Consider the following 72,089-nt stretch of genomic DNA (forward strand, 5'->3'; position numbering starts at 1 on the left):
GGGCAGCACGGGCAGAGAAGGTAGTACTACTTGAAACAAGGAAACATAATTTAGGCATGCAAGTTGTAACAGTAAAGTACTCCCACCCACAAGGTGTTGAGACACGAGTGTCTGCTTGCAGCCCATCCCATTGTTAAACATCAGGCTTCAAGAAAACAATTCACTATGTGAAGGTAGAGAGGGAAAGAATGTCAGGTGCCTTCCTCACCTCATATGGCTGATTCAGACCAATTAAAGATGAAAAGTTAAGAGTAGTTCATCTGCCAGTCAATAGTGCACAATCTCAGAAAAAAATATTAACTTGCCATTTTATTTACCTAAACATCATAGCTTTTTAAGGCCTGCTGAGCATTTCTAGATTTTCCATGGGCAGCACGGTAGCATTGTGGACAGCACAATTGCTTCACAGCTCCAGGGTCCCAGGTTCCATTCTGGCTTGGGTCACTGTCTGTGCGGAGTCTGCACATCCTCCCCGTGTGTACGTGGGTTTCCTCCGGGTGCTCCGGTTTCCTCCCACAGTCCAAAGATGTGCAGGTTAGGTGGATTGGCCATGATAAATTGCCCTGAGTGTCCAAAATTGCCCATAGTGTTGGGTGGGGTTACTGGGTTATGGGGATGGGGTGGAGGTGTTGACCTTGGGTAGGGTGCTCTTTCCAAGAGCCGGTGCAGACTCGATAGGCCGAATGGCCTCCTTCTGCACTGTAAATTCTATGATTCTATGATACTACCGGGACTTGATGGTTTGAGTTATAAGGCGAGGCTGGATAGACTGGGACTTTTTTCCCTGGAGATTAGGAGGCTAAGGGATGATCTTATAGAGATCTATAAAATAATGAGGGGCATAGATCAGATAGACAGTCAACATCTTTTCCCAAAGGTAGGGGAGTCTAAAACTAGAGGGCATAGGTTTAAGGTGAGATGGAAGTGATACAAAAGGGTCTAGAGAGGCAATCTTGTCACACAGAGGGTGGTGAGTGTCTGGAACGAGTTGTCAGAGGCAGTAGTAGAAGCGGGTACAATTTTGTCTTTTAAAAAGCATTTAGACAGTTATATGGGTATAGAGGGATATGGGCCAAATGCGGGCAATTGGAACTAGCTTAGTGGTAAAAATCGGGATGGACAAGTTGGGCCGAAGGGCATGCTTTCATGCAGTAAACCTTCATGGCTCTATAGTAAAATTTATTAAAATATAAAACTGTGTCAAAGTACATTGATCACCGCAATAAGTCATCTCCCAAAAATATTTCTTCAGACTGCAGCACCACCATGTGGTGAGTACTACTTGAAACAAGGAAACATAATTTAGGCATGCAAGTTGTAACAGTAAAGTACTCCCACCCACAAGGTGTTGAGACACGAGTGTCTGCTTGCAGCCCATCCCATTGTTAAACATCAGGCTTCAAGAAAACAATTCACTATGTGAAGGTAGAGAGGGAAAGAATGTCAGATGCCTTCCTCACCTCATATGGCTGATTCAGACCAATTAAAGATGAAAAGTTAAGAGTAGTTCATCTGCCAGTCAATAGTGCACAATCTCAGAACTAAGGCCTGCTGAGCATTTCTAGAATTTCCATTTTGAAAAATAATTATAGCTGTAGAATCATAGAAATTTATAACATTTGGCTTTTCATGTCTTTGCCAGCTCTTTGAAAGTGTTCAATTTGTCCCACCGGCTAAGCTTTTGCCCACAATCAGTAAATTAGTCACCTTCAAGTACATTCCAATTGCTCTTTGCAACTTTATCTGGAATCCGATTTCACACATCATAGTGTGCCAGATCTCTATAACATTCCGTGTGAGGAAAGTTTCCAATTTCCCTCCTGCTCTTCTGCCAATTATTTTGAATCAGTGATTTCTGATTACAATACCCACCTACTTGCTCGAGAAATAATTTCTCTCTACTTACTCTACCAGAATCCTCATAATTTTGAATATTTTTATTTGGTCTCTGGGACTTCGGTTTCCAGAATTTACTCACGCAAAATTAAAAACAAAAGTGTTCACATGACAATACATTGCTACATTTTGGAATAGCCAGCACAGAATGTGCACCAACGTTTTCCTTCGTGGCGAAACCCTAATCACATTCCTGTGTCAGGACAAGTGGCTCAATAATTGTGAGGATAGCATGGTAGCACTGTGGCTAGCACTGCTGCCTCACAGCACCAGGGTCCTGGGTTCGATTCCGGCCATGGGTGACTGTCTGTGTGGAGTTTGCACTTCCTCCCTGTGTCTGAGTGGGTTTCCTCCAGGTGCTCTGGTTTCCTCCCACAGTCCAAAGATATGCAGGTTAGATAAATTGGCCATGCTAAATTGTCCCTTAGTGCCCAAAGGGTTAGGTGGGGTGACAGGGATGGGGGGAGGTCAGGGCCTGGGTAGGGTGCTCATTCAGAGGGCTGGTGTGTACTCAATGGCCTTTTTCTGCACCATAGATGTTCTATGATTCAATGAATGTTTTCACAAGGCAGTATAGTACTCAACACTTAGCAAACATCTCCTCGAGAGTCACTGGTCAAAAATTGATTTTGTGAATTCCTTTTAATTCTAACCCCTCAACGGTATAGAGAACATCAGGCTAATTACGGTCGAAGTGGCACATAAAATATGTACTGGCTAGATGTTGAATAATTACTGTTAAGACAGTGGATCGTTACAGCTTTATGCAGTTGTTCATAAGATAGTGAACTCTCTAATGATGATGATAATGGCACAATCACTTCATATCGATCCCAAAATTGATGGGTATGAACACTGTGCAAGACCAAATTCACTCACTGTATACCAGGTGTTGCTATTGAACACTGAACTTCCTAGTTGTTCTAAATAGCTCTCCCCAGAAACTAAAACAAGTGGTCATCACAACGTTCTCAAAAAATAATATTCAAATCATATGGTTACGGTACTTAAATTAGATCTTTGGCTATTGGTCAGAGAGAAATTCACAACACATCATCTTGAATGGAAGTCAATGGTACAAAGTGGGCATCAATTGGAAAAGACAAGACGATTTTTCAGTTTGGCATTTACAATTAACTGTTTCATAAAGAAGTAACTTTTCTGTCCCTGCTTCAAAGCTTTCAATTGTCAAAAAGGAAAGAAGGATCGTATTATAGTAAACTATTTCAGATATGTGCTGTAGTTTTAAAACGTGTTTAAAATAGATAAAGCTGAGCTCTCGTAAAAATGTAACGATAACGAGCTTTTGCAAAGATACTTCACTGAAACAATTCGGATAAATGGACAAATTAACAATTAAAATGTCTTTGTATTTCTTTTTCAATATAGAATGTCACCCAGTCAAAAGTACTTCACTGTCTGTGACCCACTCGAGAAGTCCCAAGGTTGTGAAACACGATATATAAATTCAGATTCTTTCATTTATTTTCAACGCCAATGTGAACATTGTATGTCATTATTTTATACACATTTTTGGATAGAAGTACCCAGCCTGAATGGGTAGAGCTATGGTAACCAGCCTACAGTATATTCAGTTACACAAACGTTTATATCTGTACAATTATGTCATAAAAAGTAAAGATCTCTTGCTGTGCAGATTTGCTTCACCCAGTACCAACTCCCAATCTAAAGAAATAATTTCAGCTGATGTACACTTCATTTTCCTTCAGAATGTCTTCTTTTTCATGGAAATACTGGCGAAACCAATCAATATGTTCGATTTTTTGTTGTACAGTTAAGTACGGATTCTTAGATAATCCATTCACGACCAGCTCCATAAAATGGCGTATTGGTCCTTGATCTGGGAATCCATTCAAATGCTTCTCTATAAATATGTGTTCATGGAATTCCACACCCTCCTCTACTTCTAGTCCTGAAATATCACCATGAATTAAAAAAAGTTAGCTATTTGACACAAGCAAAAATTATTTGACACTCAAATTCATTTCTAACACTGAGGTGAGCACTTGCGTTTAAAAAAAACTTACCAGCCTCATTGTTCACAGGAAACTGTCTGAGTTTTCCTTCTTTTGTCCAGCGGATCATCTCTTCAAACCCATTTCGAGGTAATTGTTCAGTGACAGTTGCTATGTGATTGGCGAGTTCGATATCCCATAGCGATGGCAGAGACACTGTAAGAAATGTCATTTCATCAAATTGTTATACAGAGGCACCACACTCAAATGTGGAGATATTTAGCAATAAACGTCTACCTTTACTTTTACATTTTAACAGTTGTAACAGTATTTTGACAAATTGCAAGTCATTGTCTTTGATTTGTAGGATGACCTAGTAGGATTAGACTAGCAGGAGTTCTGTTCCTGTGCTACCAACAGAATGGATACACAGGCAAACTACGATATTCCTTCTGTTTGGTTTGGTTTGGTTGCCCCTGCCATAAATGTTTTTACTGGCTGTTCAAAGATAAATTGTATTCATAGTGTTTTTCTGTGACTTGGGACAGCCAGGATTGCAATTCATAAATATTGCAGCTTTCAAAAAACAGTTAAATCATCAATATTTAGAGAGAGAAGTACGGAGCTGGGTCAGAGGGGTTGATTCTCAGTGGGTCAGAATGGAGGAGAGTTTGTGCAGGGGGTTGGGGCTGAAGGCACTAGCAACAGCGCCGCTCCCGATAGTTCTGGGGAAATATTCAGGGAGTCCGGTAATAACAGCTTCATTGAAAATCTGGAGGCAGTTTCGCCAACACTTCGGGTTGGGTTTAGGGTCAAGGGAAATGCCGATTCGGGGGAACTACAGATTTGAGCCAGGGAGGTGGGATGGAAGTTTTCGGAAATGGGAAAAGAAGGGGATTAAGACGCTAAAAGATTTGTTTCTTCGGGGTCGGTTTGCAGGATTGAAGGAGCTGGAAGCGAAGTATGGGCTAGAGCAGGGAGAAGTGTTTAGGTACATGCAGGTTCGGGATTTTGTCAGGAAGGAGATACAGAGCTTCCCAGAGGAACCGGCCTCCACATTGCTGGAGGAGGTGTTGACGACAAGGGGACTGGAGAAGGGGGCAATGTCAGCGGTGTACGGAGCTATTTTGGAAGAGGATAAGGCACCACTGGAAGGGATCAAAACAAAGTGGGAGGAAGAGCTAGTAGAGGTTATAGAGGAGGGGGTTTGGTGTGAGGTGCTCCGGAGAGTGAATGCCTCCACCTCATGTGCGAGGTTGGGGCTGATACAGCTGAAGGTGGAATATAGAGCGCACCTCACGAGGGCGAGGATGAGCCGATTTTTTGAAGGAGTAGAGGATGTGTGTGAGCGTTGTGGGGGGTGGCCCGCGAATCACGTTCATATGTTTTGGTCCTGTCCAAAGCTAGGGGAGTACTGGAAGGAGGTGTTTAGGGTAACTGGACCCGGGTCCCCAGGAGGCCATATTCAGGGTGTCGGACCAGCCAGGGTTGGAAACGGGTGCGGAGGCAGATATCATAGCCTTCGCCTCGTTGATCGCCCGAAGGCGGATCCTGCTGGGATGGAGAGCAGCCTCTCCACCCAGTGCCCTGGGGTGGCGCGGGGACCTGTTGGAATACTTGACCCTTGAGAAGGTTAAGTTCAAACTGAGGGGAAGCTCGGAGGGGTTCTACAAGTCATGGGCACTATTTATTATGCACTTTCAAGAACTGGATAACATCGAACATTAGATGGGCGGGGGGGGGGGGGGGGGGGGGGGTAGATTAAGGGTGACTATGGGTAATCCTTGATTCCTTTTTGTCATTTGTTTATGTAAACATGCGGGCTGATGTTTGGGGATTGGTGGGCGGATGGGATCGTTGTTATTATGGGGATTGACATATCTTGCTGATTATTGTTTATTGTTGATGGGTGTAAATGCGGGAGAAAATGTGAAAAAGGAGAACAAAAATATATGTTTTTAAAAAAATATTCAGAGAGAGGAACAAAGCAAATCGGTTCCCTAATCATGAAGCAATCCAAGAGTAATCGGTTCCATAATATTGCCTGTCTTCAGTTCATACGCTGCTGAAACGATCATCTATTTTTTTTTTTTGCTTCCTGACTTGACAATTGCAATAAAAGCAAAATACGGTAGATGCTGGAAATCTGGTAAAAACACAAAATTCTGGAAAAACTCAATAGATCTGGCAACGTCTGTGGGGCGAGAAGCAGAGTTAATGTTTTGAGCCCACTTGACTCTTCTTCAGGAGCTACTGCAATGCTTTCCTAGTCAGCCTCTCAATGTCCACGCTCCGTAAATCTAACATTCTATCCTGCACTCTGCTACCCATATCCTCACTCACACTAAATTCTGTCCACCGTCAGCCCTCTGCTCCCTGGACTATTCTGTCTCCTGATCCATTAATGCTTTGATTTTTAAATTCTCAGTGTTGTGTTCAAATCCATCCACAATCTCATCCTTATGTACCTCTGTAGCTCCCTCTTGTCCCCACAACCCTCCAACTCTGCCTGTTTCTCCATAAGAATTTCATTTGGAAATGTTGGGGAACTAAGAACCCATGTTAGTCAGCAAAGGTAAAAGTGATGGGTGAATGGAACTTGGTGTGGGATAGTAAAAAGGCAGCGGAGCTTTGGACGAACCAGCTTACACGTGCAGAGGATGGATGGAATGTAGTTCGAGAGGGCTTTGGGATGGTCAGGTCTGTAGCTGACAAAGAGCTGATAGTTTCAACAACGAGTGAGTTGAGGCCAAGGCAGAGACCGGCAATATTACTGAGGAGGAGGTAGACACTCTGTGAGTGGGAAAATATGGAGTTAGAGACACAGCCCGAATGGATGAATAGGGTTGAAAACTGTTTGGTTTAATCTGAGACAGGGAAGAGGGTAAAATCATTGTCAAGGACACTATATTGCCTTCAGAAGGGAATAAACCCCCATTTACATTCTCTCAGTAACAAATAGAAATGGCAATTTTTACCCATCAAATTTAAAAGTTGCCACCTGCAGCTAGAAGAAATCTCCACTGTAAGTGGTGCTCAAATACCCACAGAAACTAAAAAATACTTATCTACCACATATCAACTATCCTTTAATTCTGAGTAACACATTAGCTATGGCATGAGGAATTGAAACAGAGATTCATGCAAACACATTAGGCCACCTCACTCATATCCCATTCATTTTTATAGACAGCATTACTCATGATGAACATGGAAGGCCATATACTTTGGATGCCATTGTTGCAAATTTAGTATGGTTACAGGTTAGCTGAGTTCTCCACTGACCATAAAGGTCAGAAATATAATATTCACACCACTGTATATAGAGAGCTTTCCTTCCTCCGCACGTCACCACCACAGACGATCAGAAACAAAGTTAGAAACAATGAAATCTTAAGCATACAGTGAGGCACAGAACTCTAAAATTAGTGTAGGATAAATCTAGACCATAAGCACCGAGCATATTGATGATAAAGATTTAACTGGGATAAGGAGGAGCAATTGAGAAATATTTTTTGCCGATGCTTAAACAATAGACAAGTCGAGCAGATGCATTTGTCTGAAAGTTCTGCCCTAGCAGCTAAGAATACGTTCATTGTGAACAGTTGAAGGGGAGTTGCAACACATTCAATAGTGACAACATGATTAGGCGCAAAGGAATGTGTGCTGGATGGCATCTCAACATTTAAAACTCAAATATTTCATTTTAAATAATAATCAAGCATTGCCAAAATAAATATGGAAGGTAGTCCAAGAAAAATATAACTAACCAGTTTCTGGCACATCATCTGATTCACTAGTGCGTACAGGAAAAATGTTTAACTTCTTCCCAGTATATAGCCCCTTCCTAAATAGAGAAAATAGAGAATGCTATCATGTTTTATTCCTTTGTAGACAAAAGGGATCCAGCAATGCTTCTATAAAAGCCACTATATGATGTTTATATGGATTCTTAAGAAAAATGTAGCTTGAGTACTTGTATAATGAAGTTCCCAGCGTACTGTCTTAGAAGCATGATACATGTCGTTTCTTAAGTATCCAATCTCTGGTAATTTGCCATTTTAGGTCGGCTACTCTTTTCAACTGCTCAAATGACAAAGGTTACAGGGAGAAAGAACTTGCATTTTTCGCCTTTCATATTCTTAATGAATCCCAAATTTCTGATTCTCAGGGTATCCCAGTGTTCTTCACCATCAATCAGGTAGTTTGAAGTGATGGTAGCACAGTGGTTCGCACTGTTGCTTCACAACACCAGGGACCCAGGTTCGATTCCCGGCTTGGGTCACTGTCTGTGCGGTGCCTGCACATTCTCCCCGTGTCTGCGTGAGTTTCCTCCGGGTGCTCCGGTTTCCTCCCACAAGTCCCGAACGACGTGCTTATTAGGTGAATTGGACATTCTGAATTCTCCCTCAAGTGTACCCGAACAGGCGCCATAATGTGGCGACTAGGGGATTTTCACAGTACCTTCATTGCAGTGTTAATGCAAGCCTATTTGTAACACTAATAAAGATTATTATTACAATGTAGGCATATGTAGATGCTACTTTAATGGTTTTGGTTGGGGATAAATGTTGGCCAAGACACCTGGAGAAGGTAGGCAACACTTTGGTTTAACAGCTTATTTGAAATACTGCTCTCCCAACAGTGCAGCACTCCCTCAGTACCGCAATGAAAAGCTACCTGAGATCATGTGCTCAAGGGTCTGGACCAAGTCTTAAACCCCAGACTTTCTGATTCAAAAGGTAAGCTGCTACCACTCGCCAAAGCAGCATGTAGAATTACTGTTTGTAATCTATCTGAAGTACTGCATTCTGGGGCGAAATTCTCCCCCAACGGCACGATGTCCGCCAACTGGCGCCAAAAACGGCGCCAATCAGACGGGCATCGCGCCGGCCCAAAGATGCGGAATGCTCCGCATCTTTGGGGGCTGAGCCCCAACATTGAGGGGCTAGGCTGGTGCCGGAGGGATTTCCGCCCCGCCAGCTGGCGGAAATGGCGTTTGGTGCCCCGCCAGCTGGCGCGGAAATGCGGCGCATGCGCGGGAGCGTCAGCGGCCGCCGACAGTTTCCCGCGCATGCGCAGTGGGGAGAGTCTCTTCCGCCTCCGCCATGGTGGAGGACGTGGCGGAGGCGGAAGGGAAAGAGTGCCCCCACGGCACAGGCCCGCCCGCGGATCGGTGGGCCCCGATCGCGGGCCAGGCCACCGTGGGGGCACCCCCCGGGGTCAGATCGCCCCGTGCCCCCCCCCAGGACCCCGGAGCCCGCCCACGCCGCCTGGTCCCGCCGAATACCAGCTTTGATTTACGCCGGCGGGACAGGCAATTTCTGGGCGGGACTTCGGCCCATCCGATTCCCGCCCCCGCCCAATCTCCGGTACCGGAGACTTCGGCGGGGGCGGGATTCACGGCGGCCAACGGCCATTCTCCGACCCGGCAGGGGGTCGGAGAATGACGCCCCAGGTTTGGGGGCACCCCAGGAAAGATACCAAAATACCAGGGATGAATGGGGATATTTATGAGGACAGGTTGTATAAATCTGGCTGGCAGGGATGATGGTTAGGTGGATTGACCGTGCTAAATTGCCCTTAGTGTCCAAAATTGCACGTAGTGTTGGGTGGGGTTGCTGGGTTAGGGTGGAGGTGTGGACCTTGGGTAGGTTGCTCTTTCCAAGAGCCGGTGCAGATTCGATGGGCCGAATGGCCTCCTTCTGCACTGTAAATTCTATGAATCTATGATCTAACCGACATGTTTAAAGCAATAAAAGTTTTTTCAATTGTTTCTTTCTTTTCCAAAAAATCCCTGCAGTGCAAAAGGAGGCGATTCAGTCCATCGAGTCTGCACCGACCCCCTGAAACAAGCACTCTACCTAGGTCCACTCCCCCCGCTCTATCCCCGTAACCCATGCATGGCCAATCCATCTAACCTGCATATCTTTGCACTGTGGGAGGAAACCAGAGCACCTGGAGGAAACCCATGCAGACATGGGGAGAATGTACAATCACCACACAGACGGTGGCACAGTGGTTAGCATTGCTGCTTCACAGCTCCAGGATCCCAGGTTCAGTTCCGGCCTCAGGTGATTATCTGTGTGGAGTTTGCACTTTCTCCCCGTATCTGTGTGGGTTTCCTCCGTGTGGTCCCGTTTCCTCACACTGTCCAAAGATGTGCAGGTTAGGTGGATTGGCCACGCTAAATTGCCCCTTAGTGTCCAAAAGGTGAGGTCGGGTTACTGGGTTACAGGTATAGGGTGGGCTTAAGTAGAATGCTCTTTCCAAGTGCCGGTGCAGATTCGACGGGGCCAATGGCCTCCTTCTGCACTGTAAATTCGATGATAATTATGATAACAGCCACCCAAGGCCGGAAACGAGCCCAGGTCCCAGGCACTGTGATTCAGCAATGCTAACCATGTGCCACTGCTGGATTCATTACAGTAGATAAAAGGAAACTAGGTCGTACAGGAGTGAAATCAGGAAGCATTGTTTCCACACTAAAGGAAGCAAAAATATGGAGTTCTTTTCCTGAAAGTTTTGCTGGGTCAATTAACAATTTTCAAGAGTGCGGTAAAGAGATATTTACTGGGTAAGGATATCAAGGGATATGAAACACAGGTAACTGGAGTTGAGATTACAAATTCAGCCATGATTTAACTGAATTGCAGACTCTTAAAACCATAGAGTTCCTACAGTGCAGGAGGCCATTCGACCCATCAGGTTTGCACCAACCCTCTGAAAGAGCATCCTACCCAGACTCACTCACCCGCCCTATCCCCATAATCCTACCTAACCTGCACATCTTTGGACACCAAGGGCCAATTTAGCATGGCCAATTCACCTAACCTGCAGTTTTGGACTGCAGGAGGAAACCGGAGCACCTGAGGGAAACCAACACAGACACGGGGAGGACGCGCAAACTCCACACAGTCACACAAGATCGGAATTGAACCCGGGTCCCTGGCACTGAGAGGCAGTGCTAACCACTGTGACACCATGCCACATCTCTATGTTCTATACATTAATTTCAATAGGGCAGCATTTCAGAGCGCTTTGGAGCATTGATTTGAAGCCATCCATCCTCAGAAGACTTTCTTTTACCAAATATGCAGCAGGACTAGTTGATGGTGTTTTTGCGTTCAGCAGTAAGAGTGATACTACTGTGAATTTGATAATAGTATGGTATTTAATTTTCATCTCATCCCTGTTCTGCGCATATCTCCCTGCATCCCATGCCACCTTATCCACAATCTCTCCTGGCTTATTTTCTGGAGATTAGAGAGAAAGGCGCTCTGTAAGATCATCGCCCCCAGACAAATATCCAAAATAGATGTTTGTAAGGTTTCTGGAAAAGCCGTTTCATTATTTCTTTTACACAAGTCATAAAAAAAGGAATACAAATAATTATATAGGAATCTGCAGGTAAGCTTGCAACTAACTTAAACAATGATTCCACTAGCACATAATCCTCTTTTAAAATCAAAAATAGGGGGGCGGCATGGTGACACAGTGGTTAGCACTGCTGCCTCACAGCGACAAGTACCCGGGTTTGAACAAAGAACAATACAGCACAAGAACAGGCCCTTCGGCCCTCCAAGCCTGTACAGGTCATGATACGAACCTTTGCCAAAACCCTCAGCACTTCCTTGTGCCGTATCCCTCTATACCCATCCTATCCATGTGTTTGTCAAGATGTCTTTTGGACGCCGTTAATGTATCTGCTTCCACAACCTCTCCTGGCAACGCATTCCAGGCACTCACCACCCGCTGTGTAAAAAACCCACATCGCACATCTCCTCTAAACTTTGCCCATGGACCTTAAACCTATGCCCCTAGTGACTGACCCCTCCACCCTGGGAAAGAGTGCCTGCCCATCCACTCTACCCATGCCCCTCATAATCTTGTAGACCTCTATCAGGTCACCCCTCAACCTCCGTCTTTCTAATGATGAAAACAGTCCGAGTCTATTCAGCCTCTCCACGGTCCCGGGTCACTGTCCGTGTGGAGTTTGTACTTTATCACTGCGTCTGCGTGAGTTTCACCCCCCCCACGACCCAAAGATGTGCAGCGTAGGTGGATTGGCCACACTAAATTGCCCCTTAATTGGAAAAAATATATTAAAAAATTAAATCAAAAACATTTTCCTCAACTATCTGCATCACATTCTGTTACATGTTTTACAAAAATCAACACATTACCTCTTCCTCATTGCAATAAATTCACTAGTGACACCTCGATCAGGAACATATCCTTGCCCATCTTCATCAAAGCGGATTTGATTAGTGGATCTTGACCCAGCCCGAGCCCCAGGACGCTTCCCAACCTTCATGTCCGCAATAATATCACTGAAATATCAACATAATTCAAACAAAATTTTTACACAATGTTTCAACAAATCCACAAAAGCTAGTACTACATTTGATTATTTCAGTCCTAAAGACTGCACTTAGAGTGCCTGGGTTTTACAAATGGAAATTATACAATTCTTGCAAGTAATTAACAAATAGGGTCAACAGAAACAGTTAAGCAGCTTTACTACTGATCCCAAGGAAATCAATTTACTATTTCCACAGAATTTACCTAATTCCAAGATTTGAACAAACAACAGAAAAACAAACAAACTGAACTGGTTGCTAGAATTCTGTTAAAAAACATGCAACGCCAAAGGGACTCTGCTCTCTAGATTAGGAGAATAATCTCTTGGTTTTATATAACAGTTCAAGGGAAAATAAATATGAGGGAAAGAGACAAGTCGAAAGCATCACGGGGTCTTTTTATAAAATTGTGATGATACATACAAGTGTCACAATGAAATGTATTGATATGCAACAGTAGTGTTTCTAAACAATTGTAAAATTGTGCCAAACATTTCTACATAAATACAGTGCACCTCTGTTGAACAGCTTGTTAACAAATTAAGCAACAAACAGTGAATGCAACCATTACAATTCCTTGTTGTAGAAAATTTGCTGTGCGTCTGATTACTGCTGCGCGTCAGATTACTGCTGCAAAGTCTCTCAAACAGCTGTACTGGGTTTGCTTCCTGGGAACTGATATTCAGAAGGTCCCATGTATTTCCTCTGGTTTTGCTTTTGCAGCTCAGTTGACACTATGGTGCTTAATTTATTTTTAACAATTCTTCTTTCAGGTGAGATGTTAAACAAAGACCCGGTCTGCCCTCTCAGATGGATTTACAAGATCCCATAGCATTATTTTCAAGAACAGAAGGGTGTCCTAACTAATATTTATCCCTCAATCTACAAAACAGATCATCTGGTAGTTGTCGCATTGCTGTTTGTGGGAGCTTGCTGTATGAAAACTGGTGGCTTGTTTCCTAAATCATGCGGTACATAAAATTATTATATTTTGGGACTGTAGCTTTAAACGTCAGAAAAAGTATGAAGCGGTCATGTGACCCAAGTCTGCCCAGCAATATGTCTGGGTGGTCCAATTTTTAGAGATCAAAGGAGGGCTTAGGAAGAAGGTGCAGAGTAATTACTCTTTGAGACATGACATCAGTGGACCCAGAGTCTCCCAAAGCCAGGGAAAGGTGTTAAAGCTATCGATTGTAAACAGTGGTGCTGAAGACTGTCTACTTACTTTCAAGGTGAAAGAAAGTTGGGATCAAAGATAGCAAATTAACATTTCTCCCTGCCTGCAAGGTTAGTGTGCTTCACATTGCCATGGGGAAGAGGACACAAGAAGCCATTTTTGAGATCAGGCTACAGGCTTCCTACAAATCAATGAATATCATAAACAGACAGAAGAGTTTTGTGCAGTCAGCAGCGAGAAAAAGCTAATGCAAAAACAAAATATGTAGATGTTGCAAATCTGAAATAAGACCAAAAATGCTGGGGTAAAGAAAATTAGCTGGGCAGCATCTGTGGAGAGAAACAGAATTGTTTCAGGTCTATGATTTTTCATCAGAGAAAAGGCTGCTTCAAGCTGTGAGCTGGATGTGGTCTAGTCTATGAGGCGTATCCTGCAGCATTCCACGGATTCCAGGAGATTTGTTCTGGCATGTCCAAAGGGAAGAAGAATCACTGGAACAGGCTTCACTGCTGCAGGTAGATTGAAGAAACTCTCCGAAAGTAGAGGAAAATCTGGAGTCGGTCACTTGAAGTTGCTACTCAGCGAGAAAGGGATATAGAAACCTACTTGAAGCTGATAATAACTGGATTGTTTGCTTAAAAAGTCTGTAATTCATTGGAGAGTGTAATGGGTGATTTGCATACAAGAAGAATGCTACTTTCTGTAGTTCAAGTGTAAGTTGCCTCCAAAACGAAAATTGTGTCTAGTTAATGGTGTTTTTCAGTCATTTGTTACAGTAAAGGTTTTAAAACGTGAAATCTTGTTAGCCATTCTTTCAGCTATTAACAGAAAGATTGAATCTCTTTTTAGAAGCTATCAGTTTCCACAGAGATAATAACAATTACAACAGAGACCACACTTCCAAATATAATCCCTACCACCTAGATGGACAAGGGCAGCAGATTCATGGGAACACCACCACCTACAAGTTCCCTTCAACCACACCATCCTGATTTGGAACCAGGAACGAGGAATCCCACCTCGGCGATTCTCCGGTCCGCGATGGGCCGAAGTCCCGCCACGGTCAACCCACGCCTGCCAGCGTGGATTGAACCACCTTTGGGATGGCGGGACACGGTGGCGCGGGCGGGCTCCGGGGTCCTTGGGGGCGGCGCGGGGCGATATGGCCCCGGGGGGTGCCCCCACGGTGGCCTGGCCCGCGATCAGGGCCCACCGATCCGTGGGCGGGTCTGTGCCGTGGGGGCACTCTTTTCCTTCCGCCTTCGCCATGGTCTCCACCATGGCGGAGGCGGAAGAGACCCTCTCCACTGCGCATGCGCGGGGATGCCGTGAACGGCTGCTGACGCTCCCGCGCCGCCCGGCAAAGTCATTTCCGCGCCAGCTGGTGGGGCACCAAAGGCCTTTCCCGCCAGCTGGCGGGGCGGAAATCAGTCCGGCGCGGGCCTAGCCCCTCAAGGTGAGGGCTCGGCCCCTCAAGATGCGGAGGCTTCCGCACCTTTGGGGCGGCGCAATGCCGGACTGATTCGCGTCGCTTTTGGCACCGGTCGGCGGACATCGCGCCGATATCGGAGTATCCCGTCCCTGATCACCATTCCTTCTCTGTGACAATGTCAAAATCCTGGAACTCCCTTCCTAACAGCATTATCAGTGAACCTATACCACACAGCTGCAACCGTTCAACATGATCAGCCACCAGCACTTTCTCAAGGACAAGTAGGGATAGGCAATAAATGCTGGTCTGGCCAGTGATGTCCACACCCTGTGAAAGAATAAAAGTACTTCATTGGCTGTAAGGCACTTTTGAACATTCTATGGTCTCGAAAGGTGCTACATAAACGCAAGTCTTTTTTTCCCAATCAATAAAAGCGGAAAATATGTACTATACTGAAACTGTAAAATAGCACAGTTGGCAAAAGGTTTGTCAGCACTTAATTTTGAGTGGATATTCCTTCATTCAGCTGTTAATCCTTAACACTGCTGGATTATCATAGGTTGTCAATAGGTCAATAACAATTCCACATGCAGATTAACCAGCTAGTCACAAAAATCATAGAATCCTTACTGTGCAGAAGGCCCCTCAGGCCATCGAGTCTGCACTGGCTCTCCAAAAGGGCATTCTACTTAGTCCCACTCCCTGCCTATCCCTGTAACCGTGCACATTCTTTCTTTTATGATAGAAATCAAATTCCCTTTTGAATACTTCGACTGAACCTGCCTCCACCACCAGTCAGGAATTTTGTTCAAAACTCCAACCATTCTCAGGGTGAAAAGTAATTTTCTCACATCACTTTAACTCCATTTGCCAACTATTTTGAATCTGTCTCCTCTAAGTCTTGATGCTCTCTCTCACTCTCTCTCTCTCTCTCTCTCTAGAGAGAGAGAGAGAGAGAGAGAAGTTTCTCATCATTTACCCTGTCCATATCCCTCAAGATCTTGAATACCTCTATCAACTCTCCTCTCAGTCTTTGTTTCTCCAAGGAAAACAGTCCCATCCTCTCAAATCTATCCTTATATAGTCTTCATCCCTGGAATCATTTAGTCTTTATCCCTGGAATCATTTTTGTGAATCTCCTCGGTACTCTCTCCAATGCCTTCACACCTTTCCTCAAGTATGGAAACCAGAACTGGACACAGTACTCCAGATGAAGCCTAGTTAATGCCTTATACAAGTTCAACATGACCTCCTTATCCTTGTACTCAATGTCCCGATTAATGAAACCTAATCCACTATATAGTTTATTAACTGCTCTCTCAACATGCCCTGCCACCTTCAATGACTTTATGTACATATACACCGAGGTCCTCTGTTCCTGCACCTCTTCAGATTTTCTCCCTTAATGTAGTACTGTCTCTCCATAAATAATAATTTCCTAAAGATGTTGAAATATTTTGAACATTTGGAATGTTTACCTAATTGAAGGCTAACTGCATCCTAATAGGAGCTGTTATCCAATTGCTTTCAAGAAATAAAATGATTTTAAAAGTTAATGTTTATGGGAGCCAACCCCATGATCTATTCATTAGTGGCAGTACTGGAGTGTTCTTGTAGAGGAACAAGAGTGGAAAACGTTGATTCCACTGTCAGCCTTGGTTCTGTTGGCTCAGACCTCAGTCAGAAGGTTGTGGGTTCAAGCCCTACACAAGGTCTTTATATTCTCTGTGGCTGGCCCACGTTGCAGGACTGAGGGAAGCACTGCACTCTCAGAGGTATAATCTTTTTGGACGAGATATTAAATGGGCATTCCATTTTACTTCTCAGATGGCGGTGAAAGATCCCATGGTATTGATCAAGTAAGAGTAAGAGAGGTCTCCCAGTGTATTGTACAACATTTAGTTGCTCCACTGACACAATTTAACCATCATGATTTGTGGAATCTTGCTGTGGAAAACTGGCCACTGCCTTTCCCTACATTAGAACAGAGTATATATTTTAAAAGTAATCTATTGGCTGGGAAGCGCTTTGGATTATCCAAAGTTCTTAAAAGGTGCTACATAAATGCATTTTTTTCCTTCATTTTTCTTTATGATCACAAGAGATCAGAAAGTCTAGGAGAGTACTGTTTGTTCAAAATACCTGCATTTCATAGAAGAAAATATTGTCCTCCTTTGATTTTCAATTGGCTTTTATCTAAACAAAGGCATGACTTTTAAAGAACAGGAAACAGCCAAAGTGATAGTTAACGGCAGAGTTGTAACCTTGAACCATTTCAAGAGCTCGCAAACCCTGGGAACTATCCACATGCCGGAAAATCTGAAGCCCCAGCCACTAATGTTGTTTCCCAGGGTTCTATCGTTCTACACAGGCTCACAGACCAGACTGAAATCCCAGGTCATTGCTGTTGCTACTTATTATAGAATCTCTCTAGTGTGTGCTCCTTTACTGATTCATTGTATTGATCCAACAAGAATGATCCAACAAGAAAGAGATCCTTTTGGAAATAAAAAGTTAAATTCAATTCAGGGCGTGATTTTTTTCAATGAAAGAGAAAGGTTAACAAAAAACACTCACTGAACTTTTCTTCCATGTTACATAGAAATATCTAGCAGTTACAACATAGAAACAGGTGATACACAGCCCACGCAGCATGTCAATAAACTGCATCACATCATGGACCTTAAGAGTGCCTGTAAGGATGAGATCACTACTGGAAATTGCTGCTAGATGAAAGTTTGATTTATAATTTTAAAATGTATTTTTCATTATCTTTCATCGTGTAATAGAGTGCAAAATATCACGGCAATAAAAGAATAGCTCTCTGAACATAGGTTTTTTTTTCCAGGAAGAACTAATAGAATACCAGAGGCTGCTTTTGGATGCACTGACCTCCGGGGGATGGGGGACTCTGCTCTTTTAGAGGCCTTTCAGGTCAGATGTACTAATGTACTCTGTTGCATCATACTAATGATGTGGAGATGCCGGTGTTGGACTGGGTTGAGCACAGTAAGAAGTCTTACAACACCAGGTTAAAGTCCAACAGGTTTGTTTCGATGTCACTAGCTTTCGGAGCGCTGCTCTCTGAGGAAGGAGCAGCACTCCGAAAGCTAGTGACATCGAAACAAACCTGTTGGACTTTAACCTGGTGTTGTAAGACTTCTTACTGTGCATCATATTAAGACACTGCAATCTGGCTTGACTAGGATTAGCAATCTCGTTGTTGTTTTTGAGCGTACTACTGGTGACAGATGGTCAAATGAATCAGGTCATAGCATTACATCGTGAAGGGCTCATAACAGATCTTCAACTAAACCATCAGTAACGACCGGGAGATTGTGTCCAGGGTGCATCAAATTAAGACTCTAAAACAAAGTAACCCAAATCACTTTAAGTAAAGCTAACGGCAGCTAGTTGTTTTGCGTAGCTTTGCACTAGTTCTAATTAATTTTGTCTTCAAATCATCACATCTTGCTCTGGTTTTAGTGAAAATCAGCACTGAATTCTACACCTGTTTAAACAAACTTGACCATTCTGTCACATTGAAGCAAACTTTGATTCAAGTGATTGACAGCTCGCATGAGTGATTACTGCACCCGATCTAAAAGTTACAATTATGCAATATTTATTTATCATGATATTTCAGAGTTTATCACAGATCTTTGACTTTTGCTAAGAAATTGGAGTTACTCAAGTTACTACCTGCTTGCAATAAGTCATATTTGGCACAATTGAGTCAAGTAATAAATATCTAAAATTCATGAAAAAATCATTTCGGTGCTGACACCCATTTTCTCTGTAGGCTACAGAATGCTTATACACAGAGTGCACCACCTTATTGTTTGTAGCTAGAGCAACTGATAGTTTAAAAGAAAAACAATTATAATTCAGCCTTTAGGGAAACAAACAGCAAAAAAAGTCTGAAAATGTCAGAGTTGCTACAAGGTACAAATCATGCCAAGAGATATTGTAACATTTCATTTTAACAAAGTATCTCATTCTCTGTAAACAATATAATATATACATTATACCTTGGCAACCGATCAGCTTCTCTCAAACTTTCATTTTTTTAAATCATCTAGGGCAATCACTATTCACGAAATAAAATTGCTAAACTTCAACAAACCTAAATATTTCATAAATGGAAATATTCTTCATTTTTTCAAATCTCAAACTCTCATGTCCCTCTGGACACAGCCTGGACTATTGAAAGAAGAGGCAACCATCAAAATGTCTCCTCTTGTCAATCGGACATACAAGTTGCCACAGAGATAGGATGGGCCAATCTGATCTTCCATCGTAGCTTCTGTTACTACCCTACCCAAGACCATAAGACATAGGAGCAGAATTAGATAATTTGGCCCTTCGAGTCTGCTCTTCCATTCAATCATGGTTGATATGTTTCTCATTCCAATTCTCCTGACTTCTCCCCATAACCCCTGAACCCCTTATTAATCAAAAACCTATCTATCGTTGTCTTAAAAAACACTCTCCACAGCCTTCTACGGCAATGAGTTCCACATATTCACTACCCTCTGGCTGAAGAAATTCTTCCTCATCTCAGTTTTAAAGGATCGTCCTTTCAGTCTGAGGCTGTGCCCTTGGGTTCTAGTTTTTCCTACGAGTGGAAACATCCTCTCCACGTTCACTCTATCTAGGCCTCTCAGTATTCTGTAAGTTTCAATGAGATCCCCCTCATCCTTCTAAACCCCATTGAGTGCCCACCCAGAGTGCTCAACCGCTCCTCATATGACAGTATAGATCAGAGTGGACAAAATGGAGGAATCAAACCTATGTTCTCTCAAACACTGACCATTCATGTTTCATCATGTTACGCAGTCAGACTCTGGGGAATAAATTGGAAAGATACTGAAAACAGATACAAGGATTACGAGGCACGATTAGCCCATGGCCACTGATCGAAATGCAAACAGCGCGTCACATTTGTGTTGTCTGCTCATTCTCCAAATTTCCGAGGGCAGCACGGTAGCATTGTGGATAGCACAATTGCTTCACAGCTCCAGGGTCCCAGGTTCGATTCCGGCTTGGGTCACTGTCTGTGCGGAGTCTGCACATCCTCCCCGTGTGTGCGTGGGTTTCCTCCGGGTGCTCCGGTTTCCTCCCACAGTCCAAAGATGTGCAGGTTAGGTGGATTGGCCATGATAAATTGCCCTTAGTGTCCAAAATTGCCCTTAGTGTTGGGTGGGGTTACTGGGTTATGGGGATAGGGTGGAGGTGTGGACCTTGGGGAGGGTGCTCTTTCCAAGAGCCGGTGCAGACTCAATGGGCCGAATGGCCTCCTTCTGCACTGTAAATTCTATGAAAACTGCACTGCTCATTGGCTTCATGCAGAGGACCAATAATCCTATTTTATTTTGCTGCACTAAACCTTTGCTTGCACCTCCTAAAGGGGAGGTACAATGGGGCTGGGGCAGATGGTGGGAGCAAGAAGTGAATCTGTCCCAGGAATGACGCTTTATGGGAGGGAACAGATTCCAAGCTTTCAGATACTACATTGGTGGACTTGGTGGCAGAGGTGGAAAAAAGGAATCCTGAATCGGCAGGAAGCCCTCCAAACACATGATCAAAAGGCAGTTGTTAAGTGCAATAATCATATGTTGAGGAAAGAATGAGCCTGAAGCCAGTCTGTACCTTGAGATGGGTTTCTTTCCAAGCCTGCATAGTAAAGACATACTCTTCCAAATACTTCCCCAATTGGGGACGACTGCTCTTGTTTCCGACTTAAAGCATGTACTCTGTTGCAGTACAACACCAACAGCAGTGAGCAGATAGCTTGGGAGGCCCTGAGGACCTGGGTGCAGTCTCAAGAAGTTCACTTGAGCAGTGCTCAAGGTCAGCGAATGTATCCTCAAATACCATATCCCTACAACTGTGCCAGCAGCCTCAGCCACTGCTCAAATCACCATATCCTCAACACTCACCATTAACAATCAGGATTCGTCAGTGCTGACTCAAGGTGCCAAGGGTCTGGGTTTGATCCCGGCCTCGGGTCAGTGTCCATAATCCCCATGTCTGTTTTGGTCTCACCCCTACAACCAAATAAATGTGCAGGCTAGGTGGATTGGCCACGCTAAATTGCCCCTTGTAGCCATCTAAGATGGCCAGCTGCAAAGGACCATGGGAATTATGGCCAATCCAGGATTCAGACAGGTACAGAGCCTATGTGTATTTGAAACACAGGTAACTAGACCAGATCGAAACCCCCCGCTCGTTTGCATTTTATGGCCCATTTTCCCAGGACAATACGACTCCAATCAAGAAACCGGTACAGCCACAGACTGATCGACGCCACTCACTTTACTCAGAGAGCCCAGCTGCCAAGGTCAATGACCGCTAAGGACCCGCCCAGCTACCAAGGTACCTGCCCCTTTATTGGCCAAAATCGAAGACAGTGACCTATTCGGTGCAAGGTTAAGGACCGCCCCAAAGAGCGTGAAATCCCAGAGGGATAAAAGAGGACACAGCCATGTGTTCTGTCTCTTTTGGATCCGGCCTGTGCTAGCCAACTCTAGCAGGGACAGCCAGCGAGGTTCAAGACCAAGGATCGCTACCTGACGGATGAGCCCTGCAGAGACAGAGCCACTTTCTTCGAACCAGCCAAGTGAAATCCAGATAAAGGCCGTATCCATTTGCACAGTGCCGGTCGCCCTGAAGTTAAGTCTAGGTCATTAGAGCTGATAGGTGTAGTTTAACTCGTAGTAGATCTTGGGCGGGAATCTCCCCTACCCGGCAGGGTGGGGGGTTCCGTCGTGATGGAGTGGCGGGAACCACTCTGGCGTCGGGCCGCCCCAAAGGTGCGGACATCTCCGCACCTTTAGGGGCCAAGCCCTCACCTTGAGGGGCTAGGCCCGTGCCGGAGTGGTTGGCGCTCCGCTGGCTGGCGTGGGCGGCCTTTGGCGCCACGCCAGCCGGGGCTGAAAGGTCTTCGCCGGTCAGCGGAAGTCCGCACATACGCAGGGGTGCAGGTCTCTTCCGCCTCTGCCATGGTGAAGACCATGGCGAAGGCGGAAGAAAAAGAGTGCCCCCACAGCGCAGGCCCGCCCGCCGATCGGTGGGCCCCGATCGCAGGCCAGGCAACCACGGGGGCACCCCCCAGGGTCCGATCGCCACGCGCCCCCCCCAGGACACCAGCCCGCCCGCGCTGCCTGCTCCCGCCGGTAAGGTAGGTGGTTTAATCCACGCCGGCGGGAGAGGGTTGACAGCGGTGGGACTTCGGCCCATCGCGGGGCGGATAATCGCCGGGGGTGGGGGGTGGTGGGGCCGACCGCGTTTCCCGCCCCCGCCGAATCTCTGGTGGCGGAGAATTCGTAACAACAGTTAACAACAAAGAAAAGTACAGCACAGGAACAGACCCGTCAGCCCTCCAAGCCTGTGCCGACCATGCAGCCCATCTAAACTAAAATCGTCTACCCTTCTGGGGTCTGTATCCCTCTATTCCCATGCTATTCATGTATTTGTCATGATGCCCCTTAAACATCACTATCGTCCCTGCTGCCACCACCTCCTCCGGCAGCGAGTTCCAGGCACCCACTACCCTCTGTGTAAAAAACTTGCCTCGCACATCTCCTCTAAACCTTGCCCCTCGCACCTTAAACCTATGCCCTCTAGTAATTGACCCCTCTACCCTGGGAAATAGTCTCTGACTATCCACTCTGTCTATGCCCCTCAGAATTTTGTAGACCTCTATCAGGTCGCCCCTCAACCTTCTTCGTTCCAGTGAGAACAAACCAAGTTTATTCAATCTCTCCTCATAGCTAATGCCCTCCATACCATGCAACATCCTGGTAAATCTCTTCTGCACCCTTTCTTAAGTCTCTACATCCTTCTGGTAGTGTGGCGACCAAAATTAAACACTATACTCCAAGTGTGGCCTAACTAAGATTCTATACAGCTGCAACGACTTGCCAATTTCTATACTCAATGCCCCGGCCAATGAAGGCAAGCATGCCGTTTGCCTTCTTGACTACCTCCTCCACCTGTGTTGCCCCTTTCAGTGACCTGTGGACCTGTACACCAAGATCTCTCTGACTGTCAATACTCTTGAGGGTTCTACCATTCATTGTATGTTCCCTACCTGTATTAGACCTTCCAAAATGCATTACCTCACATTTATCCGAATTAAACTCCATCTGCCATCTCGCTGCCCAAGTCTCCAAACGATCTAAATCCTGCTGTATCCTCTGACAGTCCTCATCGCTATCCGCAATTCCACCAACCTTTGTGTCGTCCGCAAACTTACTCATCAGACCAGTTACATTTTCCTCCAAATCATTTATATATACCACGAACAGCAACGGTCCTAGCACTGATCCCTGCGGAACACCACTAATCACAGCCCTCCAATCCAAAAAGCACGCTTCCATTGCTACTCTCTGCCTTCTATGACCTAGCCAGTTCTGTATCCATCTTGCCAGCTCATCCCTGATCCTACGAGATTTCACCTTTTGTACTAGTCTACTATGAGGGACCTTGTCAAAGGCCTTACTGAAGTCCATATAGACATCCACTGCCCTACCTGCATCAATCATCTTTGTGACCTCTTCAAAAAACTCTATCAAGTTAGTGAGACATGAACTCCCCTTCACAAAACCATGCTGACTCTCACTAATACAACCCCTTGCTTCCAAATAGGAGTAGATCCTGTCTCGAAGAATTCCCTCCAGCAATTTCCCTACCACTAACGTAAGGCGCACCGGCCTGTAGTTCCTGGATTATCCTTGCTACCCTTCTTAAACAAAGCAACAACATTGGCTATTCTCCAGTCCTCCGGGACATCACCTGAATGCAGTGAGTATCCAAAGATTTCTGTCAAGGCCTCAGTAATTTCCTCTCTTGCCTCCTTCAGTATTCTGGGGTAGATCCTATCAGGTCCTGGGGACTTATCCACCTTAATATTTTTCAAGACGCCCAACACTTCGTCTTTTTGGATCTCAATGTGACCCAGGCTATCTGCACACCCTTCGCCAGACTCAAAATTCAAAGAGAGCGATAGAAATCCAGTTCCACTCACAAATTCCAACCAGTTCAAATTCTGGTCTTGGGTGTGACTGAATTATATGATTTCCCACACAGAAAGAAGAATTTGTTTTCATATAAAACGGGAAGCCAGAGGTCACACTACCTTACAGCTAATTTAAGATTGTATACTTAAGAGAAACCTGAAGCAGGACAGATGTTCATCCTCTCTTCCAGCAGTAATGTCTGTGTGCGTGTGGGTGTGTGTGTGTGTGTGTGTGTGGGTGGGGGGATAATTAAAATAAGCCTTTAAATGTAGCAAAAACTACACTCTCCATTTTTAAGTTACATAGCTCGGCCCATCTGACAAAAGCAATGCCACGGACACTAACTTACCCAATACTGCTGGTATCTCCGTTTTTCTGGGCTCCAGTTTCCGACTCGTGCTTCCTGAGCTGTTTAAGCAGTTCTGACTCAATCTGTCTCTTATTGTAGGGCATGGAGGATGCAACAGCTGAAGCTGCTGCAACAAGGTCTGGATTTAATATCTCCTTGCTAACAAAAATGAAAAAGAAACAGTCCAAAGAAAAGTTGATTAATAATGATTAGCTTTTGGGAAAGACAAGAAAAATACAACATTACTCCTTTACTCCTCTTGCCTGGAAATATTCGATTCCTGATCTCATGTCGGGCAGCAGTCAAAGTACTACATTTAACCTCACCATCCCAATATGGGAAGGAGCATCAGCCAAGATTCCTGCCTCCTTACTGATCGTTATCCAGTCATCTTTGTGGAAAGGGCACAAGCAAATGTCATGGATGCAGAAGATTAGGCATGGCTGAGACATCCACAATTGTTGTTAGCCTGCCAACGTTTGGCTCATGGTTACAGTCAGCGAGGTGCCGTAACAATGACTGCAGTTTCAATTGCAATGCAACACCAATGTATTACACTTTTCCCAAAGATAAATTTGGCACATGAATAGATTTTGCTCCATCACTTTCCTCCCAATTTTGCTGACTGAAACTGCAGATTATAATCATTCCGACACCTAATTATAGATATACATGCAGAAGTTTTAAGATAGTTTAAGATATTATGGCTTCAGCAATCTCCACGCCTAATGTCAACCTATTCACCTCACCTCACAATTACAGTAGTGCTTTCCCAGGCAAACATAGAAAATAGGAGGCGGCCATTCGGCCCTTCTGGCCTGCTCTGCCATTCATTATGAACATGGCTGATCATCCAACTCAATAGCCTAATTCTGCCTTCCACCACCTACCCCCATATCTTTTGATCCCCTTCGCCCCAATGCTATTTGTAACTGCTTCTTGAAAACATACAATGTTTTGGCCAAAACTACTTCCTGTGGTAGCGAATTCCACAGGCTCACCACTCTCTGGGTGAAGAAATTTATCCTCATCTCTGTCCTAATGGTCTACCCTGTATCGTCAGACTGTGACCCCTGGTTCTGGACACACCCACCATCGGGAACATCCTTCTTACATCTACCCTGTCTGGTCCTGTTAGAATTTTATAGGTTTCTATGATATCCGCCCTCATTCTTCTGAACTTCAGCGAATACAATCCTAACCGATTCAATCTCTCCTCATACATCCGTCTTGCCATCCCAGGAATCAGTCTGGTAAACCTTTGCTGCACTCCTTCTATAGCAAGGACATCCTTCCTCAGATAAGGGGACCAAAACTGTACACAATTTTCCAAGTGTTGCCTCACCAAGGCCCTGCATAATTGCAGCAAGACATCCCTGCTCCTGTACTCGAATCCTCTCGAAATTAAGTCCAGCATACCATCTGCCTTCCTTACTATCTGCTGTATCTTCTGCTTATCTTCAGCGACTGGTGTACAAGGACACCCAGGTCTCGGTGTGCATTCCCCTCTCCTAATTTATGGTGATTCAGATAATTGTCTGCCTTCCCATTTTGCTACCAAAGTGGATGTCCTCGCATTTATCCAAATTATACCATCTACCATTCATTTGTCCACTCACTCAACTTGCCCAAATCACACGGAGGGATCTCTGCATCCTCATCACAGCTCACTCTCCCACCCAACTTTGTGTCATCTGCAAATTTGGAGATATTCCATTTTTCTCTCTCATCTAAATGTGACTAGATGAGATTCACATCTATTGTGAATAGCTAGGGTCCAAGTACCAATCCCTGCAGTACCCCACTAGTCTCTGCATGCCAATTTAAAAATACCCATTAATTTCTACTCTGTTTCCTGTCTGACAACCAGTTTGCTATCCATCTCAATACACCACCCCTAATCCCATGTGCTTTAACTTTACATGCTAATCTCTTATGTAGGACTATGTCAAAAGCCTTTCAAAAGTCCAAATAAACCACTGACTCCTCCCCCCTCCTCCCCGCCATCAATTCTAGTTGCATCCTTGAAGCATTCCAGTAGATTTGTCAAGTATGATTTCCCCTTCATAAATCCGTGCTGACTTTGTCCAATCCTGCCACTTGTTTTCTAAGTGCTCTGCTACAAAATCTTTGATAATGGATTCTAACATTTTCCCTACTACCGATACCAGGCTTACTGGTCTATAATTCCGTTTTCATTATACTTCCCTTTTTAAATAGTGGAGTTACATTAGATACCCTCCAATCTGTAGGAACTGTTCCAGAGTCTATTGAATCCTGGAAGATCACCACCAATATATCCACTATTTCTAGAGCCACTTCCTTGAGTACTCTGGGTTGTAGATTATCAGCCCCTGCGGATTTACCAGCTTTCAACCCCATTAATTTCCCCAACACCATTTCTCTACGAATATTGATCTCCTTTAGTTCCTCTTTCTCACTGTGTTTTCCAACATTTCTGGTATCTTATTTGTAAAGACAGAACCAAAGCATGTATTTAGTTGCTCGGCCATTTCTCTGCCCCCCCCATTATAAATTCCCCTGTTTCTTACTGTAAGGGACCAACATTTGTCTTCACCAATCCTTTTCTCTTCAAGTACCTATAGAAACGTTTAGTCAGCTTTTATGTTCTATTTTCCTCTTCTTAATCAATTCCTTGGTCCTCCTTTGTTGAATTCTAAACTGTTCCCAATCCTCAGATCTGTTGTTTATCTTGGCCAATTTGTAGGCTTCTTCCTTGGGTCGAATGCTATCTCTAATTCCCCTTGTAAGCCATGGAATGACCATTTTTTCCATCTTCACAAACAATTGTTGCAGTTCCCCCATGCGCTCCTTGAACGTTTGCCATTATCTATCCTCCGTTTAAGTCATGTTTCCCAATCAATCATAGCCAACTCACGCCTCATATCATCATAATTTCCTTTATTTAGATTCAGGACCCTAGGCTCAGAATCAACTACTTCACTCTCCATCCTGATGAAAAATTCTATCATATTATGGTTGCTTATCCCCAAAGGGTCTCACACAACTAGATTGTCAATGATTGTTTTCATTACACAGTACCCAGTCTAGGATGGCCTGTTTTCTCATTGGTTCCTCAACATATTGGTTCAGAAAACCATCCCGTGAACACTCCAGGAATTCCTCCTCTACGGTATTGTGACTAATTTGATTTGCCCAATCTATATGCAGATTAAAATCATCCATAATTACAGATGTTCTTTTATCGCATGCGTCTCAAATTTCCTGTCTAATGCCATTCCCAAAATCACCACTACAGTTTGGGGGTCTATTTACAACGCCCACATTTTATGTCCCTTGGTGTTTCTTAGCTCAACCCATTTATCTAACATCTTTCCTCACTATTGCGTTAATTTCCTCTTTAACCAGCAATGCAACTCCACCACCTTTTCCTTTTTGTCTGTCCTTCCTAAATATTGAATACCCCTGGACATTCAATTCCTACCCCTTGTCACCCTGCAGCCATATCTCCATTAACCCGATTATATCATACCCCTTTACATCTATTTGCGCAATTAATTTGTTCGCTTTATTGCAAATGACTTGCACGTTAAGGCACAAAGCCTATAAGCTTGTCTTTTTAACATTACTTATCCCGCTCCCAATATTTTTCACTGTGGTCTTGGTTTCTCTGCCTATCACTTTTCTTATTCCCCTTTCTGTCTTTTGTTTTTGTCCTTGTTTCCCCCTCCTCTGACTCCTTGCGTAGATACCCATTCCCCCTGCCATTTTAATTTAAACCGTTCCCAACCACTCTAGCAAATACTCCCCTTAGGACATCAGTCCTGGTCCTGCCCAGGTGTAAGCCATCCAATTTGTACAGATCCCCCAGAAGCAGCCCCAATGCCCCAGGAATCTGAAACCCTCTCCCTCACACCATCCGTTCAGCCACATAATCATCCAATATATTGTGCTATTTCTAGCTGACTAGCACGTGGTACTGGTAGTAATCCTGAGATCACACCTTTGAGGTCCGACTTCTCAACTTTCTTCCAAACTCCCCATATTCTGCTTTTAGTCATTTGTACCAATGTGTACCATGACCACTGGCTGTTCACCACCCCCCTCCAGAATGTCATGTAACCGCTCCGACGCATTCTTTACCCTAGCGCCAGGGAGGCACCATACCATCCTGGAGTCTTGTTTGCAGCCCCTAAACACCTATCTATTCCCCTTACAATTGAATCTCCTATAACTATTGCATTCCCACACTTTTTACTCCTCCTCTCTGCAGCAGAACCTCACTTTGAAGGATTTTCAAGTTTCAGCTTTAAAACAGTTGTTAGTCATTGTGTCGTTCGTTATACAACACCACTAAATTCACTGTCATTTGAAAATTTTGAAGATCAATCATCCTTTACCATTGGCTTTTGATGTCTTCGGTGGCTTTCTGAAACATGCTGGTTGCACTCTCTATGTTTTCTGGCTGAACCTTTGATTGATCCTTTAGTCGCTGGGTTCGCAAGGCCTGAAGCCTTTTCTTAGTGCTGACTTCTACTTTCATACCACCAATTAGGTTCCACAGGTCGTTCTTCCCTGATGCAGCAGCCTTCTTTTCTTCTGAATCTTTCTGCTGTGCAGGGGGGGCAAAATGCTTTGATTCATCCTCTTTACAGAGCACGGCAGAACCAGTGAAGATATGCCTTTGGCCCGTTCCAGTCAGCCTACAGGAACTAAAGGACACAGTATAACCCTAACCATGATTATTAATGCAGAGCAGATTCCTTTCCTTTATTTAATCCCAGTTTAGAACTCTGCCTCCCTCCTGCCACCCCAACCCTACCACAAAACACAGTTTTAAAAAATGCACTGTATCACTTTCAAAGCAGACTTCCATTAATTTGCAAAAAAATGTGAACATCAAAAGAAATGTAAGGAAGTGCAGTAAATAAGCCAAGTGCCAGTTTTTCAGGTTAATGTTAGATTAAACAAAACAAAAAAACCTCTGGTCTTCCGGTTGCGGCTATGCGGAGCTAAGTCGCACGTTCGGCAGCTCCCGCCAGAAACGGACTTTTGGGCTCTTTTTAGGGCCCGCAGCGGAATTTGTTCGATGGTTCCCAGTGTGGGAAGGTGACAGTAACATTTCCCCGGCACTGTATGGATTGGACCAGGAGTGGAGCGGTGAAAAAAAGTAGTTTTGGAGAAGCGAAAAGTGTGAGGGAGGAAAACCAAGATGGCGGCGGATGGAGACCAGGCAGCGTGGGCGCAGTGGTCGCAGGAACAGCAGGAGTTTCTCCAGCGCTGCTTCATGGAATTGAAGGCAGAGCTGTTGGAGCCGATGAAGGCTTCGATAGACAAGCTTCTCGAGACCCAGAAGGCCCAAGGGGTGGCGATCCGAGAGGTGCGGCAAAAGACATCGGAGAACGAGGACGAGATCTTGGGCCTGGCGGTGAAGGTAGAGGCGCACGAGGCGATGCATAAGAAATGGCAGGAGAAGTTCGAGGACATGGAGAATCGGTCGAGCAGGAAGAATCTGCGGATTCTGTGTCTCCCGGAGGGAGTGGAAGGGTCGGATGTTGGAGTATACGTGGTCACGATGCTGAACACGTTGATGGGCGCGGGGGCCTTCCCGAGGCCCCTGGAGCTGGAGGGGGCCCACCGAGTCCTGGCGAGGAGGCCCAAGCCCAACGAGCCGCCGCGGGCGGTGCTGGTGCTGTTCCACCGCTTTGTGGACAGGGAGTGTGTGCTAAGGTGGGCAAAGAAGGAGCGGAGCAGCAGGTGGGAGAATGTCGAGGTCAGGATATACCAGGACTGGAGCACGGAGGTGGCCAAGAAGGGGGCCGGGTACAATCGGGCTAAGGCGGCTCTGCATCGGAAGGGGATGAAATTTGGAATGTTGCAGCCGGCGCGGCTGTGGGTCACTTTGAAGGACCGCCACCACTACTACGAGACACCGGAGGAGGCGTGGACCTTTATCAAGGCCGAAAAGTTGGACTTGGATTGAGAGTCGGTTGCGAGGGGATGTCGAGAGGGGATTGGTGTGATTATTGTGTTTTGGGGGGGGGGGGATGTTCTGTTCTGTTTGGTACTGGGTTTTTTTGGGTGCTGGGTGGGGTAGGGTGAAATGGTTCGTAGTGGGGGTTTGGTGAGAGTGTGGGCATCGGTGGTTGGAAGAGGGGGCCCCATTGGAGGGAAGGGAGGGGGGAGGCCTGAGGTGGGGGAGCTGGGATCAGGCCGCGAAAGGGAGCTGCGCCAGAGGGGGCGGGGCCGGCTTGGTGGAAAACACAGGCTTTTTCCCGCGCTAGGGAAGGAAGGGGGCGGGGTCGGGGGGGGAACTGGAGAGGAGCGCCCGCTGATGGACAGGAGGGGGGGGAGGGGGGGGGGAAAAGAGAGATTCTATTCTCACACTGGGGGGGTCGATGGAGTGGCGGGAGCGGCTGGGGTCAGCAGGAGTCAGCTGACCTATGGGAGTGCTGGGCTGAGAGGTGGCAAATGGAGTTTAATGCAGAAAAGTGTGAGGTGATTAATTTTGGAAGGAATAACAGGAAGACAGAGTACTGGGCTAATTGGTAAGATTCCTGGCAGTGTGGATGAGCAGAGAGATCTCGGTGTCCATGTACATAGATCCCTGAAAGTTGCCACCCAGGTTGAGAGGGTTGTTAAGAAGGCGTACGGTGTGTTAGCTTTTATTGGTAGAGGGATTGAGTTTCGGAGCCATGAGGTCATGTTGCAGCTGTACAAAACTCTGGTGCGGCCGCATTTGGAGTATTGCGTGCAATTCTGGTCGCCGCATTATAGGAAGGATGTGGAAGCATTGGAAAGGGTGCAGAGGAGGTTTACCAGAATGTTGCCTGGTATGGAGGGAAGATCTTATGAGGAAAGGCTGAAGGACTTGAAGCTGTTTTCGTTAGAGAGAAGAAGGTTAAGAGGTGAATTGAGGCATACAAGATGATCAGAGGATTGGATAGGGTGGACAGTGAGAGCCTTTTTCCTCGGATGGTGATGTCTAGCACGAGAGGACATAGCTTTAAATTGAGGGGAGATAGATATAAGACAAATGTCAGAGGTAGGTTCTTTACTCAGAGAGTAGTAAGGGCGTGGACCATAAGACCATAAGACATAGGAGTGGACATAAGGCCATTCGGCCCATCGAGTCCACTCCACCATTCAATCATGGCTAATTTCAACTCCATTTAGCCACTCTCTCTCCATAGCCCTTAATTCCTCGAGAAATCAAGAATTTATCAACTTCTGTCTTAAAGACACTCAACGTCCCGGCCTCCACCGCCCTCTGTGGCAATGAATTCCACAGACCCACCACTCTCTGGCTGAAGAAATTTCTCCTCATCTCTGTTCTAAAGTGACTCCCTTTTATTCTAAGGCTGTGCCCCCGGGTCCTAGTCTCCCCTGCTAATGGAAACAACTTCCCTACTGCCTGCAACAGTCGTGGACTTGCCAACACTAAGGGCATTCAAATGGTCATTGAATAGACATATGGACGATAAGGGAATACTGTAGATGGGCTTTAAAGTGGTTTCACAGGTCGGCGCAACATCGAGGGCCGAGGGGCCTATACTGCGCTGTAATGTTCTATGTTCTATGGGGGGAGCAACGCAGCTAGGTAGGGGACCTGGCTTGGGGGGGGGGGGCTGCTGCATTGGCCAAAGGGGAGCTCGAGCCTGAAGAGAGAGTCGGGGCGGGGGTCTGCTGCTGGGGGGAACAGAGAATGCGGGCACATGGCTAGCCTAGAAAGGGAGATGGCTAATCGGCGGGGGGGGGGGGGGGGGAAAGCCCCCTGATCCGGCTGATAACTTGGAATGTGAAAGGCCTAAACGGGCCGGTTAAGAGGGCCCGTGTGTTCGCGCACCTGAAGGGACTGAAGGCAGATGTGGTCATGCTCCAGGAGATGCATTTGAGGGTGGCAGACCAGGTTAGGCTGTGAAAGGGGTGGGTAGGGCAGGTTTTCCATTCGGGGTTGGACGCGAAGAATCGAGGGGTGGTGATTTTGGTGGGGAAGCGGGTGTCGTTTGAGGCGCTGAGCATCGTAGCAGACAATGGAGGTAGGTACGTGATGGTGAGTGGTAAGCTGCAGGGGCTGCGGGTGGTCTTGGTGAATGTGTATGCCCCGAATTGGGACGATGCCGGATTTATGCAGCGCATGTTGGGCCGGATTCCGGACCTGGAGGCAGGGAACTTGATAATGGGGGGGGGGGGGGGGGGGGGGGGGGGGGGGGGAGGATACTTTAATACGGTATTGGATCCAGCAATGGACCGCTCTAGGTCCAGGACGGGTAAGAGGCCGGCAGCAGCCAAGGTGTTGAGGGGGTTTATGGACCAGATGGGAGTAGTGGACCCATGGAGGTTTGTCAGGCCGGGGGCCAGGAAATTCTTTCTCTCCCACGTCCATAAAGCCTACTCCCGGATTGACTTCTTCGTTTTGAGCAGGGCGCTGATCCCGAGGGTGGAGGACACGGAGTATTCGGCCATAGCCGTCTCAGACCATGCCCCGCACTGGGTGGAGCTCGAGCAAGGGGAGGAGAGGGACCAGCGCCCGCTGTGGCGCCTGGAGGTGGGTTTGCTGGCGGATGAGGTGGTGAGCGGGCGGATCCGGGGGTGCATTGAAAGATACCTGGAGGTTAACGATAATGGGGAGGTGCAGGTAGGGGTGGTCTGGGAGGGGCTGAAGGCGGTGATTAGGGGAGAGCTAATCTCCACTAGGGCCCACAAGGAGGGGAAGGAGAGGAGAGAGAGAGAAAGGTTGGTGGGGGTGATTTTAAGGGTAGATAGGAGGTATGCAGAGGTCCCTGAGGAGGGACTACTCAAGGAGCGACGAAGCCTCCAGGCCGAGTTCGACCTGTTGACTACCAAGAAGGCGGAGGTTCAGTGGAGGAAGGCGCAAGGGGCGGTGTATGAATACAGGGAGAAGGCTAGCCTGATGTTGGCACACCAGCTTCGGAAGCAGGAGGCAGCGAGGGAGATTGGGGGAGTTAGGGATAAAGGGGGGAACACGGTGCGGAGTGCGGTGGGAATAAATGCGGTATTTAGAGACTTCTATGAGGGGCTGTATAGGTCTGAGCCCCCGACGGAGGAGGGGGGGATGCTTCATTTTCTGGACCAGCTGAGGATCCCGAGGGTAGAGGAGGGGCAGGTGGCGGTGCTTGCGGTACCGGCAGGGCTGGAGGAGCTGACTAAGGGGCTGGGGAGTATGCAGACGGGGAAGGCACCGGGGCCAGATGGGTTCCCAGTGGAATTTTACAGGAAGTATATGGACCTGTTGGGCCCACTACTAGTGAGGACTTTCAATGAGGCGAGAGAGGGGGGGGGGGCCTACCCCGACGATGTCCAGGGCGCAGATCTCGCTGATCTTGAAGTGGGACAAGGACCCTTTACAGTGTGGGTCGTATAGGCCTATCTCGCTCCTCAACGTGGATGCAAAGCTGTTTGCGAAGGTGTTGGCTACCAGAATTGAGGACTGTGCCCCGGGGGTGATCCACGAGGACCAGTCGGGTTTCGTGAAGGGAAGGCAGCTAAACACCAATGTGCAGAGGCTCCTAGATGTAATCATGATGCCCGCAGTGGAGGGGGAAGCGGAGATAGTGGCGGCTATGGATGCGGAGAAGGCCTTCGATAGGGTGGAGTGGGGGTACCTGTGGGAAGCGTTGAGGAGGTTCGGGAAGGGGTTCATTAGTTGGGTTAGGTTACTGTACGAAGACCCGGTGGCGAGTGTGGCTACAAATCGGAGGAGGTCGGAATACTTTTGACTGTACCAGGGGATGAGGCAGGAGTGCCCCCTATCCCCCCTGCTATTTGCGTTGGCAATTGAGCCTTTGGCGATGGCTTTGAGGGAGTCCAGGAACTGGAGGGGGCTGGTGCGGGGGGGGGGGGGGGGGGGGGAGACACCGGGTATCGCTGTATGCCGACGATCTGTTACTGTATGTGGCGGACCTGGTGGGGGGATGCCGGAGGTGATGCGGATCCTCAGGGAGTTTGGTAACTTTTCCGGGTATAAGCTCAACATGGGGAAGAGTGAGCTATTCGTGATACACCCAGGGGACCAGGGAAGGGGGATAGGCGAGCTTCCACTGAAGAGGGCGGAAAGGAGTTTTCGGTACCTCGGGATCCAGGTGGCCAGGAGCTGGGGGGCCCTACACAAGCTCAACTTGACGAGGCTGGTGGAGTAGATGGAGGAGGAGTTTCAAAGGTGGGAAATGCTGCCACTCTCCCTGGATGGCAGGGTACAGTCAGTGAAGATGGCGGTGCTCCAGAGGTTCCTTTTTATATTCCAGTGCCTCCCCATCCTGATCCCTAAAGCCTTTTTTAAGCGGGTCAGCAGGCGCATCATGGGGTTTGTATGGGCGAAAAAGACCCCGAGGGTGAGAAGGGGGTTTCTGGAACGGAGCGGGGACAGAGAAGGGCTAGCATTGCCTAATCTGGGTGGGTACTACTGGGCTGCCAATGTGGCGATGATACGCAAGTGGGGTAATAGAGGGGGAGGGGGCGGCGTGGAAGAGGCTGGAGATGGCGTCCTGTGTGGGCACGAGCCTGAGAGCGCTGGTGATGGCACCGCTGCCGCTCCCGCCGACAAGGTACACCACGAGTCCAGTGGTGGCGGCGACCCTCAAAATTTGGGGGCAGTGGAGACGCCACAGAGGGGAGGCTTCGGCTTCGGTGTGGTCCCCGATCAGAGAGAACCATCGGTTTGTCCCGGGGAGAATGGATGGGGGGTTCCTGAGCTGGCACAGGGCAGGTATTAGAGGGATGGGGACCTGTATATAGATGGGACGTTTGCGAGTCTTGGGGCGTTGGAGGAAAAATTCATGCACCCCCTGGAAATGCCTTCAGGTACATGCAGGTAAGGGCGTTTGTAAGACGGTAGGTGAGGGAATTCCCGCTGCTGCCAGCACGTAGGATCCAGGATAGGGTGATCTCAGGGGTGTGGGTTAGAGAAGGCAAGGTCTCAGCGATCTACAAGGAGATGCAGGAGGAGGAGGAGGAGGCCTCTGTGGAGGAGCTGAAAGGTAAATGGGAGGAGCTGGGGGAGGAGATAGACGAGAGGACGTGGGCAGACGCCCTGGGTAGGGTAAATTCTTCCTCCTCTTGCGCCAGGCTTAGCCTGATACAATTTAAGGTTCTGCACAGGGTGCACATGACGGGGGCAAGGCTGAGTCGTTTTTTTGGAGTAGAGGACAGGTGTGGGGGGTGTTCGGGGGGCCCAGAAAATCACGCCCACATGTTCTGGGCGTGCCCAGCGCTGGATGGGTTCTGCAGGGGCGTTGCAAGGACGCTGTCTAAGGTGGTGAACACCAGGGGGGGAGGGAGGGGGGGAGGGGAGGGAGCGAGGGGGGGGGGGGGTAGGGGAGGAAGGGAGGGGGGTAGGGGAGGGAGGGGGGAGGGAGTAGGGGAGGGAGGGAGGGAGGGGGGTAGGGGAGGGAGGGAGGGAGGGAGGGGGGTAGGGGAGGGAGAGAGGGGGGTAGGGGAGGGAGGGAGGGGGGTAGGGTCGGGAGGGGGGTAGGGGAGGGAGGGAGGGGGGGTAGGGGAGGGAGAGAGGGGGTACGGGAGGGAGGGAGGGGGGTAGGGGAGGGAGGAGGAGGGAGGGGAGGGAGGGGAGGGAGGAGGGAGGGGAGGGAGGAGGGAGGGGAGGGAGGAGGGAGGGGAGGGAGGAGGGAGGAGGGAGGGGGAGGGGGAGGGAGGGGGAGGGAGGAGGGAGGGGGAGGGAGGGGGGAGGGAGGAGGGAGGAGGGAGGAGGGGGGGAGGGAGGAGGGAAGAGGGAGGAGGGAGGGGGAGGGGGAGGGAGGAGGGAGGAGGGGGGAGGGGGGAGGGGGGAGGGGGGAGGGGGGAGGGGGGAGGGAGGAGGGGGAGGGAGGAGGGGTGAGGGTGAGGGGGAGGGGGGAGGGAGGAGGGGGAGGGGGGGAGGGAGGAGGGGGGAGGGAGGAGGGAGGAGGGAGGAGGGGGGAGGGGGGAGGGGAGGAGGGGGGAGGGAGGAGGGGGGAGGGAGGAGGGGGAGGGGGGAGGGGGGAGGGGGGAGGGAGGAGGGGGGAGGGAGGAGGGGGGAGGGAGGAGGGGGGGAGGGAGGAGGGGGGAGGGAGGAGGGGGGAGGGGAGGAGGGGAGGGGAGGGAGGAGGGGGAGGGGGGAGGGAGGAGGGGGAGGGGGAGGGAGGGGTGGAGGGGGGAGGGAGGGTGGAGGGGGGAGGGAGGGTGGAGGGGGGAGGGAGGGTGGAGGGGGGAGGGAGGGTGGAGGAGGGGGAGGGAGGAGGGGGAGGGGGGAGGGGAGGGAGGAGGGGGAGGGGGGAGGGAGGAGGGGGGAGGGGGGAGGAGGAGGGGAGGGGGGAGGAGGAGGGGGGAGGGGGAGGAGGAGGGGGGAGGGGGAGGAGGAGGGGGGAGGGGGAGGAGGAGGGGGGAGGGGGAGGAGGAGGGGGAGGGGGAGGAGGAGGGGGGAGGGGGAGGAGGAGGGGGAGGGGGAGGAGGAGGAGGGGGAGGGGGAGGGAGGTGAGGGGAGAGGAGGGAGGTGAGGGGAGAGGGGGGATGGGGGGAGGGGGGGGATGGGGGAGGGGGAGGAGGGGGGGGAGGGGGAGGAAGGGGGGAGGGGGAGGAAGGGGGGAGGGGGAGGGGGAGGAAGGGGGGACGGGGAGGAAGGGGGGACGGGGAGGAAGGGGGGACGGGGAGGAAGGGGGGGAGGGGGAGGGGGCGGAAGGGAGAGGGGGCGGAAGGGGGAGGGGGGAGGGGGCGGAAGGGGGAGGGGGAGGAAGGGGGTGGGGAGGGGGGAGGAAGGGGAGGGGGAGGGGGGGAGGGGGCGGAAGGGGGAGGGGGAGGAAGAGGAAGAGGGGGAGGAAGGGGTGGAGGAAGGGGGAGGAAGGGGGGGGAGGAAGGGGGAGGAAGGGGGAGGAAGGGGAGGAAGGGGGGGAGCTCCGCGATCACTTCCTGCACTGACGAGCTGAGCTAATCTGCGCAGGAAATTTGGTAAGTGCGGCCTCAGAGGGGCGTTCCTCGCTGAGGCCAAACAAAAGAGTTCCTTTTGATAGCGGTGTTGATCTTGGTGCTTGCTGTACACACCCAAAACAGGACTGTTCCTCATAGTCTTACAAATTAAATAAAATGTTGGGGTTTCTATCCGGTATCCGAGCAACTCTTGGGGGCTGTTCAGAGATTGTAATAGGGTCAAATAGAACACCAAGTTTGTAGTTCAGCCTCAGGCAATGGCCAGGGTGGGGGATGGATCCCTAGCTCGGTGAGCAGTAATTCTGTGATCTGTGGTCCAATTAATTTTCTATTCAATGATGTTGATGCTAGGAGACTTAATAATGAAGGGAACATGGCTGAACTTTCTCTTGTTTGGGTTGGTCAGTATTTGGTTCTTGGCTGTTAACCATGTGTTCCTGCAGGCTAGCCTAAGCTTTTTCATGTTAAGTAGCGTTAAACAGCCCCACTCCTGATTTTACGATAAAGAAGGGTTGCTGATGAAGTGGCTGAAGGAGGTAGGGCCAAGGACATTTCTCTGAGGGAAACCGGAAGTGAAAGTTCCGGAAGTATGCTTAACTTGACACCAGAACCTTCTGCTAACTGCAGCCACTCACCACCCTGACTTGGAAATATATTGTCGTTCCTTCACTGTCGCTGGGGCAACATCCTGGAACTCTCTCCCTAACAGCACAGTGGGTGTGCCTTATCTTCAAGGGCTGCAGCGGTTCCAGAAGGCGACTCACCACCTTCTGAAGGGCAACTATGGATGGGCAATAAATGCGATACCCACACCCTGAACAAATTTTTAAATAATTCCCTCATTGGCCTCAGTTTTGCCAGTTCATTCTAGCTTTGACAGAGTCATCCAGACTCAACACGCTAACTCTATTCTTTCTCCACAGATGCCGCCAAAAGGAAGGACGGTAGAAAGAGGGAAAATCGACCATGGATATCTAAGGAAATAAGGGAGAGTATCAAATTGAAGGAAAAAGCACACAAAGTGGCAAAGATTAGTAGGAGACGAGAGGACTGGGAAATCTTTAGGGGGCAACAGAAAGCTACTAAAAAAGCTATAAAGAATAAGATAGATTGTGAGAGTAAACTTGCTCAGAATATAAAAACAAATAGTAAGAGTTTCTACAAATATATAAAACAAAAAAAAGTGGCTAAGGTAAATTTTGGTAAAACAAAAAAAAGTGGCTAAGGTAAATATTGGTCCTTTAGAGGATGAGAAGGGAGATTTAATAATGGGAAATGAGGAAATGGCTGAGGAACAACAGGTTTTTTGGGTCGGTCTTCACAGTGGAAGACACAAATAACATGCCAGTGACTGACAGAACTGAGGCTATGACAGGTGAGGACCTTGAGAGGATTGTTATCATTAAGGAGGTAGTGATGGGCAAGCTAATGGGGCTAAAGGTAGACAAGTCTCCTGGCCCTGATGGAATGCATCCCAGAGTGCTAAAAGAGATGGCTAGGGAAATTGCAAATGCACTAGTGATAATTTACCAAAATTCACTAGACTCTGGGATGGTCCCGGCGGATTGGAAATTAGCAAACGTGACACCACTGTTTAAAAAAGGAGGTAGACAAAAAGCGGGTAATAAGAGGCCAGTGAGCTTAACTTCGGTAGTAAGGAAGATGCTGGAATCTATCATCAAGGAAGAAATAGCGAGGCATCTTGATGGAAATTGTCCCATTGGGCAGACGCAGCATGGGTTCATAAAAGGCAGGTCGTGCCTAACTAATTTAGTGGAATTTCTTGAGGACATTACCAGTGCGGTAGATAACGGGGAGCCAATGGATGTGGTATATCTGGATTTCCAGAAAGCCTTTGACAAGGTGCCACACAAAAGGTTGCTGCATCAGATAAAGATGCATGGCATTAAGGGGAAAGTAGTAGCATGGATAGAGGATTGGTTAATTAATAGAAAGCAAAGAGTGGGGATTAATGGGTGTTTCTCTGGTTGGCAATCAGTAGCTAATGGTGTCCCTCAAGGATCAGTGTTGGGCCCACAATTGTTCACAATTTACATAGATGATTTGGAGTTGGGGACCAAGGGCAGTGTGTCCAAGTTTGCAGATGACACTAAGGTGAGTGGTAAAGCAAAAAGTGCAGAGGATACTGGAAGTCTGCAGAGGGATTTGGATAGGCTAAGTGAACGGGCTAGGGTCTGGCAGATGGAATACAATGTTGACAAATGTGAGGTTATCCATTTTGGTAGGAATAACAGCAAAAGGGATTATTATTTAAATGATAAAATATTAAAACATGCTGTTGTGCAGAGAGACCTGGGTGTGCTCGTGCATGAGTCGCAAAAATTTGGTTTACAGGTGCAACAGGTGATTAAGGCGGCAAATGGAATTTTGTCCTTCATTGCTAGAGGGATGGAGTTTAAGACTAGGGAGGTTATGCTGCAACTGTATACGGTGTTAGTGAGGCCACACCGGACTATTGTGTTCAGTTTTGGTCTCCTTACTTGAGGAAGGACATACTGGCGCTGGAGGGTGTGCAGAGGAGATTCACTAGGTTAATTCCAGAGCTGAAGGGGTTGGATTACGAGGAGAGGTTGAGTAGACTGGGACTGTACTCGTTGGACTTTAGAAGGATGAAGGGGGATCTTATAGAAACATATAAGATTATGAAGGGAATAGATAGGATAGATGCGGGCAGGTTGTTTCTACTGGCAGGTGAAAGCAGAACTAGGGGGCATAGCCTCAAAATAAGGGGAAGTAGATTTAGGACTGAATTTAGGAGGAACCTCTTCATCCAAAGGGTTGTGAATCTATGGAATTCCTTGCCCAGTGAAGCAGCTGAGGCTCCTTCATTAAATGTTTTTAAGATAAAGATAGATAGTTTTTTGAAGAATAAAGGGATTAAGGGTTATGGTGTTCGGGCCGGAAAGTGGAGCTGAGTCCACAAAAGATCAGCCATGATCTCATTGAATGGCGGAGCAGGCTCGAGGGGCCAGATGGCCTACTCCTAGTTCTTATGTTCTAGATCTGCTGAGATTGTCCAGCATTTTCCATTTTTGTTTCAGATTCCAGCATCCACAGTAATTTGCTTTTATCCTCTGGCATTCTCACCATTGGTAATATTGAAAACAATTTATACTATCACAATTAAGGATTTCATGAAGAAGCTCTGAAAGTTAAACAATGTTTATTCATCTGGAACAAGTGGAACAGCATAGTGTTATGGTGTGGTGTGCTTTACTTCTTTTAAAATCAAAGAACAAGGACAGAGTAAAATGTAAAACATTTCTAAACTCATCATATCATTTTATTACAATAATCCATACAGCCTACCTTTATATGTTTTTTACCACTGTAATGAGAGTTCACAGCAATGCTCCAAAAACAACCATTTTATTCAGCACACTCTACATCGGCAGATAAATCAATGCACTGTCAATACATTTTCCCGGGAATTAAAAGAAAAGGACTTGCATTTATATAGGGCCTTTCATGACTGCAGGACAACTCAAAAGTGTTTTACAGCCAATTAAGTATTATTGAGTGTAATCACTATTCTTGGAAAAACACAGTTTTGTGCAGACAATGTGCAAGTGGCAAACATCAAAATGATATTGACTAGTTAATCTGTTTTAGTGAGAATGGATTGAGGGCCAAATATTAAATTCAGTTACAGGTTCTTTTTTTCCAGAGAGAACAAATATCACCTCATTTCAATGTCTCTTCTAAATGACAGCACCACCAACAGAGCAGAATTCCCTTAGTACTGCAAATCCATGTCAGTTGACATACAAACATACAAATTAGGAGTAGAACACTCATGACCTCGAGCTTGCTCTACCATTTAATAAGATCATGGCTGATTGCAACCTCAATTCCACTCACACCTACCCCATAACCTTCCAATCCCTTGCTTATCGAGAACCTATCTACCCCTGCCTTATAAATATTCAAAGATTCTGCTTCTACCCCATTTTGAGGAAGAGTTCCAAAGACTCACGACCCTCAGAGAGAAAGGATTTCTCATTTCCATTTTAAATGGGGTGACCCCTTAGTTCTAGATTCTCCCACAAGGGGAAACATCCCCTCAACATCCACTTTGTCAAGAGGCCTCCAGATCTTACATATTTCAATCGAGTCGCCTCTTACTCTTCTAAACTCCAGCGGATACAAACCAAACCTGTCCTCAGAAGACAACCCACACATTCCAGGTAAACGGTCTGGTAAACTGTCATAGAATCTCTACAGTGCTGAAGGATGCTATTCGGCCTATCGAGCCAGCACCAACCTTTCAAATGAGCACTCGTCCCGCCCCATCCCTGCAATCCCAAAACCTAACCTGCACATCCTTGGGACACTGAGGGGCAATTTAGCAAGGTCAATCCACCTACATCATACATCTTTGGACTGTGGGAGGAAAACGGAGCATCCGGAGGAAACCCACGCAGACACGGGGAGAACGTATAAACTCCACAGTTACCCAAGGCCAGAATTGAACCTGGGTCCCTGGTGCTGTGAGGCAGCAGTGCTAACCACTGTGCCACCCTTTTCTCCTTCCGTGTCCAGATCTTTGAGCACAAGTCTCGGAGTGGGACTGGAACCCACAACCTTTTGACCCGGGTGATAGGGTTCCCATTGAGCAATGGCGGGCATTTCAAAATCAATGGGGATCATTGGGACGCTATGATCCATGTTACAAGGGAAACAAGGTAGATAATGAAATATTTCCGACTGAAAGTCCTTCTTTGGTTCATTGAGAGAATAGCACGAGCAACCTTTCAGTTGGTGCAGCGACAGCTCTCAAACCTCCCCCCCGATAAAGATCCTCTCTCCTCACCTGCAGACCTGTCGCCGCACAGCCGCCACCTTCTCGGGGCGGCAGGGCCCGGTTACCCGGCCCTTCACCAGCACCAGCGCCCGCTGCATCGTCCCTGAGCGTGGAGCCCAAAGTCCGGGCCGCACGCACCCGGACTGCGGATGGTGACACCGCAGCCTTCCAACCGGGCCAAGCCGGAATAGCTTCCCCCACCGCCCGGGCAACAACTCTCCCTCCGCCTGTCGTTCCGGCTCCACATTGTCCTGGTGCACGTTCAGCTCGACCCCAGAACAAGGCTCCAGAATAGACACAATAAAGGAGGACGTGGAATTGGTGTTTCTCTTTGTTTTAATTTAGTAAGAACGTTTCCTATCATCAAGCGGGATAGTGGTTCGGGTGCTTATTGCCAGAAGTGTATAATGTTTAAAGAGTGCTGTATTTTATTTGTAAAATGAAAAATATCCGAATAAGAGTATACATTTTTTTTTAAAAGCACTGCTGCATCACAGATACATAGAAGATAGGAGCAGGAGGAGGCCTTTTGGCCCTTCGAGCCTGCTCCGCCATTCATCACTATCATGGCTGATCATCCAACTCAATAGCCTAATCCTGTTTTCTTCCCATAGCCTTTGATCCCATTCCCCCCAAGTGCTATATTCAGCGACAGGGACCCGGGTACATTTCCGGCCTTGGGTGACTGTGGAATTTGCACGTTCTCCTCGTATCGGTGTGTCTTTCCTCCAGGTGCTCCGGAGTTTCCTCCCACTGTCACAAAGATGGTAGCCATGATATGGAGATGTCGGCATTGGACTGGGGTGGGCACATTAAGAAATCTTACAACACCAAGTTAAAGTCCAACAGATTTGTTTCAAATCGCTAGCTTTCGGAGCGCAACTTTCACCTGAGAAAGGAGCTGAGCTCTGAAAGCTAGTGATTCAAAACAAACCTGTTGGATTTTAACCTGGTGTTGTTAGACTTCTTACTGCCACAAAGAGGTGCAGGTTACGTGGATTGGCCGTGTTAAAAATTGCCCTTTAGTAACCAAAGATTGGGATCGGACGGGGGAGTGGGATTCGGTGGAGTGCTCTTTGAGAGGGTTGGGGCAGACTCGATAGGCTGAAAGGCCTCCTTCTGCACTGTAATATTTTTTACTCTCCTATGAACTGTTATGGAGTGAAGTTTAAATTAAAATGGCAAGGATGTGTGCATTCTTGGTTGCAAACTCTGGTTTGCTGTATTCTTGGAGATTTGACTATCACATTTGCACACATGGTATTCAATCACATGACACTGCTCATGTGATGTTCGCTCATGTGATGTTCAAGCACCTTGACCAAACCTAAGTATAACCAAACATCAAATAAAATATTTGCATAAAATAATTTATCAATAAAAGAAAAACAGATTTTTAGGAAACTTTAGTAATGTGGTTGGTGCACAATGTGCATACCAGGTAAATTGATATCATAGAATTTACAGTGCAGAAGGAGGCCATTCGGCCCATCGAGTCTGCATTAGCTCTTGGAAAGAGCACCCTAACCAAGGTCAACACCTCCACCCTATCCCCATAACCCAGTAACCCCACCCAGCACTAAGGGCAATTTTGGACACTAAGGGCAATTTATCATGACCAATCCACCTAACCTGCACATCTTTGGACTGTGGGAGGAAACCGGAGCACCTGGAGGAAACCCACACACACTGGGAGGATGTGCAGACTCCGCACAGACAGTGACCCAAGCCGGAATGGAACCTGGAACCCTGGAGCTGTGAAGCAACTGTGCTATCCACAATGCTACCGTGCTGCCCACCCTCAGGATATCTGAGGGTCCTGAGGGAAATTACACAAAGAGGTGCCTGGGGACTTATATTGTTTTCTTTTCATGATAAATAAGTAGACAACAAGTCAAGAATGGACACACAAGTGGTGCATTAATATTTGGGTACTTCAAATAAAGAATAGAAAATTCACAATGTAACATTATCAAAGACATGCATGTGAATTCCCTTGGTTTTTATTTGTTCATGGGATGTTGGCATCGCTGGCTGGGCCTGCACTTATTGCCCATTCCTAATTGCCCTTGAACTGAGTGGCATTGCTGTGGGTCTGGAGTCACATGTAGGCCAGACCTGGTAAAGACAGCAGATTTCCTTCCTTAAAGGAAGTTAGTGAACCAGATAGGTTTTTACAACAATCAACCATGGTTTCATGGTCATCATAGACTTTTATTCCAAATTTGTATTGAATTCAAATTTTAACATACGCCATCGTGGGATTTGAGACCCTGGATCATTGGATTACTAACCCAGTGACAATTACACTGCACCATTGCCGCCCCAATGCAACTGCAAATCCTTACTGTTCCTTTAGTGCTTCTGGTACAAGCCCTGTGACCTCAGCAAGGGAGAAGCTGACCGCTTACAGCCCTGCTCTGACTACTGAGATGCTCTTCGCTGATGTCCTCTGGCCTTTAGAACCTGTAAGGGCCCCATCTATCGATGAGGGGGAGGGGCATTGGATGAGATGTTGAAGTGCTTTGAGTCCCCGAAGGAAGTGCCAGTCATATGTAGGGTCTGGTTTAGCATAGTGGGCTAAATAGCTGACTTGTAATGCAGAACAAGGTTGGCAGCGCGGGTTTAATTCCATACCAGCCTCCTCGAACAGGTGCCGGAATGTGGCGACTAGGGGCTTTTCACAGTAACTTCATTGAAGCCTGCTTGTGACAATAAGTGATTATTATTGGCAGCAGCAGATCCTAGTTTTGAATTGGTAGTTGAGGACCAGTTCTCAATTGATACAGGGTTAATTAACTACTGCCCTTTATTTTATAGGATTCACATGTACATGAGCCCACCGTCCTGTGATCCGGATTACAGGTGTCCGGGACACTGTCTTTCCTCATAATTTGTAGCTTTAAATGTCACACATGAGCAATATAATAATAATAATTTTTATTGTCACAAGTAGGCTTACATTTGCACTACAATGAAGTTACTGTGAAAAGCCCCGAGTCACCACATTCATAGAATCATAGAATTTACAGTGCAGAAGGAGGCCATTCGGCCCATCGAGTCTGCACCGTCCCCACACTCTCGCACCCTGTTCTCACACCAGGACAGCACCCACTCCACACTCTCACACCCTGTTCTCACACCAGGACAGCACCCACCCCACACTCTCACTCCCTGTTCTCACACCAGGACAGCACCCACCCCACACTTACACCCTGTTCTCGCACGAGGACAGCACCCACCCCACACTCTCACACCCTGTTCTCACACCAGGACAGCACCCACCCCACACTCTCACACCCTGTTCTCACACCAGGACAGCACCCACCCCACACTCTCATACACTGTTCTCACTCCAGGACAGCACCCACCCCACACTCACACCCTGTTCTCGCACGAGGACAGCACCCACCCCACACTCTCACACCCTGTTCTCACACCAGGACAGCACCCACCCCACACTCACACCCTGTTCTCGCACGAGGACAGCACCCACCCCACACTCTCACACCCCGTTCTCACACCAGGACAGCACCCACCCCACACTCTCACACCCTGTTCTCACACCAGGACAGCACCCACCCCACACTCTCACACCCTGTTCTCACACCAGGACAGAACCCACCCCACACTCTCACACCCTGTTCTCACACCAGGACAGCACCCACCCCACACTCTCACACCCTGTTCTCACAGCCCTGACAGCACCCACCCCACACTCTCACACCCTGTTCTCACACCAGGACAGCACCCACCCCACACTCACACCCTGTTCTTGCACGAGGACAGCACCCACCCCACACTCTCACACCCTGTTCTCACACAGGACAGCACCCACCCCACACTCTCACACCCTGTTCTCACTCCAGGACAGTGTCCCCCCCACACTATCACACCCTGTTCTCACACCAGGGCAGCACCCACCCCACACTCTGACACCCTGTTCTCACACCAGGACAGCACCCACCCCACACTCTCACACCCTGTTCTCGCACGAGGACAGCACCCACCCCACACTCTCACACCCTGTTCTCACACCAGAACAGTGTCCACCCCACACTATCACACCCTGTTCTCACACCAGGACAGCACCCACCACACACTCTCACACCCGGTTCTCACAGCCCCGACAGCACCCACTCCACACTCTCACACCCTGCTCTCACAGCCCCGATAGCACCCACCCCACACCCTCACACCCTGTTCTCACTCCAGGACAGTGTCCACCCCACACTATCACACCCTGTTCTCGCACAAGGACAGCACCCACTCCACACTCTCACATCCTGTTCTCACACCAGGACAGCACCCACCCCACACTCTCACACTCACACAGCCCTGACAGTATCCACCCCACCTTCTCACAGCTCAGACAGCATCTGAGGACAAGCACACATGATGTAAAATACACACACTATCTACACTTGTTTGTAACTGACTCCAGACATAGAACACAGTCTAAAAATTGGAATGCAAATTTTACTGTGAGGATCAATACCTTCCCAATCGTAAAGGTGCTCCACATTAATCTCCCAGAACTGGGCATGGATGACCCAGATGTTTCATTTTCAATTTGCTGGACCGCCTCACCACAAGTGACTACAGTGGTAGAGACTAGAAAGCATTTGAATGGGAGTGGAATAAATAATTGAAAGAGGAGGAATATGAAAGAATTTAGAACATAAGAACGAGGAGCAGGAGTAGGCCACCTGGCCCCTCGAGCCTGCTCCACCATTCAATGAGATCATGGCTGATCTTTTGTGGACTCAGATCCACTTTCCGGCCCGAACACCATAACCCTTAATCCCTTTATTCTTCAAAAAACTATTTATCTTTATCTTAAAAACATTTAATGAAGGAGCCTCTACTGCTTCACTGGGCAAGGAATTCCATAGATTCACAACCCTTTCGGTGAAGATGTTCCTCCTAAACTCAGTCCAAATCTACTTACCCTTAATTTGAGGCTATGCTCCCTAGTTCTGCTTTCACCCGCCAGTGGAAACAACCTGCCCACATCTATCCTATCTATTCCCTTCATAATTTTATATGGTTCTATAAGGTCCCCCCTCATCCTTCTAAATTCCAACGAGTACAGTCCCAGTCTACTCAACCTCTCCTCATAATCCAACCCCTTCAGCTCTGGGATTAACCTAGTGAATCTCCTCTGCACACCCTCCAGTGCCAGTACGTCCTCTCTTAAGTAAGGAGACCAAAACTGAACACAATACTCCAGGTATGGCCTCACTAACACCTTATACAATTGCAGCATAACCTCCCTAGTCTTAAACTCCATCCCTCTAGCAATGAAGGACAAAATTCTATTTGCCTCCTTAATCACCTGTTGTACCTGTAAACCAACTTTTTGCGACTCATGCACTAGCACACCCAGGTCTCTCTGCACAGCAGCACGTTTTAATATTTTATCATTTAAATAATAATCCCTTTTGCTGTTATTCCTACCAAAATGGATAACCTCACATTTGTCAACATTGTATTCCATCTGCCAGACCCTAGCCCGTTCACTTAGCCTATCCAAATCCCTCAGCAGACTTCCGGTATCCTCTGCACTATTTGCTTTACCACTATCTTAGTGTCATCTGCAAACTTGGACACATTGCCCTTGGTCACCAACTCCAAATCATCTATGTAAATTGTGAACAATTGTGGGCCCAACACTGATCCCTGAGGGACACCACTAGCTACTGATTGCCAACCAGAGAAACGCCCATTAATCCCCACTCTTTGCTTTCTATTAATTAACCAATCCTCTATCCATGTTACTACTTTCCCCTTAATGCCATGCATCTTTATCTGATGCAGCAACCTTTTGTGTGGCACCCTGTCAAAGGCTTTCTGGAAATCCAGATATACCATATCCATTGGCTCCCCGTTATCTACCGCACTGGTAATGTCTTCAAAAAATTCCACTAAATTTGTTAGGCACGACCTACCCTTTATGAACCCATGCTGCGTCTGCCCAATGGGACAATTTTAACCCAGATGCCTCGCTATTTCTTCCTTGATGATAGATTCCAGCATCTTCCCTACTACTGAAGTTAAGCTCACTGGCCTATAATTACCCGCTTTCTGCCTACCTCCTTTTTCAAACAGTGGTGTCACGTTTGCTAATTTCCAATCCGCCGGGACCACCCCAGAGTCTAGTGAATTTTGGTAAATTATCACTAGTGTATTTGCAATTTCTCTAGCCATCTCTTTTAGCACTCTGGGATGCATTCCATCAGGGCCAGGAGACTTGTCTACCTTTAGCCCCATTAGCTTGCCCATCACTACCTCCTTAGTGATAACAATCCTGTCAAGGTCCTCACCTGTCATAGCCTCATTTCCATCAGTCACTGCCATGTTATTTGTGTCTTCCACTGTGAAGACCGACCCAAGAAACCTGTTCAGTTCCTCAGCCATTTCCTCATCTCCCATTATTAAATCTCCCTTCTCATCCTCTAAAGGACCAATATTTACCTTAGCCACTCTTTTTTTTAAATATATTTGTAGAAACTTTTACTATCTGTTTTTATATTCTGAGCAAGTTTACTCACATAATCTATCTTACTCTTCTTTATAGCTTTTTTAGTGGCTTTCTGTTTCCCCCTGTCCTCTAGTCTCCCACTAATCTTTGCTACTTTGTATGCTTTTTCCTTCAATTTGATACTCTCCCTTATTTCCTTAGATATCCCTCTCTCTACCGTCCTTCCTTTTTGTTGGTATAAACCTTTGCTGAGCACTGTGAAAAATCACTTTGAAGGTTCTCCACTGTTCCTCAACTGTTTCACCATTAAGCCTTTGCTCCCAGTCTACCTTAGCTAGTTCTTCTTTCATCCCATTGTAATCTCCTTTGTTTAAGCACAAAACACTAGTGTTTGATTTTACCTTCTCACCCTCCATTTGTATTTTAAATTCCACCATATTGTGTTCGCTCCTTCCGAGAGGATCCCTAACTATGAGATCCTAAATCAATCCTGTCTCATTACACAGGACCAGATCTAGGACCGCTTGTTCCCTCATAGGTTCCATTACATACTGTTCTAGGAAACTATCGCGGATACATTCTATAAACCCCTCCTCAAGGCTGCCTTGACCGACCTGGTTAAACCAATCGACATGTAGATTAAAATCCCCCATGATAACTGCTGTACCATTTCTACATGCATCAGTTATTTCTTTGTTTATTGCCTGCCCCACCATAATGTTACTATTTGGTGGCCTATAGACTACTCCTATCGGTGACTTTTTCACCTTACTATTCCTGATTTCCACCCAAATGGATTCAATCTTATCCTCCATAGCACCGATGTCATCCCTTACTATTGCCTGGATGTCATCCTTAAATAACAGAGCTACACCACCTCCCTTACCATCCACTCTGTCCTTCCGAATAGTTTGATACCCTCGGATATTTAACTCCCAGTCGTGACCATCCTTTAACCATGTTTCAGTAATGGCCACTAAATCATAGTCATTCACGATGATTTGCGCCATCAACTCATTTGCCTTATTCCGAATACTACGAGCATTCAGGTAAAGTACACTTATGTTGGCTTTTTTATCTCTGTTCTGAATCTTAACACCTCGATTTGAGGCAATGTTGGGTCTGCACTTTTTGTGCGCCAATGTGGGGTTGTTGCACTGAGGGGTGTACCCTGGGCTGCACTGTCTTGTTGAGAGGTTAGTCTGTCCACTTGCTGCAACTGCACAACCCCAATAAAGCTATCATTTTTTCTAACCAAAGCGGTGTTAAATTAGTAAGCATTAAAAGAGATGTGGCAGGTAACTTTAAATTCTAGTAATATAAATAAATGTATACCTTGCTTGAAGGCTTCAAGTATTTATTCCCTTAAACCTGGAAGTATCCTCTACCTTTCCCTCGCGGGCTGCCTTTTCTTCCAGCACCCTCTCATACCCAGCAGCAGTTCTTGGCACTGGGCAAGCTCCATCACCTGTCCTCAGGACTGTGAATTGGCTGGGTGTATGTGTCCAGCTGAGCAGAAGCTGGAAAAGCCTGCCCCCTCCAACACAGTCTCCCTACTGCTGTCCCTGCTCTGCATTTTCTTTCTTACTGGTCCCACATTTCTCAACCACTGCTGGCTCAAGTACAATAAAGGAAAGTGTGCTAAGATGGCCAACGGCCTGAATCTTAGGCCCGACACAGAATCGGACACTTTAAATACAGAACTGGGCACTTTAAATTCAACGACAGCCAGAGCCACAGCCTGGCCTGATGGGACTTCAAACAGCCAAGATCAAATGACATTGGTCAGAGTCAGGCAAGCCAGGGAAATCTGGACTAGTCCCGTAAACAGGAGATTGGAGATAATCGGCACTATTCAGACAGATCGATTGTTATGGAGTGCCCCGATACACCTCTATTTCCCACCATTACCTTATATGGGATAAGGTTACATGTGGACAACGCACCTGAGGATGAATCCTCTGGGAAGAGTTTTTGGTGTCCTGTAGAGTTGGAATCGGCAACTCCATTAGGTGTTGTGACCCCCGCCCAGTGACCTGATTGGCTGAAGGCCAGAGAAACTTCTGGAAGGGCACGAAGAGGGGGATAAGAAGGGACACCTAGAGACCCACCCCCAGCGAAGACTCGATTACAGACCAGATTCGGAGGCGAACCAGAGGAGGCGGAGAGGTGAGCGAGAACCACTTTCGCAGACGGAAATCCTGAAAATCAGAGAATTGGACCCGAGGCTCAATCACGTTCATCTGCACAGGTAGTATTAGAAGATTTGTCAAATAATATTGAGATATTTTGGGATAATTGTTTTATGGCACTTGTGAACAAATCAGGGTCGTATCATGAACCTGTGTTTGTCCTTTGTTCATCTCGCAAATAAGGGCACCTGGGTAAACAGTTGAGGTACCCTCAATAATGATGCTTAGAGATTAAACTGTAAAGAAGGCTTTATTAGGCTAATAACTATGCTACAGATTTGGACGAGAGCGGACTGCTATACAGACCATGAGGCAGGCCTTTATGTATGACTCCCAGATGGGCGGAGCCAGAGGCGGAGTCCCCAGGGTTCCAAGCCTGGTCTTAAAGGGGACATCACCTTACATGATGATAAGGCAGTAACCGTTCATCACATTCACCCCCTGTTTAAAAAGGAGTCCGGCGGGGGTGAAGTGCCATCATAGGTCCATCCGTCTCGGCGGCCGGATCGTCCTCCTCGATCTCCTCAGTTCGGGCGGTGGTGCGGCGGGCACGGACGTCCCGGTTGAGGGCACATCCGGGAGCACAGCGGTCGGAGCTTCGGTCCGGGTCAGGGCAGAGGAACTAGGCAGGGCCGGGGGTAGTGGAGCCGGCGCCGGCGGGGTGTGTAAAGGGGGGGCGCAAGAGGGGGCGCACGGTAGGAGCTCACCAACGGGTGGTAGGGCCGGAAGGGGGTGTGTTGTAGGGGGCGACGGGTCCTGCAGGGGAGCGGCGCGGGAAGGGGCGTCTGTGGTGGAGGATCCAGCGGGCGCCAGATCCCGGAGGGAAACCGTATCTTGCCTGGCGTCGGAGTACTCCACGTAGGAGGAACTGGGGTTGGCGTGGAGCAGTTGGACCTTTTCAACTAGGGGGTCCGTTTTATGGCTCCTCGCGTGCCTCCGGAGAAGAACAGGTCCCGGAGCCGTCAGCCAAGGTGGAACCGAGACCCCGGAGGTAGACTTCCTGGGGAAGAGAAACAATCGCTCATGAGGGGTCTCATTTGTGGCCGTGCAGAGGAGTGACCTAATGGAGTGTAGGGCATCGGGTAGGACGTCCTGCCAGCGGGTGGTTGGGAGATTTCTTGACCGCAGGGCCAGAAGGACAGCCTTCCACACGGTCGCGTTCTCCCTCTCCACCTGCCCGTTTCCCCGTGGGTTATAGCTGGTCGTTCTGCTCGAGGCGATGCCTTTGCTGAGCAGATACTGACGCAGTTCATCGCTCATGAACGATGTACCCCGGTCGCTGTGGATATAAGCAGGGAAACCGAACAGGGTGAAGATGCTGTGCAGTGCCTTAATCACCGTGGCTGAGGTCATGTCGGTGCAGGGAATGGCAATTGGGAAACGGGAGAACTCATCGATCACGGTGAGGAAATAGGCATAACGGTTGGTGGACGGGAGGGGCCCCTTGAAGTCCACGCTCAGTCGCTCAAAGGGGCCCGAGGCCTTCACGAGCCGAACCTTGTCTGGCCGATAGAAGTGCGGTTTGCACTCCGCACAGACCTGGCAGGCCCTGACCATGGCCTTGACCTCCTTGGTTGAGTAAGGTAGGTTGCGGGACTTGATGAAATGGACGAGCCGGGTAACCCCCGAGTGGCAGAGGTCATTGTGGATGGCTTGCAGGCGGTCCTCCTGCGCGTTGGCGCATGTGCCGCGGGACAGGGCATCTGGGGGCTCGTTGAGCTCCCCTGGACGATACTTGATATCGTACGAGTAGGTGGAGAGTTCGATCCTCCACCTCAAAATTTTATCGTTTTTTATTTTGCCCCGTTGCGTGTTATCGAACATATAGGCGACCGACCGTTGGTCGGTGACGAGGGTAAACCTCCTACCGGCGAGGTAGTGTCTCCAGCGCCGCACAACCTCCACAATGGCTTGTGCCTCCTTTTCGACTGCAGAGTGTCGAATCTCGGAGGTGGTGAGGGTTCGGGAGAAGAACGCTACTGGTCTGCCTCCTTGATTGAGGGTAGCAGCCAGGGCGATGTCTGATGCATCGCTCTCTACCTGGAAAGGGATGGTTTCGTCCACCGCGTGCATGGCGGCCTTGATGATGTCGGCCTTGATGCGGTTGAAGGCCAATTGAGCCTCAGCCGAGAGGGGAAAAGTGGTGGTCTTTAGGAGTGGGCGGGCTTTGTCCGCATACTTGCGGACCCACTGGGCGTAATAGGAGAAAAGCCCCAAGCACCGTTTTAGGGCCTTGAGGCTGCGGGGGAGAGGGAGTTCCTTAAGGGGGCGCATGCGGTCAGGGTCGGGACCTAGGACCCCGTCTTCCATGACATAGCCGAGGATGGCCAGTCGGGTGGTGTGGAAAACGCATTTGCCCTCGTTATAGGTCAGGTTAAGGGCTCGGGCGGTCTGGAGGAACTTTTTGAGGTTAGCGTCATGGTCCTGCTGATCATGGCAGCAGATGGTGACATTGTCCAAGTACGGGTATGTAGCCCGGGAACCGTACTGGTCCACCATTTGGTCCATCGCCCTTTGAAAGACGGAGACCCCATTTGTGACACCAAAGGGGACCCTGAGGAAGTGGAAGAGCCGGCCGGCTGCTTCGAAGGCAGTATAGGGGCGTTCTTTTGGTCGGATGGGGAGCTGGTGGTAGGCAGATTTGAGGTCGACCGTGGAAAAGACTCGGTATTGGGCGATCCGATTTACCATTTCCGCGATGCGAGGAAGGGGGTACGCATCAAGCTGCGTGAATCGGTTTATGGTCTGGCTATAATCCACGACCATCCGTTTCTTCTCCCCGGACCGGACTACCACCACTTGCGCTCTCCAAGGACTGTTGCTAGCCTCGATGACCCCCTCTCGCAGTAAACGCTAGACCTCTGACTTGATAAAAGCCATATCTTGGGCACTGTAGCGCCGGCTCCTGGTGGCGACGGGCTTACAGTCGGGAGTGAGGTTAGCGAATAGCGAGGGGGGTGCGACTTTCAGTGTCGCAAGGCAGCACACCGTGAGGGGGGGCAAGGGTCCGCCGAACTTCAGTGTCAGGCTTCGGTGGCTGCACTGGAAATCCAGTCCGAGCAGCAGGGGGGCACAGAGGTGAGGGAGGATATAAAATTTGAACCGGGTGTATTTGGCACCCTGGATCGAGAGATCCGCAATACAGTACCCCGTGATTTGTACCGAGTGGTACCCAGATGCGAGGGCTATGGTTTGGGATGTGGGATGGGTGCGTAGGGAGCAGCGCCTTACCGTTTCAGGGTGGATAAAGCTCTCCGTGCTCCCGGAGTCGAAGAGGCATGCAGTGTCGTGCCCGTTGACCTGGACCTGCATCATGGAGTTCTGCAGGTGTTTTGGCCGAGTTTGATCAAGGGTGATCGCACCCAGTCGCGGGTAGTCGGAGTCGTAAAATGGCCGCTGCCGTTGGTCGCACGTGTCGGGTCGAGAAGATGGCCGCCGACCAGATGGTCGCTCCCATGATTCGCACGAGGCTGATGACGCGTCAGAAGAGGACGTGTCGGGTCGGTGCGCAGCAGCATTGCGAGGCCTGCGGGCCTGAGAGCCTGATTTTCGGGCCGGCTGTTCTTTGTTTTTCTGGCCCCTGGGTCTGGCCAGGCAGACCCTCGCAAAGTGCCCATTCTTCCCGCAGTCGCTGCAGATCATGGAGCGGGCTGGGCAGCGTGGGCGTGGGTGCTGGCCCTGCCCGCAGAAGTAGCAAGGTGTGCCCCCATGGTGAGCGGGTCGCCGCGTGGCGCAGGCCTGTAATATGGGCGAGTCTGAGGAAGTCCGGGGGGGGGCTGGCAGAGTCCGCGGGGTACGTACCCAAGTTATGTCAGGCCACCTCCAGCGAGGAGGCGAGCGTTAGCGTCTCCTGGAGGTCTTTTGCCCCGTTTTCGAGCAGTCGCTGCCAGATGTAGGTCGAGCGGATGCCGGACACGAAAGAATCTCTGATGTGCAGGTTCATATGGACTTCCCCTGTCACATCCTGATGGTCAGAGTCCCTGGCCAGCGCGGTGAGTTTCTCAACTAACTCGTCTAGCGATTCCCCCGAGCGCTGCCGGCAGGTAGCGAGCAGATGCCGGGCGTGCACCTCATTGACGGGTTTGACAAACCGCTTGCGGAGCAACTCAATCGCTTCCTCATAAATAGTCGCCTTTTCGAGCGTGGCGGAGATTCTGTGACTCACCCGGGCGTGGAGTAGACGCAGCTTGCGTGGCCCCAGGATGGGAGTCTCTGCGGAGTCCAGGTAGGCCTCGAAGCACCGCAGCCAGTATTTAAACATTTCCTTTGCCTCCGGCGTTCGTGCTTCCAGATTGAGCTTCTGTGGTTTTAGGCCTGCGTCCATCCTGAATCTAGTTTAGCCTAATAAATTGAGGTACCCTCAATAATGATGCTTAGAGATTAAACTGTAAAGAAGGCTTTATTAGGCTAATAACTATGCTACAGATTTGGACGAGAGCTGACTGCTATACAGACCATGAGGCAGACCTTTATGTATGGCTCCCAGATGGGCGGAGCCAGAGGCGGAGTCCCCAGGGTTCCAAGCCTGGTCTTAAAGGGGACATCACCTTACATTGACGAATGTGATATAAAATAGTTACTTTAGAGATACTAGTTAATGTAATGTAGAAATAAGCCACTTTGATTCTGGCAGTTAGGGACAAAGGGGTTTGAGACCGCATGGAAAAAGCAAGAAGAGGTGTGTCTATGAGAGTGATGCTGCATTGATAGGGGCCAGAGAAAGGGATTGGAAGTGAGCCAATCAGAATAGATCGAACAGGTCAGGAGGGACATAGGCTGACCTATGTCCGTCGAGTATGTGAAACTTGATACCATTTGAATTGATTTGCAGAGATCCCTTTGTTTCTTTGTTCATTCGCTTTCTGGGATAGAGGAAACTGGATGTCTCTTATATTTCTATGAAATGAATCAAGCTTGCAAGCTAAATAAATAACTTCTTTTTACGTGCGAATCCATCTCAACTTTTATTGAGGCCAGACTGACAGAGAAAGACATTTGGGGATCAACAACATGATGATAAGGCAGTAACCGTTCATCACAACAGTTTAATAATAAACTGGTGGATGTGTCTGAAAATTTCCAGACAACAAAAGTTTTCATAGAATGAGAGGAACTATAGCAGACGAGAAGACCATTAACATCCCATCCCCTCCCCCACTCCAAACCCCACCCTGATTCCAGCGCCAGTGCCTGTCCCCCTCTCTATCGCTCTCTCTCCTGTTATTGCTTCAGGTCCTTTAATATTCCTCCTTTTTAAATGTTGATTCCATTCCCTTTTGAATGCTCTTCTAGTCTCTACAACTATAGACACTTGTGGTGAGGTGACCCAGCAAAGTGAAAATGCAGCATCTGTGTGATTTTTCCCCCATTCTGGGAGATTTCCTGGTAAGCCGACAGGTTAGCACAGTTGCTTCACAGCTCCAGGGTCCCAGGTTCGATTCCCGGCTTAGGTCACTGTGCAGAATCTGCAGGTTCTCCCCGTATCTGCGTGGGTTTCCTCCGGGAGCTCCGGTTTCCTCCCACAGTCCAAAAATGTGCAGGTTAGGTGGATTGGCCATGATAAATTGCCCCTAGTGTCCAAAAAAGGTGTGTTAGGATTACTGGGTTATGGGGATAGGGTGGAGGCCTGAGCGTAAGTAGGATGCTCTTTCTAAGAACCGGTGCAGACTCAATGGGCTGAATGGCCTCTTTCTGCTCTAAATTCTATGATTCTATGAATGACAACCATACCCTACCCCCTTTCCCATCAACCCCCTTTCCCATCAACCTCCTGTCCCATCAACTTCCTTTTTCTTACAATAGCCCCTCTCCATCTGCCTGTCCCTTCCTCTTGTTCCTCATCCTTACATCCCAAGGAAAGATAGGTCACCCAAAACTAGAGCTCCCTGGGTGACAAAATAAATAGAGATTAAAGTAGAACAGAAAAAGAAGATTTATGACAAACCTCCGCAGATATCAAAAACAGTTGAAAACCAGGCCCAAAGCAAAGAATTTACGGGGGAATTGAAAAAAGGTGTCAGAAGGGCAAACAGAGACATTGAGAAAATATAAAAGGGAACGAAAACATTTGGTATAAAAAGTAAAAAGAGAGTTAAAGAAATAGTGGCAGATTATGAACAGAAATAATTTTTCATCTGGAGGCAGAGGAAATGATTGATGTACTCAAGGAGTACTTTGCATCAGTCTTCAGCAATGAAGAGTATAAATTTAATGTCACAGCAGAGGAGGAGGGAGTGGAGATTTTGGGTGAGATAGAAATTGATAGAAAGGAGATTGATGTCACTCAACGTTAACAAATCACCTGGCCCAGATGGGTTGCATCTTAGTTTGCTGAGGAAAGCAAGGGTGGAGAGGGCGGAAGTTCTGACTGCAACCTTCCAACACTCCTTGGATATGAGAGTGGTATCAGAAGGCTGGTGGATTGTAAAGGCGATAACCTATTCAAAAAGGAGAGCAAAATAATATCCGTTGCAAGAAAAATGCTAGCTTGGCACTTTGACACTGCAAGCTTGGCACCCTGGCAGTGCCACCTGGGAACCATGGCAATCCCAGGCTGGCGCCACTGCCAAGGTGCCCTGGTGGCACCAGCAGTGCTACCCTGCCAGAGGGCAAGCATCTGGTGGCCTCTGATGCCCTGGGAGACCCCCACGAGTGTCTTTCTGTCTGGCCGTTTGTGGAAACCAACACTGAATGGCACTCGCTCGAGGTCTCCAAGGCATGGGAATTCAATCCCATGCCTTGGTTAGATAATGGGAACGCATATTAGAGTGAGACTAGTTGTCACACTCTAATATGAAGATTTGCCAGAGCGTGATTCCACTCACAATGGATCAGATTCACATTGTGACGTCTTGCAAGATTGCGTTAGATTTCACGAGGCGTGGCGAGCCAGGTAGATCCCGTAAGAGTGATCTTCCGACTTCTACCGGCCGTGTTGCGCTGCTATTCGGGTGCAATGCGGCTGACAGACCTCGCCCTGTATCTTTTTAATAAAAATATGGAGATATGTTCATTGCTATCTCTAAAAGCATCAAACCAGACAAAGATCTAATATGGCTGAATCTATTGTTGTATTTATAAAACTTTGGGTACTTTCGACCAGTTTACTTACTCACAGGTTTTACCCAGGTGTCTATAATAACCAAGAGAACGAACCACTAACACAAATTCAAATTCAACAATAATTATTTAACACACAATTATCCTGTAAATTACCCACAAATATTCTGAAGAGGTACCCAAGATCAGTTTATACTACCCGAACGGATGACTTTGTGGGGCTATCCCTTCCCCTTCCCCTCCCCTCAAACCTACATCCTCTAGTAATTGACTTTTCCACCCTGCAAAAAAGCATCTGACTATCCACTCTGTCCATGCCACTCATAACCTTTTGTGCCCCTCAACCTCTATCATTCCAGTGAAGACAATTCAAGTTCATCCAACCTTTCCTCATAGCTAATACCCTCCAGACCAGGCAACATCCTGGTAAAGCTCTTCTGTACCCTCTCCAAAGATTCCACATCCTTCCGGTAGCGTGACGACCAGAATTGCAATATTCTAAATGTGCCCTAACTAAGGTTCTGTATAGCGGCAGCATGACTTGCCAATTTCTATACTCAATGCCCTGACTGATGAAGGCAAGCGTGCCATATGCCTTCTTGACTGCCTTATCCACCTGCGTTGTCACTTTCAATGACCTGTGAACCTGTAAGTCCAGATCTCTCTGTCTGTCATTACTCCTAAGGGTTCTGCAATCTACTGTATAATTTACTGTATAATTCCCACCTGCGTCCCTCTTTTGCTGTTATGAATGCAAAGGAGACAATGTGTAATCCTCCTCCCACGCTTTGAGAGTGAAAATAGACTAACCTTTTGAGTTCATCCTATCTCAGGTTTGCTGTGGGATTATTAATAAAAAATTGAATCACACTAAAACTGAGAGGTTGGGAAATATGCCAGGGCTTATAAAGCAGGAAGTAAATCAAAATACCTTTCTGTTTACAGATAGGCAGCGAGTGGAGAAATTAGTGCTGTTTTCGTTAACCCCCCCCGCCCACTCCTGTCTGTAACAATCTTATATGTTTCAACAAGCTCACCCCTCATTCTAAATTCCAATGCATGCAGGCCCAACCTGTCCAACCTCTCCTTCCCAGGAATCAGTCGAGTGAACCTTCTCTGAATTGTTTTTAATGTAATTATGACCCTTCCTAAATAAGGAGACCAAAACTGGACACAGTACTTTGGATGCAGTCTCACCAATACCTTGTATAATTGTATCAAAACATCCCTACATTTATATTCTATTCCCCTTGCCATTTACAACAACATTCAATTTGCCAATCACTTGCTATACTTGCAAACTAACTTTTTGTGATTCATGTATCTGCCCACCCAGATCCCTCTGTACTGGAGAGTTCTGCTATCTTTCTCCATTTAAATACTGTGCAGCTTTTCCATTCTTCCTGCTAAAGTGCGCACTTTGCCACATTTACTCCCATCTTCCAATTTTCTGTACATTAATTTAACCTATGTCCCTTTGCAGACTCCTTATAGCATCTTCACAGCTTACTTTCCCAACTACCTTTGTGTCATCAGGAAATTTAATTTTTTTTTAATAAACATTTTATTGAGGTATTTTTTGGTATTATAACAACAATACAATAAACAATGTACATGAAACTATAAATATAGTGCAAAAGCCGTCTCCCTCCCTTACAGGTCCCACCTTTATTAATCCCCTACACTAAGCTAAACTAACCCCCCCCCCCCCCCCCCACCTCCCGCTGACGATTAATTTTCCGCGAAGAAGTCGACGAACGGTTGCCACCTCCGGGCGAACCCTAACAGTCACCCCTTCAAGGCGAACTTGATTTTCTCCAAACAGAGAAAGCTAGCCATGTCCAATAGCCAGGTCTCCGACTTCGGGGGCTTTGAGTCCCACCAAGCTAATAGTATCTGTCTCCGGGCTACCAGGGAAGCAAAGGCCAGAACGTCAGCCTCTTTCTCCTCCTGGATTCCCGGGTCTTCCGACACCCCGAAAATCGCCATCTCTGGACTCAGTGCCACCCTTATTTTTAACACCGTGGATGTGACATCTGCAAACCCCTGCCAAAATCCCCTAAGCTTCGGACATGTCCAGAACATGTGGACATGGTTCGCTGGTCCTCCCACACACTTTGCACACATGTCTTCCACCCCAAAGAATCTGCTCATCCGAGCCACTGTCATGTGAGCTCGGTGAACGACCTTGAATTGTATCAGGCTGAGCCTGGTACATGTTACCGACGCGTTGACTCCGCCCATAGACCATCCTCGATCTCTCCTCCCAGCTCCTCCCCCCACTTGCGCTTCAGCTCCTGGTCTGCGTCTCCTCTGACCCCATAAGTTCCTTGTAAATGTCAGAGACGCTCCCTTTTCCTACCCACCCTCTGGAAACTACTCTGTCCTGATTCCCCCTTAGCAGTAGGAGCGGGAAGATTGACACCTGTTTACGTAGGCAGTCCTGCACCTGCAAGTATCTGAATTTGTTTCCCCTCGCCAACCCAAACTTCTCCTCCAGCGCCCTCATACTCAGAAAGCTCCCCTCTGATGCACGATCAATGACCACTAAAGCAAGGTTGTAGTCCAACTGAAGGCTTTAATAAGCTAGATGTTCCCCCCAGCAGCTCAAGTACAGAATGAATGCTGCTGGGGCGGCACGGGCTCTTATACCCCGCCTTGCAGGGTGGAGCTACCATACAGCTTGACCAATAGGAAACATACAATATCTACCAATGGTGTTCCAGCATTACCAGGTACCGTAATACCTCTACACAGACTACCACATTCACCCCTGTTAAAAAAGAGTTCGGTGGGGGTGGTGGCCTGATATTACAACATGGTAACGTGGTAGAAATTACAGTTATGGAGGTACCGTAATACCTCCGTACAGCGTTTTGTAACTATTTACAATTCTATTTACTTTTTACAATATATGATTCATAATTAACTATACACTGTAAAATGAAGCAATCAGTCGATCGGGGGCCCTGGTCGTCCTCTGTGATCGTCGAAGCTTCTGTGGTGACTCCAGTGGCGTTTCGGGCGTCTGTGACGCCAGGGGCGTGGCCTCGATCTCTGTGGCAGCTTCGCACCCCTAGACGGCGCTGGTGGGGAAAACGGTTGACCTGGGAAGGGAGCGTCTGCGGGGCGCGTCGGTGGGTGGGGGGGCTTAGACTGGCCCGGCGTTAGGACTGATCCTCCTGTAAGGTGCACTGGTGGGAGGGAGGGTGGGACTGGTGGCTGGGGTGTGCGTGGGGCTCTGGCGAGCGGCAGGTCTCGTAGGGAGACCGTATCTTGTCGGCCGTCGGGGTACGCCACGTAGGCATACTGGGGGTTAGCGTGGAGAAGATGGACTCTCTCCATCACCCTCTCGACCAACGGGTCCAACTTGTGCGCCCACACGTGTTTTCGGAGCAGGAAGGGTCCGGGAGCTGCCAGCCAGGTCGGGAGCGAGGTCCCAGAGGAGGACTTCCTGGGGAAGACAAGGAGACGTTCGTGAGGTGTTTGGTTCGTTGTGGTACAAAGCAGTGACCGGATGGAGTGGAGGGCATCCGGGAGGACATCTTGCCAGCGGGAGACTGGGAGATTCCAGTCGGGCCAGTAGGACGGTCTTATCGACCGTTCCGTTCTCCCACTCTACCTGTCCGTTACCCCGGGGATTGTAACTGGTCGTCCTGCTTGAGCCGATGCCCTTGCTGAGCAGGAATTGACTCAGTTCGTCGCTCATAAAGGAGGACCCCCCTATCACTATGTATGTAAGCGGGGAACCCGAACAATGCAAAGATGCTATGGAGGGCCTTGATGACGGTGGTTGCGGTCATGTCGGGGCAGGTGATAATGAATGGGAACCGGGGGTACTCGGCAATCACGTTCAGGACGTGCGTGTTGCGGTCGGTGGAGGGGAGGGGGCCTTTGAAGTGCATGCTGAGGCGTTCAAAGGGACGGGAAGCCTTTATCAGGTGCGCTTTCTCTGGCCGGTAGAAGTGCGGTTTGCACTGCGCGCAGATTTGGCAGTCCCTGGTGGCTGTCCTGACCTCCTCGATGGAGTAGGGCAGGTTGCGGGTCTTGATAAAGTGGAAAAAGCGAGTGACCCCCGTTGGAGTTTGGCGTCCACATTCAACAGGGATATCAGCCTGTAGGACCCACACAGCTCCGGGTTCTTGTCCCGCTTCAGAATCAGCTAAATCGTGGCCTGTGGCATTGTCGGGGGCAGCATCCCTCTTCCCCTTGCCTCATTGAACATCCTCATCAACACCAGCCCCAATATCCCAGAGAACCTTTTATAAAATTCCACTGGGTACCCGTCCAGCCCCGGGGCATTACCCACCTGCATGGCCTTCAGACCCTCCACTATCTCTTCCAACCCGATCAGGGCCCCCAGCCCTTCTACCAGCTCCCCGTCCACCTTTGGGAAATTCAGCCCCCCCAAGAAGTGCCTCATCCTCTCCGGCCCCGTCGTGGTTCCGACCTATACAGCCTACTGTAGAAATCCCTAAACGCCTTATTCACCCCTGCTGAATCTCCAACCAGGTTCCCAGCTCCATCATTTACTTTCCCTATCTCCCTGGCTGCCTCCCTCTTTCTAAGCTGCTGTGCAAGCATTCTGCTGGCCTTCGCTCCATACTCATAGATCACCCCCATCGCCTTTCTCAGCTGCTCCACCGCCCTCCCTGTGCTTAACAAGCCAAACACCGCCTGTAGCCTCCGCCGTTCCCTTAAAAGCCCTGCCTCTGGGGTCTCCGTATACCTCCTATCGATCTAGAACATAGAGCATAGAACATTACAGCGCAGTACAGGCCCTTCGGCCCTCGATGTTGCGCCGACCTGTGAAACCACTCTAAAGCCCATCTACATACATTCCCTGATCGTCCATATGTCTATCCAATGACCATTTGAATGCCCTTAGTGTTGGCGAGTCCACTACTGTTGCAGGCAGGGCATTCCACGCCCTTACTACTCTCTGAGTAAAGGACCTACCTCTGACATCTGTCTTATATCTATCTCCCCTCAATTTAAAGCTATATCCCCTCGTGCTAGACATCACCATCCGAGGAAAAAGGCTCTCACTGTCCACCCTGTCCAATTCTCTGATCATCTTGTATGCCTCAATCAAGTCACCTCTTAACCTTCTTCTCTCTAATGAAAACAGCCTCAGGTCCCTCAGCCTTTCCTCATAAGACCTTCCCTCCATACCAGGCAACATTCTGGTAAATCTCCTCTGCACCCTTTCCAATGCTTCCACATCCTTCCTATAATGCGGCGACCAGAATTGCACGCAACACTCCAAATGCGGCTGCACCAGAGTTTTGTACAGCTGCAACATGACCTCATGGCTCCGAAACTCAATCCCTCTACCAATAAAAGCTAACACACCGTACGCCTTCTTAACAACCCTCTCAACCTGAGTGGCAACTTTCAGAGATCTATGTACATGGACACCGAGATCTCTCTGCTCATCCACACTGCTAAGAATCTTACCATTAGCCCAGTACTCTGTCTTCCTGTTATTCCTTCCAAAATGAATCACCTCACACTTTTCTGCATTAAACTCCATTTGCCACCTCTCAGCCCAGCGCTGCAGCTTATCTATGTCCCTCTGTAACTTGTAACATCCTTCCGCACTGTCCACAACTCCACCGACTTTAGTGTCATCTGCAAATTTACTCACCCATCCTTCTACGCCCTCCTCCAGGTCATTTATAAAAATGACAAACAGCAGTGGCCCCAAAACAGATCCTTGTGGTACACCACTAGTAACTGGACTCCAGTCTGAACACTTCCCATCAACCACCACCCTTTGTCTTCTTCCAGCTAGCCAATTTCTGATCCAAACTGCTAAATCTCCCTGAATCCCATGCTTCCTTATTTTCTGCAGTAGTGGACCGTGGGGAACCTTATCAAACGCTTTAGTGAAATCCATATACACCACATCAACTGCTTTACCCTCATCCACCTGTTTGGTTACCTTCTCAAAGAACTCAATAAGGTTTGTGAGGCACGACCTACCCTTCACAAAACCGTGTTGACTATGTCTGATCAAATTATTCCTTTCCAGATGATTATACACCCTATCTCTTATAAACCGTCCCAATATTTTGCCCACAACAGAAGTAAGGCTCACTGGTCTATAGTTACCAGGGTTGTCTCTACTCCCCTTCTTGAACAAGGGGACAACATTTGCTATCCTCCTGTCTTCTGGCACTATTCCTGTAGACAAAGATGACTTAAAGATCAAAGCCAAAGGTTCAGCAATCTCCTCCCTAGCTTCCCAGAGAATCCTAGGATAAATCCCACCCAGCCCAGGGGCCTTATCTATTTTCTCACTTTCCAGAATTGTTAACACCTCCTCCTTATGAACTTCAAGCCCTTCTAGTCTAGTAGCCTGAATCTCAGTATTCTCCTCAACAACATTGTCTTTTTCCCGTGTGAATACTGCCGAAAAATATTCATTTAGCACCTCTCCTATCTCCTCGGACTCCAAGCACAACTTCCCACTACTGTCCTTGACTGGCCCTACTCTTACCCTAGTCATTCTTTTATTCCTGACATATCTATAGAAAGCTTTAGGGTTATCCTTGATCCTACCTGCCAAAGACATCTCATGTCCCCTCCTGGCTCTTCTTAGCTCTCTCTTTAGGTCCTTCCGAGCTAACTTGTAACTCTCGAGCGCCCTAACTGAACCATCATGCCTCATCTTTACATAAGCCTCCTTCTTCCTCTTGACAAGTGTTTCGACTGCCTTAGTAAACCACGGTTCCCTTGCTCGACCACGTCCTCCCTGCCTGACAGGTACATACTTATCAAGGACCCGCAGTAGCTGTTCCTTGAACAAGTTCCACATTTCCATTGTGCCCATCCCCTGCAGTTTTCCTCTCCATCCGGTGCATCCTAAGTCTTGCCTCATCGCGTCATAATTGCCTTTCCCCCAGATATAACTCTTGCCCCGCGGTATATATCTCCTTAACCAGTCAGTCCGTCTCTGCCCTGTCCACCTTCTCCCTATGGGCCTGTATCGAGATCAGCTCCCCTCTGACCACCGCCTTCAGTGTTTCCCAGACCATCGCTGCTAAAATTTCCCCCGTGTTGTTGACCTGCAGGTAGCTCTGAATACATTTCCTCAGCCACTCGCACACCCCTTCATCAGCCAAAATATCAGGAAATTTAATAACCATGCATTCAATCCCTTCATCCAAATCATTGATATAAATTGCTAATAGTTGACGCCCTGTACTCATCCCTGTGGCACTCATTACATCTTGCTAAAACAAAAATGACACATTTTTGCTTACCTCTGTATCCTGTTAGCTAACCAATCCTCAATCCATATTAATATGCTACCCTCTACGCATGAACGTTTCCTTTGTGTATTAACCATTGGTGTAGCACCTTGTTAAATGCCTCTGGAAATCTGAATACAACACATCGCCAGGTTCCCCTTTTTCCGCATTATGAATTACTCCCTCAAAGATCTCCAATAAATTAGACAAACACAGGGGTAGATTTTCCGGTCACATCCGCCATGGGAACCATCACAGGCGGACTGATGCACTATCAATTACCACAAAGACGAGAGTAGTGGAATAATCGAGGCTTTATTGAACAAGATGTTGTGCCTCCTGTAGCTGGAACCAGAATGGCTGCAGCACCGGCGAGTACACACATTTATACACCGCCTACTGGGCAGAGCCAGCAGGCAGGGATTTACCCATGTACCTCTAATATACGGGCAGTGCCATAATACAGGTAATATACTACTAGTGGTGACTACCACAGGGACAGAAAATTTGAGTGACAGACATATGAAAAACGTTGACCTCGGGCGAAAATTTCTGGTCTTGGGGCGGATTGTCTGGAAAATCGTGCCCACAATTTTCCATTCACAAAATAATGCTAACCCTGCCGGATTGCGTTGAGATTTTCAAAGTGCCAAGCTATAACCTCCTCAATAATAGATTCCAGAATTTTCCCTGTGACAGATGTTAAGCTAACTGGCCTGTAGTTTCCTGCTTTCTGTCTCCCTCCTTTTCTTGAATAGGGAAGTTATATTCAGAGGGCTGAAGTTACTGAGGCAAGGTTAACCAACATTACACAGTGTGAAATAGGCTGTCTTAGAGATGGCACAAACATGAGGTCCAAACACCAATTCAAGATCAAATGTGACAGCGACGTTGCAAACAGACCAGCTTAATCTCAGACTGTAGAGGGTTGGAGTCGGTGGATAGTGAACAGAGTTCAGAGCGGGACCAAAATAATGGTTTCATTCTGCCCAAATTTCTAATTGGAGCAAATTTCTGCTCACCCAGTACTGGATGTTAGATAAGCGTTGCAATAATTTGGCAACAGGGGAGGAAAATTGGTGGCGGGGTAAAGCTGTGCGTCATCAGCACACGTGAGAAATGTACGCTGTGCCTTTGGATGATGTCGCCAAGGGCAGTACGTTAGTGGGAAATAGGATTGATCTTTGGGAGACAGCAGAAAAGATTGGTGATGGTAGTGTAGTACATGTTCACTATGGCAACAGTGCTAATCGAAGGAACCAATTGGGGAGCTGGTGCAAAGATTGGTTTCAGACCTCTCTGGAATTTCCTTTCCATTGAAGTCAATGACCTTTCCATTGATGTCTTCCCGCCCCTCGAAATGAATTAAAATCACACATTATGGATCAACATGAAACAATACTCTAATCATTGAGCTGCACAGGAAGAAAAGAGCGGGATTAAACAAGAACAGGAGAAAATCCTAATGTGGTCCCCTCGTCATTTACACAGCACTTTCTCACAGTCGATCACATTTTATGCTCCAGTGGCTCATCCTGAAGAAGATCTCTTAAAAAGTAAACACAAACAGACAGAAGAAACATTCTAATTTATCCTGATTCATATAAATGACCCAAATCCCAAGGGATTTTTTTTTTAAAGGATTACAAACTGGGATGTGGGCACAGCAACACAACAGCAATTCCCAAGATTTATTTTCTAAGCTGTTTCTCAGCCAGGGCAGGACTTAATTGTGCAGCAATCTGATTATAATTTGAGTTGTGTACTTTAACTCAGCAGACTCCTTAATCAACCCATGCACAGAATCAGTAAAATAGTTTTGAATGCTTTCATAGAATCATAGAATTTACAGTGCAGAAGGAGGCCATTCGGCCCATCGAGTCTGCACCGGCTCTTGGAAAGAGCACCCTACCCAAGGTCCACACCTTCACCCTATCCCCATAACCCAATAACCCCACCCAACACTAAGGGCAATTTTGGACACTAAGGGCAATTTATCATGGTCAATACACCTAACCTGCACATCTTTGGACTGTGGGAGGAAACCGGAGCACCCGGAGGAAACCCACGCACACACGGGGAGAACGTGCAGACTCTGCACAGGCAGTGACCCAAGTCGGGAATTGAACCTGGGAGTCTGGAGCTGTGAAGCAATTGCGCTAATCATCGTGCTACCGTGCTGCCCTTTCAAGAGAGATTAGCAGAGAACAGCCATCATAGTCTCCAAAACAATGCGTTCCCCTCAATGAACACTCCTTTTGGACATTGCATGTCTATAAAGGATAAATAACTGGACATCCGCTTGTAGCTATGCGGAGCAAAGCTGCACGTTCGGCAGCTCCCGCTTGGAACGGACTTTTGGGCTCTTTTCAGGGCCCCCAACGGGATTCTTTTCGACATTTTCCAGTGTGGGAAGAAGACTGCAACATTCCCCCGACAGTGTATGGCTTGGACCAGGAGCGGGGCGACTAAAAAAGTGGTGGTGAAGCCAAAGAAAGTGCGAGGGAAGAAGAGCAAGATGGCGGCGGGTGGGGACCAGGCAGCATGGATGCAGTGGGCGCAGGAGCAGCAGGAGGTTATCCAGCGCTGCTTCAGGGAGCTGAAGATGGACCTGCTGGAGCCGATGAAGGCTTCTATTGATAAGCTGCTGGAGACCCAGACAGCCCAGGGGTTGGCGATCCGCGAGGTCCGACAAAAGATCTCCGACAACGAGGACAAGATCTTAGGCCTTGTTGTAAAGGTGGAGGTGCACGAGGCGCTCCACAAGAAATGGCAGGAACGGTTCGAGGAGATGGAGACTCGGTCGAGGCGGAGGAATTTGCGGGTCCTGCGCCTCCCGGAGGGGCTGGAGGGGCCGGACATGGGGGCCTATGTGGTCATCATGTTAAACTCGCTGATGTGAGTGGGGTCCTTCCAGGGACACCTGGGCTAACGAGCCGCCGCGGGTGGTGCTGGTGCGGTTTCAACGGTTCGCTGATCGGGAGTGTGTACTCAGGTGGGCCAAGAAAGAGAGGAGCAGCAGGTGGGAGAATGCGGATGTTTGAATATATCAGGACTGGATCGCGGAGGTGGCGAAGATGAGGGCCGGGTACAACCGGGCGAAGGCGGTGCTGCACAGGAAGTGGGTGAAGTTTGGCATGCTGCAGCCGGCGCGTCTGTGGGTCACCTACAAGGACTGGCACCATTATTTTGAGTCCCCGGAGGAGGCGTGGGCCTTTGTTCAGGCCGCGAAGCTGGACACAAACTGAGGGTCGGGATGGGGGGACGTGTGTGGGGATGGTCGGGGATTGTTGTTGTTGTGTTACATTTTGAGGGGGGGTTCTTTGTTCCTGTTTATTTCTGGTTCGATGTGGGTGGTTAGGATGGTTTGGGCACTGTTTTGGTTGGGTCTGTCGGGTGTGCCCTTGGAGAGGGGCAAGTAAACGGAGTAGGGGGTGGATGGCCGGCGGTGAAATGGGGCCCCGTGGGGGAGGGGGAGGCCCGAGACGGGGGTGAGGGGACTGGGCCTGTAAAAGGAGCTGCGCCAGAGGAGGTGGGGCCGGGCAGGTGGAAAGCGCGGGCTTTTTTCCGCGTGGAAGGCTGGAGGAGGCGGGGCTGAAGCGGGGAAGCGCTGGGGATGGAAGGGCGAGGCGGAGAGCCTGCGGGTGGGTAATGGAGGGGCAGGGCAAGTCCCACAATGGGAGGAGTCAAAGGAGAGGCGGGAGCGGCCGGGGTCAGCAGGAGTCAGATGACTTGCAGGAGTGCAATGGGGGGAGCAATGCAGCTAGGAGGGGACCTAGCTGGGGGGCGGGGGGAACTGGGTTGCTGCTGGTATGGTCAAGGGGGAGCTGGAGTGAGTAGAGGGGGTTGGGACGGGGTCTGCCGCCGTGGGGAACGGGCCGGGCGTGGGGCGCGGGCGCGTGGCTGGCCGAGGAGGGGTTATGGCTAGTCGGCGGGGGAGGGGGGCGGGTCGCCCCCTGATCCGGCTGATAACCTGGAACGTAAGGGGACTGAACGGGCCGGTTAAGCGGGCCCGGGTGTTCGCGCACCTGAAGGGGCTGAAGGCGGATGTGGTCATGCTCCAGGAGACACACCTGAAGGTGGCAGACCAGGTAAGATTGAGGAAGGGGTGGGTAGGCCAGGTGTTTCATTCAGGGCTGGATGCCAAAAATCGTGGGGTGGCGATCTTGGTGGGAAAGAGGGTGTCGTTCGAGGCGTCGAGCATTGTGACAGACAATGGCGGCAGGTATGTAATGGTAAGTGGTAAGCTGCAAGGGGAGAGGATGGTGCTGGTCAACGTGTACGCCCCGAACTGGGAGGATGCAGGTTTTATGCGGCGCATGTTGGGTCGGATCCCGGACTTGGAAGTGGGGGGCCTGATAATGGGGGGGGGGACTTTAACACGGTGTTGGATCCGGCACTGGATCGCTCCAGGTCTAGGGCGGGTAGGAGGCTGGCGGCGGCTAAAGTGCTGAGGGGGTTTATGGACCAGATGGGAGGGGTGGACCCTTGGAGATTTGCAAGGCCGGGGGCTACGGAATTTTCATTCTTCTCGCACGTTCATAAGACCTATTCCTGGATCGACTTTTTTGTTATGAGCAGGGCGCTGATTGCGAGAGTAGAGGATACCGAGTACTCGGCGATAGCCATTTCGGGTCATGCCCTGCATTGGGTAGACCTAGAGCTGGGGGAAGAGAGGGACCAGCGCCCGTTGTGGCGCTTGGAGGTGGGGCTGTTGGCGGACGCGGAGGTGAGGGAGCGGGTCTGAGGAAGCATAGAGAGATACCTGGAGGCCAACGATAACGGGGAGATCTGAGTGGGGATGGTCTGGGAGGCGCTGAAGGCGGTGGTTAGGGGCGAGCTGATCCCCATTAGGGCCCACAAGGAGAGGAGAGAGCAGAGGGAGAGGCTGGTGGGGGAGATGGTGAGGGTAGACAGGAGGTATGCGGAGGTGCCGGAGGGGGGACTGTTGAGGGAGAGATGTAGCCTCCAGGCCGAATTCGACCTGTTGACCACCAGGAAGGCGGAGGCGCAGTGGAGGAAGGCCCATTGGGCGATTTATGAATATGGGGAAAAGGCAAGTCGGATGCTGGCGCATCAGCTTCGGAAGCGGGACGCAGCTAGGGAGATCGGGGGAGTTAAGGATAGGGGAGGGAGTGTGGTGGAAGTGGGGTTGGCATCGATGGGGTCTTCAGGGTCTTTTATGAGGAACTGTATCGGTCCGAGCCCCCACAGGAGGAGGGAGGGATGGGCCGCTTTCTGGACCAACTGAGGTTCCCGAAGGTGGAGGAGGGACTGGTGGCGGGATTGGGGGCCCCGATTGGGCTGGAGGAGCTGGCTAAAGGAATAGGGAGCATGCAGGCGGGGAAGGCACCGGGGCCGGACCGTTTCCCGGTCGAATTTTACAAAACATATGTGGACCTGTTGGGCCCGTTGCTGGTTAGGACCTTCAATGAGGCAAGGGAGGGGTGGGCTTTGCCCCCAACAATGTCCCGGGCACTGATCTCTTTGATCCTGAAGCGGGACAAGGATCCCCTGCAGTGTGGGTCGTACAGGCCAATTTTGTTGTTCAACGTAGATGCCAAGGTGCTGGTGAAGGTCTTAGCCACGAGAATTGAGGATTGGGTGCCGCAGGTCATCCATGAAGACCAGATGGGATTCGTGAAGGGGAGACAGTTGAACACGAATGTGCGGAGGCTCCTGAACGTTGTTATGATGCAGGCGAGGGAGGGGGAGGCGGAGATAGTGGCGGCGATGGACGCTGAGAAGGCATTCGATAGGGTACAGTGGGGGTACTTGTGGGAGGTGCTGAAGAGGTTCGGGTTTGGGGAGGGGTTCGTCAGGTGGGTTAGGCTGTTGTACGAGGTCCCGATGGCGAGTGTGGCCACGAACAAGAGGAGGTCTGAGTACTTTCGGTTGCATCGAGGGATGAGGCAGGGGTGGCCCCTGTCCCCCCTGCTCTTCGCACTGGCGATTGAACCCTTGGCTATGGCACTGAGGGAGTCGAGGAACTGGAGATGGCTGGTGTGGAGTGGGGAGGAGCATAGGGTGTCGCTATATGCGGACGACTTGCTGCTGTATGTGGCGGACCCGGTGGGGGGAATGCCGGAGGTAATGAGGATCCTCAGGGAGTTCGGGGATTTCTCAGGGTACAAGTTCAACATGGGGAAGATCGAGTTGTTCGTGGTTAACCCAGGGGACCAGGGGAGGGGGATTGGCGAGTTCCCACAAAAAGGGCGGAGAGGAGCTTCAGGTATTTGGGGGTCCAGGTGGCCAGGAGCTAGGGGGCCTTCAGACTTAATTTCACAAGGCTGGTGGAGCAAATGGAGGAGGAGTTTAAGAGGTGGGACGAGTTGCCGCTGTCCCTGGCGGGTAGGGTGCAGTCAGTCAAGATGATGGTGCTCCCAAGGTTTTTGTTCCTGTTCCAGTGACTCCCCATTCTTATCCCGAAGGCCTTCTTTAGGCGGGTCAACAGGAGCATAACGGGGTTTGCGTGGGCGCGAGGGACTCCGAGGGTGAGAAGGGTGTTCCTGGAGCGAAGTAGGGTTAGGGGGGGCTGGCGCTGCCCAACCTCTGCGGGTACTACTGGGCTGCCAATGTGGCGATGGTGCGCAAGTGGGTGATGGAGGGGGAGGGGGCGGTATGGAAGAGGCTGGAGATGGAGTCTTGTGAGGGTACGAATCTGGAGGTGCTGGCAACGGCGCCGCTGCCTCTCCCTCCAATGAGGTATACCACGAGCCCGGTAGTGGCGGCTACCCTCAAAATCTGGGAGCAATGGAGGCGGCACAGGGGGGAAGTGAGGGCCTCGGTGAGGACACCAATACGGGGGAACCACCGGTTTGTCCCAGGGAGAATAGATGGAGAGTTTTCGGGGTGGCACAGTGCAAGGATAAGAAGGTTGGGGGACCTGTTTGTGGATGGGAAGTTCGCGAGCCTGGGTGAGCTGGAGGAGAAGTACGGGCTCCCCCTTGGAAACACCTTTCGGTATCTACAGGTAAGGGCGTTTGCCAGACGGCAAGTGGTGGAATTCCCGCTGCTGCTGCCACGCACGGTACAGGACAGGGTGCTCTCGCGGGTGTGGGTTGGAGAGGGGAAGGTCTCGGCAACATACCAGGTGATGCAGGAGGAGGAGGAGGCCTCGGTGGAGGAGCTGAAAGGTAAGTGGGAGGAGGAGTTGG

At 48.8% G+C, this 72,089-nt stretch overlaps 1 protein-coding gene across 1 annotated transcript; it reads right to left on the minus strand.

Moving 5' to 3' along the window:
- Positions 1–3,359: 3,359 nt before the first annotated feature.
- mrps31 (mitochondrial ribosomal protein S31) lies at positions 3,360–42,120 on the minus strand. Its single transcript, XM_072477072.1, has 7 exons — positions 41,948–42,120; positions 28,599–28,910; positions 24,217–24,375; positions 12,059–12,205; positions 7,643–7,719; positions 3,945–4,088; positions 3,360–3,829 (listed from the first exon to the last, which is right to left on the minus strand). The coding sequence occupies exons 1-7, from the start codon at positions 42,034–42,036 to the stop codon at positions 3,597–3,599; spliced, it is 1,161 nt and encodes a 386-aa protein (XP_072333173.1). The 5' UTR covers positions 42,037–42,120; the 3' UTR covers positions 3,360–3,596.
- Between the last annotated feature and the right edge of the window lie 29,969 nt (positions 42,121–72,089).

The sequence above is a fragment of the Scyliorhinus torazame genome, chromosome 15 (genome assembly GCF_047496885.1).
Source record: "Scyliorhinus torazame isolate Kashiwa2021f chromosome 15, sScyTor2.1, whole genome shotgun sequence".
In the NCBI taxonomy this organism is placed as follows: domain Eukaryota; kingdom Metazoa; phylum Chordata; class Chondrichthyes; order Carcharhiniformes; family Scyliorhinidae; genus Scyliorhinus; species Scyliorhinus torazame.

Excerpts from the sequence above, each read along its gene's own strand:
- mrps31 (XM_072477072.1), bottom strand. The coding sequence starts at position 42,036 with ATGCAGCGGGCGCTGGTGCTGGTGAAGGGCCGGGTAACCGGGCCCTGC. Across the intron at positions 28,911-41,947 it reads GTGCGGCGACAGGTCTGCAG|TTCCTGTAGGCTGACTGGAA; the intron begins GTGAGGAGAGAG and ends TGTGTCCTTTAG. Across the intron at positions 12,206-24,216 it reads GGAGATACCAGCAGTATTGG|TGATATTATTGCGGACATGA; the intron begins GTAAGTTAGTGT and ends TTGATATTTCAG.